Source organism: Panicum virgatum, chromosome 3K (assembly GCF_016808335.1).
Source record: "Panicum virgatum strain AP13 chromosome 3K, P.virgatum_v5, whole genome shotgun sequence".
Classification (NCBI taxonomy): Eukaryota; Viridiplantae; Streptophyta; class Magnoliopsida; order Poales; family Poaceae; genus Panicum; species Panicum virgatum.
This window is the reverse complement of record NC_053138.1, coordinates 4,372,578-4,441,826: the sequence shown is the minus strand read 5'-3', so window position 1 is coordinate 4,441,826 and position 69,249 is coordinate 4,372,578. Positions and strand designations below refer to the sequence as shown.

At 46.6% G+C, this 69,249-nt stretch overlaps 8 protein-coding genes and 1 long non-coding RNA gene across 16 annotated transcripts in view; 3 read left to right on the top strand and 6 right to left on the bottom strand.

The window, feature by feature from the left end:
• Positions 1 to 1,370, bottom strand: part of LOC120696941 — a 5,695-nt gene extending 4,325 nt beyond the window's left edge. The window contains exon 1 of one of the 3 annotated variants that reach the window (XR_005684327.1): positions 711 to 1,370. Coding sequence is in view for 1 of the 3 variants with exons in the window: in XM_039980011.1 (XP_039835945.1) it covers positions 728 to 1,153 (426 nt within the window). In the remaining 2 variants the exon portion in view is untranslated. The other 2 variants (XR_005684326.1, XM_039980011.1) reach the window with 2 other exon arrangements.
• Positions 1,371 to 27,084: 25,714 nt separating this feature from the next.
• LOC120696940 (glucuronoxylan 4-O-methyltransferase 1-like) lies at positions 27,085 to 28,602 on the top strand. Its single transcript, XM_039980010.1, has one exon. It carries the CDS (start codon positions 27,206 to 27,208, stop codon positions 28,109 to 28,111), a length of 906 nt encoding a protein of 301 aa, XP_039835944.1. The 5' UTR covers positions 27,085 to 27,205; the 3' UTR covers positions 28,112 to 28,602.
• Positions 28,603 to 39,602: 11,000 nt separating this feature from the next.
• Positions 39,603 to 42,039, bottom strand: LOC120696939. Its single transcript, XR_005684325.1, has 2 exons — positions 41,713 to 42,039; positions 39,603 to 39,944 (listed from the first exon to the last, which is right to left on the bottom strand). It is a non-coding gene; the product is annotated as an uncharacterized LOC120696939 (long non-coding RNA).
• Positions 42,040 to 42,086: 47 nt separating this feature from the next.
• On the top strand, positions 42,087 to 45,354 carry LOC120696938 (putative methyltransferase At1g22800, mitochondrial). Its single transcript, XM_039980009.1, has 10 exons — positions 42,087 to 42,504; positions 42,612 to 42,750; positions 43,217 to 43,286; positions 43,401 to 43,465; positions 43,563 to 43,641; positions 43,935 to 44,022; positions 44,326 to 44,390; positions 44,476 to 44,565; positions 44,742 to 44,881; positions 44,962 to 45,354. The coding sequence occupies exons 1-9, from the start codon at positions 42,183 to 42,185 to the stop codon at positions 44,856 to 44,858; spliced, it is 1,035 nt and encodes a 344-aa protein (XP_039835943.1). The 5' UTR covers positions 42,087 to 42,182; the 3' UTR covers positions 44,859 to 44,881; positions 44,962 to 45,354.
• Positions 45,355 to 45,762: 408 nt separating this feature from the next.
• LOC120696936 (probable serine/threonine-protein kinase At1g09600) lies at positions 45,763 to 53,635 on the bottom strand. 6 transcript variants are annotated; one of them, XM_039980007.1, is made up of 9 exons: positions 48,602 to 53,635; positions 48,455 to 48,529; positions 48,245 to 48,328; positions 47,854 to 48,171; positions 47,512 to 47,739; positions 47,299 to 47,399; positions 47,086 to 47,188; positions 46,484 to 46,810; positions 45,763 to 46,392 (listed from the first exon to the last, which is right to left on the bottom strand). In XM_039980007.1, the coding sequence occupies exons 1-9, from the start codon at positions 49,133 to 49,135 to the stop codon at positions 46,249 to 46,251; spliced, it is 1,914 nt and encodes a 637-aa protein (XP_039835941.1). In that variant the 5' UTR covers positions 49,136 to 53,635; the 3' UTR covers positions 45,763 to 46,248. The 6 variants fall into 6 exon arrangements, with proteins under 6 accessions (XP_039835941.1, XP_039835937.1, XP_039835938.1 ...); XM_039980003.1 differs by having other exon boundaries at positions 48,245 to 48,529; positions 48,602 to 49,030; positions 49,360 to 53,635; XM_039980004.1 differs by having other exon boundaries at positions 48,245 to 48,529; positions 48,602 to 51,034; positions 51,428 to 53,635.
• On the bottom strand, positions 51,184 to 53,635 carry LOC120696935 (pentatricopeptide repeat-containing protein At1g71460, chloroplastic-like). The gene has a single exon (XM_039980001.1). It carries the CDS (start codon positions 53,526 to 53,528, stop codon positions 51,438 to 51,440), a length of 2,091 nt encoding a protein of 696 aa, XP_039835935.1. The 5' UTR covers positions 53,529 to 53,635; the 3' UTR covers positions 51,184 to 51,437.
• A 676-nt stretch (positions 53,636 to 54,311) lies between these two features.
• On the top strand, positions 54,312 to 59,802 carry LOC120696933 (coatomer subunit delta-1). Its single transcript, XM_039979999.1, has 13 exons — positions 54,312 to 54,327; positions 54,358 to 54,492; positions 55,509 to 55,569; positions 55,744 to 55,783; positions 56,085 to 56,308; positions 56,716 to 56,958; positions 57,350 to 57,515; positions 57,730 to 58,034; positions 58,472 to 58,658; positions 58,734 to 58,887; positions 59,124 to 59,186; positions 59,278 to 59,374; positions 59,474 to 59,802. The coding sequence occupies exons 3-13, from the start codon at positions 55,567 to 55,569 to the stop codon at positions 59,561 to 59,563; spliced, it is 1,572 nt and encodes a 523-aa protein (XP_039835933.1). The 5' UTR covers positions 54,312 to 54,327; positions 54,358 to 54,492; positions 55,509 to 55,566; the 3' UTR covers positions 59,564 to 59,802.
• A 695-nt stretch (positions 59,803 to 60,497) lies between these two features.
• LOC120696934 lies at positions 60,498 to 63,205 on the bottom strand. The gene has a single exon (XM_039980000.1). The coding sequence runs from the start codon at positions 61,909 to 61,911 to the stop codon at positions 60,682 to 60,684; it is 1,230 nt and encodes a 409-aa protein (XP_039835934.1). The 5' UTR covers positions 61,912 to 63,205; the 3' UTR covers positions 60,498 to 60,681.
• An 865-nt stretch (positions 63,206 to 64,070) lies between these two features.
• Positions 64,071 to 68,058, bottom strand: LOC120696932. The gene is made up of 2 exons (XM_039979998.1): positions 67,925 to 68,058; positions 64,071 to 67,565 (listed from the first exon to the last, which is right to left on the bottom strand). The coding sequence occupies exon 2, from the start codon at positions 65,525 to 65,527 to the stop codon at positions 64,142 to 64,144; it is 1,386 nt and encodes a 461-aa protein (XP_039835932.1). The 5' UTR covers positions 65,528 to 67,565; positions 67,925 to 68,058; the 3' UTR covers positions 64,071 to 64,141.
• Positions 68,059 to 69,249: the final 1,191 nt, after the last annotated feature.

Genomic DNA, 69,249 nt, shown 5'->3' with positions numbered 1-69,249 from the left:
AGTACATATTTAGGAGAGGGAATGGGTTAAGAATTTTAAAATGCAATTCTAAAATCCTGAGCACTTGCATACATATTTAACATGAACTGCAAACTAAAATTTAAAATACATAATTAGGCGGAAGAGATAAATCATAAATTTGAATCCTAAAATTCAGGGTTTAATGCAAATCACCAACCTTTGAGAGGTAGCAAATTAGCAACTAGAAAAACAAACCCTACATGACTACATCTATAGAGAAGTTGCATTGCATCCTCCATTTGATTGCAAATGTAGGATTAATTTCATTACAAAGGTACAAAATAATAACGGCAAAGCTTGCTGACCTTTTAATTTCAAATTGCTAGGTGAATGAACAGAATCAATTTATGAGCAACTGCTCAGTCTTTTCTGGATCTTCATATTCAACACATTATGATGCAGATGAGAGTTGCTTATTCACAATATAATTGTTCTGAAACAATAGTTGTTGCCACTATTTGGCGTATTGTCTACAGGACATACATGATTATTCATGGTTTGATCATTCAGGTTTCAGACAGCACGTTGTAATGAATAACACATATGCATTGAAGGGTACTGTATTTTGTGGCTACCAAAATGCGATTTTGAAACGGTTCCAGTGGTTTAGGAGGCGCGAGCAAGCAGCTCTAGGCTGCTCTGAGTGTACAGCGGAGAAAAGCGGACGGCCGCGGAGGAAGGAGGGGCACCTGGGCGACGAAGGCGGTCAGAGGAGCGCGATGAGGATGAAAAGTAGGATCGCGGCGACGAAGGAGTACTTGATGGCGGCGGCAAAGATGGTGGCGAAGATGAGCAGGAGCTGCAGCAGCAGCGAGGCGCCGGCCCAGGCGAGCGCGCCGGTGAGCACGACGGTCGTGGCGTTGGCGGGCTCCGGGGACAGCAGGTCGCCCCACCGGATCTCCGAGAGCGCCGGGAGGGCCGGGCCCTTCCGCTCCTTGTCCCCCTCCGCCGGGGGCCCGCCGTCCCCGCCGGAGGCCGCGCAGGCGACCGCGAGGCGGCGGGCTCGCGGGAGGAGCGAGGAGGAGGAGGAGGCTGGGTTGAGGAGTCTGGGGCGGGGGTGCGGGCGAGGCGGGAGGCGGAGTGGGAGGGGGAGGGGGAGGGGTGGAGCTAGGGTCCCGGCGTGTGCCGCCATGGGGGAGGAGCGGAGCGGAGGAGCACCAGGACAGCGAGGGAAGAAGCGAGTGGCGCTGTGGCGGTGGTGGATGTGTGGGCGGGGGATGTCCAGCTGGCGACCGGAGTTTCGGCCCGATCCGTTCGATCTGGGATCGACGGTTCAAAGCTGTTGATCGCGTGCGCCGTGGCTGTGAAAGATGGTAGTCGGAGCACGGCGAACAAGCGGCACGGCGGCAGGCACGACGCAAAGCGCGACCTCCGTCTGGGCGGTCGACGCCGGCGGGGCCAGGAGGTCTCCGCTCGCCCCGTGCGGGACTGCGTGGGGCGGGCACTGGCACTGGGCCGGCGCAATCCCTGTATCTTGGCTTATAAAATGGGCCTGACCAGCGGTGCAGACGGCCTGCTTTGCGACCGGGTCGTCCTCCTCCAACAACAAAAGAGAGAAATGGGTGACATGTGTCAGATTTATATAAGACGCTATACCGATCAGAATGAGTTATATATATTGAAAGGGTCCTTGACACGGTCCCGACAAAAGTTACAGCAGCAATGAATGAGAGCCTGATGGCATCTTTTGATCAAGAGGAGGTAAAGACAGCTTTATTCCAAATGTTCCCGACAAAGGCACCAGGCCCAGATGGAATGCCAGCACATTTTTTTCAGCGGTATTGGGAGTTATGTGGTGAGGAGGTAACCACAGTTGTTTTGCGTGTTTTAAGAGGTGAAGATGATCCGTTAATCATTAACAAGACTTGTATTGTGCTAATTCCAAAAGTGGAGAATCCGGAGGAGTTGGGCCAGTTCAGACCTATAAGCCTATGCAATGTCATTTATAAAATTGCTTCCAAGGTGATGGCGAATAGATTAAAGATTGTTCTTCCCGAAATCATTTCGAAAGAACAATCAGCCTTTGTTCCAGGCCATCTAATCACGGATAATATCATTACAGTTTATGAATGTATGCATTTTATGAAGAAGAAGAGAGCGCGTGGCAACAGGTTTTGTGCTCTTAAGCTGGATATGAGGAAAGCTTACGACCGAGTCGAATAGGAGTATTTAAAGGCTATCATGATCCGACTTGGGTTTCATTGGCTATGGGTTGACATGATTATGAGATTGGTAACTACAATGTCATTCTCAGTTTTGTTTAATGGGGATCGACTCGAAAATTTTGTCCCATCAAGGGGGATCCGTCAGGGCGATCCAATCTCACCCTACTTGTTCTTGTTAGCAGCGGAGGTCCTTTCGTGCCTCCTTAATTCAAGAGTTCAGTCATCGAACCTCAGTGGAATTATAGTGGCAACATCGGCTCCGATGGTCAGTCACTTATTGTTCACAAATGACAGCCTGCTGTTTTTCAAGGCAAACAGGGAGAGTGCGGATGAAGTGAAGGATGTGTTACACATCTACTGCCGAGCTTCTAGGCAGCGAATAAACATGGATAACTGAAGCGCCCCGACCCCAAAGATCGAGGCTAAACCATGTATTAATAACCGAAGCAAGTCTCCGGTACAATACATGTTATATCAAGTGGAGTCCAAAGTCATACAGAGCTTTATTCAACCCGTACACGAGGAGTAAAGTGACAACACAAAGCTACCGCAAATAAACACAGGATAACGAGTAGCATAACGACATGCAAGACTAGCTCTTCGTCCATCACAGCTCCACTCGATCAGCTTGGGTGTGGACACGATCTACTCGTAATCTTCAGGCACAAAGTTAGGATCCTCTGAAAAAAATAATCAACAAGGGTTGAGTAACGAAAGTACTCAGCAAGTCCCACCTCAGCCTTACGGGGAGGGAGTTACAGATTAATACGCAAAGGTCCATTAATCAACCAGAATAAATAACAAATGTAGTATTAAAGGTAACCCAAACATTCATCCATCTCAGGGGCTAGGTGGCTCAACTAGTTGAGATGTCCACACCGTAACCTGTCCAAACCGAGGACACGGACCATTTGAATGGATTGTACACTCTGCAGAGGTTGTACGCTTTACCCACACGCACTTCACCGTCCAGAGACGGCTCCATCATAGCCGACACCCAGCCGTGGCTCAACCCCGACTAGTCGACCACAAACCCCCGGGTCTGGACCAATCCAGGTCTCACCCCAAAACATATCCACCTCGGACGACTACCAGGTTAGCCAGTGGGATTAGACTAAGGCTTACCCATATAAGCTCATGTGGTCGTACTGAAGGTAGGTTAGGTGAGATGGCACAACAACACTCGGTCCTTAAGGCTCATCAGGGCAGCCAACAACCATAACCAACCAAACCCGAGATGTCACCACGACAGAGCTCGGTCGCAAGTCTACCACCACGGTAGCGCATGCACCAACACATTCCACACTGCCCTGGTCTCAATCCCATTCCAGTTTCATCAATTAACAAGGTCTGATAATATGCCATCCTGACAGTAAATCGATATGCAACATGGCTTCAGTCAATGATTTCTCTCAATCCCTCAGTGTATCGTCTCATGCAATCCCTAAGTCTAGCAAATTTTATATTTAACCTTACTTGGGATCAATCATAGTCAACGTAAGGGATCGATGAGACTTGCCTTCACTTTAGTACGCGTCGGCGGCGGCGGTTTCCTGATCTCCCGGCTCCTCTGGTTTCTCCTCTGGAATCGGTTCTACTTCGTCATACACGGCGGAACAGCACAACCGACGAACAACATAAGCAAGCATAAACATAAAATAAAATGAGCTCGAATCGGGAACAATTTAAGATATGGGCATAGGAATAATATGTTTGGGAGATTTTCTAATGGCATGGCCAAAATTATAATAGAAATGGTGTGGCAAAGTTTCAGGTCGATCGGAGGATTTTTGACGCATGAAATGATATGTTAAAGGAGTGGTTAGGGTCTAAACCGGGTTTCAAGGGCCTATTTGCAAATACTTTTGGGAGAGGAAAGGTCCTTAATGGAATTTCTGAAAATATCCAGGCCATATTAGAAGGGCAGGGGCCTATGTGTAAATGTTTTGTAAAGTGGAGGGGTCATCTCTTTAAATAGGGAGGACAGGGAGGGTTTCTTTGAAAAAGGACTAGAGAGAGGTGGGAGGTTTCTTAACAGAAAAGGAGAAAAGGGAGGGGGCTTTGGGCAAAATAGCCCTTTCTTCTTCCTCCCGTTCTCTCCCTCGACAGAACAGAGGAGGGGGATGAAGAGGGGGGCGCCCCTGGGATCCGGCTCTCCGGAGCACGGCGGCGGCCGGGAAGAGGGGGAAAAGGGAGAGGAGGCCGAGGGGGTCCGATTCCCCTACTCACCTCGGGCTATGGTGGTCTGTGGAGGGCGGGCGACGGTGGCGGGCGGAGGTGGCCGGCTATGGCCGTGGCGGTGGCGCTGCAGACTTGGGGAGGGGGCAAGCAGTGGTGAGGGCGGTTGTGGTGGAGGAGAGCTGCACGCAGGGCATATTTATAGGCGGGGAGAGGCGGTGGAGGCCGGCCGGCGAGCTCGGCGGCCATTAATGGTGCTTGGACTCGTCGGGGCGTCGCGGAGCGGCGGCGCGATTCGCGGCGGCGGTGCAGACGACGGGACGGCTCGGGCAGAGGCCGAGCGGCACGCCGAGCATCCCGCGGCGCGTGAAACGCGTGGGCACAGGGGGTGCTGCAGCGCGTGTACAGGGGAGGGCTCCCGTGAGCAGAGAGCAGGAGGGAGAAAGAGAGAAAGGAGAAAAAGAAAAGGGAAAAGGAAAAAGGAAATGGAAAAAGAAAAAGAAAAATAGAAAGAAAAGGAGAGAGAGAAAGAGAGAGAGATGGCGGAGATTTCGGCGACGACTACGGTGGTGTCGGGCACGCGTGCTGCGACGTCTGGTCGGACGACCCACGCGGAGCGAGGAGAAAAAGGGAGACAGGACAGCGGTCGGATTCGGGTGTCGGGTCAGGAAAAGGTTTCGGGGAAATAGGGCTTGGACATGAAGGATTGAGCTCAACGACGAATAGAATTTTGAAAATGATTTCGAAATTTATTTTTAGCGAGTAATTTCCTTGGTTGAATTTTCGGGATGTTACAATAAGTCGTCTATACACTTTGCCAAGGGTGTAAGTGGAAGCACGAGAGACAAGATCATGAACACTCTTGAGGTGCATAACGAGGCTCTAAGTGAGAAATATTTGGGCATGCCTACGAATGTTGGTACCGCAACCAATGGAGCGTTCAAATATCTGAAAGATCGGGTGTGGAAGAGAGTTCAAGGATGGATGGAACAGACTTTATCGGCAGGTGGCAAAAAAAAGTACTAATCAAGGCGGTGGCGCAAGCTGTGCCGACGTACTCGATGTCTTGCTTCAGGCTACCGCGGGGCTTATGCCAATATTTAGACAGCCTACTCCGTAGTTTCTGGTGGGGCAGTAAGGAGGGGAAAAGGAGAACATGCTGGGTAGCATGGGAGGAGATGACAAAACCAAAATTTTTGGGAGGCTTGGGCTTCAGAGATTTTGAGCTCTTCAATCTTGCGCTTCTCGCCCGGCAGGCGTGGCACATTTTACAGGAGCCTTCCTCCCTTAGTGCAAGAATCCTCAAGGCTATTTACTTCCCTGATGCAGATTTCTTGGGTGCAGCATTAGGCCCATCACCGTCCAGGGTCTGGCGACCAATCGTTGATGGCAAGGAGGTGCTTGAGCAGGGGCTGATCCGCAGGATAGGAACGGGGGAGGACACTGATGTGTGGCGCATGAATTGGCTACCTAGAGATGGACTGATGCGGCCTGTGTGCTGCACCAGTGACACGCCGCCGACACAGGTTAGTGAGCTGATTGGCCCATTGTCCATTGTGTGGGATATACAGGCGCTGAAAATGCACTTCATACCTATAGATTGGGAACTGATGCTGAATATTCCCCTAACCACGCGAAGGCAGCCAGATTTCTGGGCATGTGAAGCGTCCCCTCATAAGAGAAGACTTAAATGTGATACAAAGCACCAGTCCCAGGAGGCTGATGCCACATTTATTACATCAGATGGTTCAAAACCTTACAAACCTTGGCGGACACTCGATACAGATGATAATAATAATTAACCAGGCTACGACATAACACCAGACCGCGAACCACATAGGGTCTACTACGGGCTCAGAGTACTGCGACAGCGGAGGCATCTCAACAGGGCCGGTTCCACAAGTAAGGTTGGGTGTAGAACGATAACCCTACTCGGCGTCGTCTGGTACGAAGTCCGGGTCTTCTTCTGTAAAAAGTAAGAGTGGGGTGAGTACAAACGTACTCAGCAAGTCCAACCACACCCACGGAGGGGGTTATAACAGAATAATATGCATAGGTAAATCAAGGATAAGGTTACGGTTTAATTTGCCGAAAAGCGATACTTTATGCAGGGGTTTATTTTATAGAAAACCATTTAGAAATCAGTTTTTGGCATTAACACAGAGTTCAGGTTTTAAAACTGCTACCGGACTCCCCGTCCGACGTAGCACACGGCACAACTGCCGGGACCAATTCCAAAACAACTCACACCAGCCCATCCCAGAGAAACACTAGTTATGTGACCACACCGTAACTCGCCCAATACCGTGGGCACGGACTATTCGAATAGATTCTTAACTCTGCAGAGGTGTGCAACTTTACCCACAAGTAGGATACCACAACTCGAACACCGTCGTGTCGGTGTAGATCCCAACATAGCCATTACCCACCATAGCTAAGCCTGACTAGCCATCACGGGACGCACCAAGGGGTCATTGACCGTTCACTTAGGTATAACCGGGCATAAGTCACTCGGGGCTTATCCCTTTTCCTTAGTCACCCGTTGCTCTCAGCTCTCCTGATGGCTATCACACCAACTAGTGGGATTTATGCTACGCCGTTGCCCATACAACGGTCGAGTGGTTTGCACGATAGTGGAGTCAGGTGAGATGACACACCAACTCGGTCCTTAGACACGACAAGATGGATATCTCCCTTCTTTGCCCAGCCACACAGGCATAAGCACACCAATCGGCAAATCACACAGAAATGCCGTCCATCTCGCCCATACTCATCTTTCGAAAATCCACATTTTATCCCTTCCCACACGCACACATTTTCTTTATAAATCAGATAGTATTATGAGTAAAGTCCTAAGCATTCTAATATCGATTAACGTCCAAACAAAATCAGACATTAATCTAGGTGGTCAAGGAATGGTCATCACAAATCAAGGGGTGGCTATCCAACCGTGTTTTCATGCAAGTAAGACATATGCAATTTATAAAACAGGCCATTGGGTTGTGTTCATAAAAACTAGGACAGAAACATGCATCAAAGGATGGGATTGAACTTGCCGTCTTCAAAGCCTTCGGGGAAGTCCTGTCCTTCGGGCTCGGGGTCGCGGATCGGGTCCTCGTTCACCTGCTCACAGCACTGCTCGTCAACGGGTTCTCCTTCGTTCACTCCGTGGTCTACAGCGCACAAACAAACATTCAATCAAAACAAAGATTTGTCGTCGAGCTCGAAACGGGAACACATGAAATATAGAGCATAGATTGTTATTTTCGAATGGTTTCTGAATGGTATGGCCAAAACTGAGTTAGGAGAGGCGGGGTAAAATTTTAGGTTAAACCGGGGTCGTTAGGCACATAAAATGATAGGTCAGGGGAGCGTTTAGGCCCTAAACAGGGGTCTAGGGACCTAGTTGTAATTAGGATTAAGTAGGCAGGGCTTGGTTTATATTTTAGAAACTTCTTGGGTCATTCTAAAAGAGTCAAGGGTTTATTTGTAACTATTTTCATACGATGGAGGGTTTGTTTGTGAATCCAATAAAGGGTGAGGCTTTATTTGTAAAACCCCAAAGAGTGGAAGGGTTCTTTAGTAAATAGAAGGGAAAGGAAGGGCCTAGGGCAAAAAGCCCTCTCTTCCCCCCCCCCCTCCTTCCTCTCGTTCAGAACAGAGGAAGGGGGTGGAGGGGCGCCGGCGGCGCCAATACCGGCGGCCAGAGGCTCGGGGGTGACTCCGGAGTGGGGGAAAAGGGAGAGAGAGAGAGCCGTGAGGTTGATTCCCGGCCACGGCTCAGGCGGAGACGGCCGGAGTTGGCCTGGCCGCGACGGGGTGCGGCGGCGAGCGGCGGCGGACATGAGGCGGCGCTGCAGCGCCCGCTCGCGGCCCGGATTCGAGGGGAAAAGGGGATGGGGAGCTCGGGAGGTTGGTTTACCCACCTTGACTCGGGCTAGGAAGGAGCGAGGGGGCGGCTCTGCGATACCAGCGGCGGCGGCGCTAGGTTGGTGCTGGCGGCGGCGCTAGGAGGGCAGAGAGGCGGTGGGCGGTGGCACTGCAGTTCGTGGGGGCACCGGGGTGCTCCTTGGCCCCCTTTATAGGCGGTCAAGGCGGTGGCGGTGGGAGCAGGGTGGTGGCCGGCGGGGCAGGCTTGTCGGCGGCGTTAATGGCGCGGGGCGGCAAGGCTCACCATGGTGATGCGACGGCACGGCGCGGGGCACTGGTGGGGCGTCAACGGCGTGCGAGCGGCGAGGCGACGTGACACCTCGGGCGACTGCCGCAGGCGGCGCTGTGCCGCGGTCGATGCCGCTGTGCCGCGTCAACGGCGGTCGGCCGTGGCGTGGGCGCGCGCTCGGCTCGGGCGGGCGCGCGTGGGTGCGCGCAGCGGCAGTGCGGGCAGAGGGGCAGCAGCGGCGCGCGCGAGAGTGGGGTTCCGGGGGCGTGCGTGAGCACGAGCGCTCGGGGACGAGAGGGAAGGCGCGGGCACGGGTGGCCGGGAGTGGGGGGGGTCGAGCGTGCGGGGTAGGAGAAAGGAGAGAGGAAGGGAGAGGGAAGGAGAGAGAAAAGAAAGGAAAAGAGAAAGAAAATGGGAAAAAGAAAAGAAAAGAAAAAGGAGGGGAGAGAAAAGGGAAAAAGGAGAGAGGGAGAGATTTGCGGTGATCCCGCCGGTGGCGACAGCGACGCCGGTCGGGCACGCGCGGCTGTCGCGGCCGCGGGCCGCTGCCAGGCGTGAAGCACGGTGGAGGGGAAAAACAGGGTTCTGGATACGGGTGTCGGGTCTTTGGGGAAATCGGAAGATCTGGCGGAACAGGGAAGATTCCGGAAAACTGGGGTTAGGGTTTTAAGGAGGGGTCTCGAGCTCAACGACGAAGCAAAATTTTAGCGCACGATTTATTTTAGGTAATTTTCGGGATGTTACAAACCTACCCCACTTAAAATGAATCTCGTCCTCGAGATTCGACTGGTTCCTAAATAGGTGGGGAAATTCCTTCTTCAGAGCATCTTCTCGTTCCCACGTAGCTTCTTTTATTCCATGTCTGCTCCACTGAACTCTGCAAATTCGTACTTCGGAGTTTCTGGTCCTTCTAGTGACGGTGTCTAGAATCTTGACCGGTACTTCTTGATACCGCAAGTCTGGCTGTAGATCTATTGTTTCAACCGGCACATGCTCTGCCTCGGGTACCCTCAAACACCTTCTTAATTGCGAGACATGAAAGACGGGGTGGATATCCGACATTTCCTCCGGTAGCTCTAGGCGATATGCTACTGTCCCAACTTTCTTTAGAACTTGGTATGGTCCAATGTATCGGGGAGCCAACTTTCCTTGTACCTGGAATCTTCGGGTCCCTCGAATGGGTGATACCTTGAGATACACAAAATCTCCTGAATTGAAACTTATTTCGCGTCTTTTCTTGTCGGCGTAGCTCTTCTGTCGGGACTGGGCCGCTTTTATCTTTTCTCGAATCTCGGCGACTCTTTCTTCGGCTTCTTTTATGAGTGCGGGGCCGACTAGGGCACGTTCTCCAACTTCTGACCACATCAAAGGGGTTCTGCACTTTCTTCCATAGAGAGCTTCAAACGGTGACATGCCCAAGCTTGCTTGGTACCCGATGTTGTATGAGAACTCGGCATAGGGTAGACTCTGCTCCCAATCCTTGCCATAAGTGAGGACACATGCTCTCAGCATATCCTCCATGATCTGATTCACCCTTTCCGTCTGACCATCCGTCTGCGGATGATAAGCGGAACTAAAGTCTAGCTTGGTGCCCATGGCTTTATGCAAACTCTTCCAAAATCTTGAGGTGAACTGGGTCCCTCTATCTGAAACGATTCGGCTGGGCACACCATGCAATTTCACTATGTTCTCTATATAGAGCTTAGCTAGCTTCTCTCCGTCATAGTTGGTCCGTACGGGTATGAAGTGAGCTGATTTAGTAAGGCGATCCACTATTACCCATATGGAATCATGTCCTTTCTGGGTTCTGGGCAAGCCCACCACAAAGTCCATTCCTACTTCATCCCATTTCCACACCGGAATGGGTAGGGGTTGCAGTAATCCTGCTGGCTTCTGGTGTTCAGTTTTGATTCTCTGGCAAGTATCACAACGGGCGACAAATCGTGCAATATCTGCCTTCATCCCATTCCACCAATACTTCTGTTTTATGTCCATATACATTTTGGTGGATCCTGGGTGAATTGAGTAGGCCGAGTTATGGGCTTCATCCATGATCAACTGCCTGAAATCTCCTTTCTGGGGCACACAAATTCTGTCTTTATACCACAACGTTCCCTTATTATCAACTCAAAAATCTGGGGCCTTATTTTCTCCGGTTTGCCTCCGGATTTCCATCAGTCCCTTGTCCGACTTTTGGGCTTTCCTGATTCTTTCTTCCAGAGTGGATTGAACGTTCAGCACTTGGCTGGAACCTCGAGGGACAATGTGCACATTTAATCGTGCCATTTCTTCTTGTAAATGGTCATTCTTAGGCCCATAAGACTTCCGACTTAGAGCATCGGCTACTACATTTGCTTTCCCTGGGTGATAATGAATTTCCAAATTATAATCTTTGACTAATTCTAGCCATCTTCTTTGCCTCAAGTTCAAGTCCGGCTGGGTGAAGATATACTTCAGACTTTTATGATCGGTAAAGATTTCGCACTTATTTCCAATCAAATAATGCCTCCAGATCTTAAGTGCGTGCACTACGGCTGCAAGTTCTAGGTCATGGGTTGGGTAATTTCGCTCATGAGTCCTGAGCTGACGGGAAGCATATGCAACGACTTTCCCATCTTGCATCAGTACACAACCCAATCCTTGTCGGGACGCATCACAATAGATGACGAAATCCCGATGAATATCCGGCAGGGTTAGCACTGGGGCTGTCGTCAATCTTCGCTTCAACTCCTGGAAGCTCCTTTCGCACGACTCCGTCCAGGTGAACTTCTTTTCTTTCTTGAGCAGCTCTGTCATGGGCCGGGCTATTTTAGAAAACCCTTCAATGAATCTCCGATAATACCCAGCTAATCCAAGAAAACTCCTGATCTCACTCACATTGGTCGGCGGCTGCCAGTTGGATACTGCTTCGACCTTCTCGGGGTCTACTGCCACTCCTTCTGCGGTCAAAATATGACCAAGGAAGGCTACTTTCTCCAGCCAAAATTCACACTTGCTGAATTTGGCGTATAGCCTATGCACTCTCAGTTTTTCCAAAACTACCCTCAGGTGCTGCTCGTGCTCCTGAATGCTCTTCGAGTAAATAAGTATGTCGTCAATGAAGACTACGACAAACTTATCTAGCTCGTCCATAAAAACTTTATTCATGAGGTTCATGAAATAGGCCGGTGCATTTGTCAGTCCGAAAGACATCACTGTGAACTCAAACTGTCCGTATCGGGTGACAAAGGCTGTCTTCGGGATGTCGCTTTCCCTAATCTTGAGCTGAAAATATCCGGACCTTAGGTCAATCTTGGAAAAGTACTTGGCTCCTTTTAACTGATCAAAGAGATCATCGATCCTGGGAAGGGGGTACTTATTTTTGATAGTGACTTCGTTTAGTGCCCGGTAGTCTACACACAACCTCATACTTCCGTCCTTCTTCTTGACGAATAGAACCGGGGCTCCCCAAGGTGACGAACTTGGCCTGATAAAGCCAATCCGTTGTAGATCCTCTAGTTGTTTCTTTAATTCTGCCAACTCGGAGGCTGCCATCCTATATGGTCTCTTGGCTATGGGGGCGGTTCCAGGAACAAGATCAATGATAAATTCTATGTCCCTATCTGGTGGCATACCGGGAAGTTCTTCGGGAAAGACATCGGGGTATTCATTCACTACTGGGACTTCCTCCAAGGACTTGGCTTCCATGCTAAACACCATCGGGTTTGCACCACTCTCCCGGGTGTGACAGGTCACTCGGACTCCCTCTGGGTTTGTTAGATGCACTACCTTGTCCGAACAACCTATGAGGCCATTATGTTTGCTCAGCCAATCCATTCCAAGGATCACATCTATCCCTTCCGACTTAAGTACTACTAGGTCTGCTAGAAACTCTACCCCACTTAAATTGATCCTTACCCGTAGACAACCCAGTTGACACCTGATGTCTCCTCCGGGCGTCCGGGTTATTAGGGGTGTTTTTAGTAGTACCGTAGGTATTTTATGTTTTTCCACAAAGCTCGAGGATATGAATGAGTGTGATGCTCCAGAATCAAACAGTACTGTTGCAAGAGTTGAGCTGACTAGGTACTCACCGAGTACTACGCCCTGGGCTCCTTGAGCTTCCTGTGCGTCGATGTGGTTGACACGGGCTCGTCCAAAAGACTGCTGAGGTTGCCTCTGCTGGTTGCTGTTGTTGTTGCTGTTGCCACGGAGGGGCACTCGGTTGGCACCGGTCAGAACTGGCTTGGGTCCGTTCACTGTATTGGAGAAAGCCGAAGTAGCAGGCTTGTTCTTGGCATAGGGGCAGTCGGCGATGAAGTGACCCGTCTCACGGCAGTTGAAGCAGGCTCTCACGTTGCTGTTGTTGTTGGTGACCTGGCTCGCATTATTCTGTGAGGCCCTCATGGTGTTCTGACTTCTGGGCTGTGTGTTAGGGGCCCGTGGTCCTGTCACTTGAGACTGAGTTTTGTACTGCATTGGGGCTTGGGACCTTGGTGCGTTGTAGCTGAGACTTCTGGTCTTCTGAAAACGATCCTGCTGGCGAGACTTACTCTCCAGAAACTTGCGCTTGTTCTCTTTCCTTTCATCAATCTTAGCCTTCTCGGTGAGGATTGCCTTGTTCATCAAGGTGTTGAAATCAGGATAGATCTGAGGAGTGAGCAGGGTCCTGAGTTCTGGGTTTAGTCCCTTCTTGAACATGTCCTGCTTCTTCTCGTCGTCGTTCACTTCATCTGGCGCATATCGAGACAGCTCCATAAACTGGTGAGTATATTCTTCCACCGACATACTCCCCTGCTGAAGTGCGCGGAACTCATCTGCCTTGCGCTTCATGGTGGCCGAGGGGATGTGATAACGGCGGAATTCCCTCACGAATTCATTCCAGGTGATGGTGGAGGCATCTCTGGCGGCAGCGCAGTAATTCTCCCACCAGGCTAAGGCAGTCCCGGTGAGTTGATGTGCAGCCAGAAGAACTTTATCTCGATTCTGGCACCCAAATGGCTCGAGCTTCCTCTGGATCACGCGGAGCCAGTCATCTGCATCCAAGGGGTTGCTGGATCCGGCAAAAGTGGGTGGCTTGGCCCTCAGAAAAGCTGTCAGCTTGTCATTAAAGGTCTGCTCTCGTGGCTGCCTGTTCACTAGAGCATTGGCCAGTGTCTCCAGTATGAGAGTCTGGTTATGGATTACTTGTGCCAGGTCCACGAAAGGTGGTGGTGGTGGTGGTGGCAGCTGTGCACCATGATTTTCTCCTCTGCCCTGACTCACTTCTTGTTCTTCCCGGGGATGGTTTTGCCCGTCAGGGTGTACTCCTGCATCAGCAGCTGCAGGGTCCCTGACTCGGGAGGCCCTTGTGATGCTCCGGGAAACCATCTGCAGAACGAGTGGATTGGGACCAAGATTAGGTGATGTTTAAGTTGGTTAAGTCGTATTTTTGAAAAGGCAGTATCTATTTACTGCCGGCAAGCACACAGTCAACAAGCAATCAACACAAACAACAAGCACAAGCAACTTTATTACAGCAAGGGTGGTACAACAAGGGGCAAGGTCAAACGCGTACTACACGACCGGGTACACAACTACAAAAGAAAAGGGGCACTGATCTTCTTCGGACCACACGGCTTCATCCCTTGACGATCGCTAACACTTTAGGCTGACTCATCGGCTTGAGTGGGTTCCTCCCTCGAAAAGGTACCCACGACCTCCGGGGAAAAGAGTGGTCCCGGTACGCCATCCTCTAGACCTCCGTTTTCCCGGGGTTGCGTTGCGGCTTCTCTTGCGGCGGCGGCCGTAGACCTTCCAGGATTTTCGGGTGGGGCTAGTGGGTTTCCAACGAGTGGTCCCCATCCAAAGACGGGCGTCCCGAGCAGAACATGGTCTTCTCCTATTGCCGGGACTGGGGTTCCACTACTAGCCCATTCTTGCATACGCCGATCCCGGGCTTGCCTGAGGCTTTCCTGAGCAACTGCTTCACTGTTGACCGCGGCTGCGGCTCTTGCCTCGGCTTGGACTGCTCGGATCTGCTGCAGTCTTAGCGCGAGCTCTGCTTGCTCGGCTCGATGGGTCTGTTCCCTCAGCAAGTTGGCTTGCTCGTCAAAGAGCTGATCCAAGGAGGCTAGGTAGGTAGCTACTTGGTACAGGAGGACTTCTTCATGGCGGCGCCGTTCCAGGCTTCTCATTCGAGCTTCCCAAACTGGTGTCCTGATGGCTGGTGGAAAGAACCTCATTGGTGTGGGGGTGAGGTGTCCTTCGAAAATCCGGCACAGATAACGAAGTGCTTTCCTGACGGCTAGGGGATAGGTGTCCTGGTGCCTAAACCCTGTAGCAGTCACTCGCCATGACAGGATGTCGGGGTAGCGGTCACTTCTGGCGACGACTAGGATCACCCTGCAGCGGAAAGTGCCATGATGCTCGTACTCTCTGCTATAGTACCTTGGGCGTTCCGTGACGCCAAGGCTCTCCAGGGCGTTGATCAAGAGGCTGGGGAAGCCAGGTGCAGCTTGGCAGTCGCCCTGGGTCCATCCTTCCTCAGCCATCTGAAAACAAAGATATGGTGAAAAACTTGCACAATTATTTGGGGTACACAAAGGGGTAGATGATTTTTATTTATGGCGTCATGGGGGGTACAACTTCATGGGTACATGATTATTATTAGAGCAAAGGCTCTAGCTTGGAGACAACTCCTATCATGGAGACTCTTCCTCGATCCTAAGAGGGCGTTTCTTCAGTGGGAGATACTGATCCATCATGTCATCCTCGGTCTGAGTTCCTTTATCCCAGTGGGTCTCTTCAGGTTCTTCTTCTTCTGTTTGAGTTCCAACATCCCAATGGGTTTCCATGGGTTCTTCTTCTTCGTCTTCCTCTATCCATCCTCCTATTCCCCAGCGAGCCTCGTAACTCCGCATCCGAGCTTGGAGAGCGGCTAGCGAGTCCTCGGCGCGTGTGGCTCTTGCTCGCTGTTCTTCCAGTTCTTCCTCTTTTTCATCCATTTGGACTTGGAGGGCGGCTAGGGAATACTCGGCATGGAAAGTCCTCGACCGTTGTTCCTCCATCTCCTGGGTTGCCTTTTCTGCTCTGTGGACCTGCTGTTTCAGTTGTGCTGCTTGCTCGCGATAGAGCTCATCCAGGCCGGTGAGATAGATGGATAGGTGAGAGACCGTGTCTTCTAGGTCTTCTTCTTCTCTTCCAAGTCCTCTCATCCTGGCAATCCATGTGCGTCCTCTTCCTTCAGTCGGCGGGAAAAATCCCATAGGAGTCCGCTGGAGGTGATGCCTGTAGATCACACGCAGACGTCGTAGGGCTTTGCGGGCGGCTTTCCGATAGGTATCCGGGAATCGGAATCCAGTGGTGGAGATGAACCAAGGGTCCACATCTGGGTAGCGGGTGCTCCTTGCTATGAAGATCATCAGGTCACACCGAAGAGTGCCCTTGGAGTCGTACTCCCGGTAAAGAAACTCTGGCGGATCCACAACTCCAATGCGTTCCAGGCTGAGTATCAACAACTTAGGAAGGCCGGGCTCTGCGAAACAGATTCCGCCGATCCATCCATCGTCAGCCATCTGGAACAGGGCAAGAACCAAAGGTAAGTGTTTGAGTGAGGAAAGGATTAAGGATAGAAAAGCCCTAAGGTGACAGGTCCTGAAAACGGGTTTCGCTCCTAGGGTCACGTCCTACGGCCAACCTACGGCTCTGATACCACCTGAAGCGTCCCCTCATAAGAGAAGACTTAAATGTGATACAAAGCACCAGTCCCAGGAGGCTGATGCCACATTTATTACATCAGATGGTTCAAAACCTTACAAACCTTGGCGGACACTCGATACAGATGATAATAATAATTAACCAGGCTACGACATAACACCAGACCGCGAACCACATAGGGTCTACTACGGGCTCAGAGTACTGCGACAGCGGAGGCATCTCAACAGGGCCGGTTCCACAGGTAAGGTTGGGTGTAGAACGATAACCCTACTCGGCGTCGTCTGGTACGAAGTCCGGGTCTTCTTCTGTAAAAAGTAAGAGTGGGGTGAGTACAAACGTACTCAGCAAGTCCAACCACACCCACGGAGGGGGTTATAACAGAATAATATGCATAGGTAAATCAAGGATAAGGTTACGGTTTAATTTGCCGAAAAGCGATACTTTATGCAGGGGTTTATTTTATAGAAAACCATTTAGAAATCAGTTTTTGGCATTAACACAGAGTTCAGGTTTTAAAACTGCTACCGGACTCCCCGTCCGACGTAGCACACGGCACAACTGCCGGGACCAATTCCAAAACAACTCACACCAGCCCATCCCAGAGAAACACTAGTTATGTGACCACACCGTAACTCGCCCAATACCGTGGGCACGGACTATTCGAATAGATTCTTAACTCTGCAGAGGTGTGCAACTTTACCCACAAGTAGGATACCACAACTCGAACACCGTCGTGTCGGTGTAGATCCCAACATAGCCATTACCCACCATAGCTAAGCCTGACTAGCCATCACGGGACGCACCAAGGGGTCATTGACCGTTCACTTAGGTATAACCGGGCATAAGTCACTCGGGGCTTATCCCTTTTCCTTAGTCACCCGTTGCTCTCAGCTCTCCTGATGGCTATCACACCAACTAGTGGGATTTATGCTACGCCGTTGCCCATACAACGGTCGAGTGGTTTGCACGATAGTGGAGTCAGGTGAGATGACACACCAACTCGGTCCTTAGACACGACAAGATGGATATCTCCCTTCTTTGCCCAGCCACACAGGCATAAGCACACCAATCGGCAAATCACACAGAAATGCCGTCCATCTCGCCCATACTCATCTTTCGAAAATCCACATTTTATCCCTTCCCACACGCACACATTTTCTTTATAAATCAGATAGTATTATGAGTAAAGTCCTAAGCATTCTAATATCGATTAACGTCCAAACAAAATCAGACATTAATCTAGGTGGTCAAGGAATGGTCATCACAAATCAAGGGGTGGCTATCCAACCGTGTTTTCATGCAAGTAAGACATATGCAATTTATAAAACAGGCCATTGGGTTGTGTTCATAAAAACTAGGACAGAAACATGCATCAAAGGATGGGATTGAACTTGCCGTCTTCAAAGCCTTCGGGGAAGTCCTGTCCTTCGGGCTCGGGGTCGCGGATCGGGTCCTCGTTCACCTGCTCACAGCACTGCTCGTCAACGGGTTCTCCTTCGTTCACTCCGTGGTCTACAGCGCACAAACAAACATTCAATCAAAACAAAGATTTGTCGTCGAGCTCGAAACGGGAACACATGAAATATAGAGCATAGATTGTTATTTTCGAATGGTTTCTGAATGGTATGGCCAAAACTGAGTTAGGAGAGGCGGGGTAAAATTTTAGGTTAAACCGGGGTCGTTAGGCACATAAAATGATAGGTCAGGGGAGCGTTTAGGCCCTAAACAGGGGTCTAGGGACCTAGTTGTAATTAGGATTAAGTAGGCAGGGCTTGGTTTATATTTTAGAAACTTCTTGGGTCATTCTAAAAGAGTCAAGGGTTTATTTGTAACTATTTTCATACGATGGAGGGTTTGTTTGTGAATCCAATAAAGGGTGAGGCTTTATTTGTAAAACCCCAAAGAGTGGAAGGGTTCTTTAGTAAATAGAAGGGAAAGGAAGGGCCTAGGGCAAAAAGCCCTCTCTTCCCCCCCCTCCTTCCTCTCGTTCAGAACAGAGGAAGGGGGTGGAGGGGCGCCGGCGGCGCCAATACCGGCGGCCAGAGGCTCGGGGGTGACTCCGGAGTGGGGGAAAAGGGAGAGAGAGAGAGCCGTGAGGTTGATTCCCGGCCACGGCTCAGGCGGAGACGGCCGGAGTTGGCCTGGCCGCGACGGGGTGCGGCGGCGAGCGGCGGCGGACATGAGGCGGCGCTGCAGCGCCCGCTCGCGGCCCGGATTCGAGGGGAAAAGGGGATGGGGAGCTCGGGAGGTTGGTTTACCCACCTTGACTCGGGCTAGGAAGGAGCGAGGGGGCGGCTCTGCGATACCAGCGGTGGCGGCGCTAGGTTGGTGCTGGCGGCGGCGCTAGGAGGGCAGAGAGGCGGTGGGCGGTGGCACTGCAGTTCGTGGGGGCACCGGGGTGCTCCTTGGCCCCCTTTATAGGCGGTCAAGGCGGTGGCGGTGGGAGCAGGGTGGTGGCCGGCGGGGCAGGCTTGTCGGCGGCGTTAATGGCGCGGGGCGGCAAGGCTCACCATGGTGATGCGACGGCACGGCGCGGGGCACTGGTGGGGCGTCAACGGCGTGCGAGCGGCGAGGCGACGTGACACCTCGGGCGACTGCCGCAGGCGGCGCTGTGCCGCGGTCGATGCCGCTGTGCCGCGTCAACGGCGGTCGGCCGTGGCGTGGGCGCGCGCTCGGCTCGGGCGGGCGCGCGTGGGTGCGCGCAGCGGCAGTGCGGGCGGAGGGGCAGCAGCGGCGCGCGCGAGAGCGGGGTTCCGGGGGCGTGCGTGAGCACGAGCGCTCGGGGACGAGAGGGAAGGCGCGGGCACGGGTGGCCGGGAGCGGGGGGGGGGGGGTCGAGCGTGCGGGGTAGGAGAAAGGAGAGAGGAAGGGAGAGGGAAGGAGAGAGAAAAGAAAGGAAAAGAGAAAGAAAATGGGAAAAAGAAAAGAAAAGAAAAAGGAGGGGAGAGAAAAGGGAAAAAGGAGAGAGGGAGAGATTTGCGGTGATCCCGCCGGTGGCGACAGCGACGCCGGTCGGGCACGCGCGGCTGTCGCGGCCGCGGGCCGCTGCCAGGCGTGAAGCACGGTGGAGGGGAAAAACAGGGTTCTGGATACGGGTGTCGGGTCTTTGGGGAAATCGGAAGATCTGGCGGAACAGGGAAGATTCCGGAAAACTGGGGTTAGGGTTTTAAGGAGGGGTCTCGAGCTCAACGACGAAGCAAAATTTTAGCGCACGATTTATTTTAGGTAATTTTCGGGATGTTACAGCATGGCACTATGAAAAAACAAGGGTGTTTTCGATCAGATTAGCGTACCAGATGCTGGTTAGTAACCGGGAAAAAAGGACAGATTGGATCGAGCACAATGCGGGCATGTCCGATGTAAGAGCAGATCAGAAAGATTGGAAAGACCTGTGGGGAGTAAAAGTTCCGTTGAAGGTCCGGGTGTTCCTGTGGAGACTTGCCAAGCAGTCTATCCCAACTGGTGATGTAAGACACCATAGGAACATGGCACCAAACAACAGCTGCTCGATTTGTGGCTGCCAAGATTCCTGGAGACATGCGTTGTTGGAGTGCAACATGGCCAAGTGTGTCTGGGCACTACAACGAGAGGAAATTCTGGAGGTTATAAGACGAGCCCAACATGATGATGCACATGGGTGGCTTAATGAAGCAATAGCAGTTCTTTCTCAAGAGGACCTTGTGCGACTGGTAGTGACGATGTGATCGATATGGCACGCAAGGCGGAAAGTAATTCATGAAGACATTTTCCAGAGTCCCCTGTCGACTCACAGCTTCATAGAGCGGTTCATTGCGGACTTGGAGCTAGCTACACCGCAGGTGGAACAGAAGGGACGGGCGCAAACTCAAGGAAGCGCGGCGCCGGCTCCACGCTGGATTCCCCCCCTCCCCCCAAGGAACCATGAAGGTAAATGTAGATGCTGCGCTATCGAAGAACTCAAGTACCGTGACAAATGGCTGCAATCGCGAGGGACGAAGCTGGCCGTTTTCAGGGAGCGTCGGTGGTTGTGATGCAGGGGATCTCTGACCCAGAAACTGCAGAAGTGATGGCATGAAGAGAAGGGCTCGCTGATGGCATGAAGAGAAGGGCTCGCTCTTGCATCTGACCTCATGCTAAGGAAAGTTAGAATTGCAACTGACTGTGAGAATGCAGTGAGGAACATGCGAGGACCTGGGATGGGCTGTCACGGCCATATCATCAGGGAGCTCAAGGAGAGAATGTCAAGCTTCGAGAAGGCAGAGATCGTCCATGAAAGTAGGGCTTCAAATTTTGATGCCCACAGGCTGGCCAGAAGCTCGATGTATAAGTCATTAGGAAGACATGTGTGGCTGTTATCTCCTCCGGATGGAGTTTGTACCAACTACCTTAATATATGAATAAAGCTGGTACCCTAAAAAAACAAAAGAGAGAGAACTGGATTTGGACTGCATTAGATAAAAAAACTCTTTTTGCCTCTCTCGACTCTGGACCGAATTTGTTTTTTTCTTCTTGGACAATGAAACCGTCAGTTTAGACTCTTCAGACTCATGAAACTATTTACATAATCTCCCTGAACGGTTTGAGGCTTTTGACTGAATCTTTGAAATAATATAATAAATTATAAAAAAATCATAAAATAGAAAATCTAATTTTATTGGACTCCACATGAATAGATCTACGAGCGAACATATTATATGGTATACTTTAGTACAATTTTTTACTGTAGCTTTAGATATATATTTTTCACTAATTAATTTATAGCTACAGTTTATGTCGTCCAATTATGGCGATTTTTAAGGTGGGCTAATAATTAAATGATTGGGTGGTACTAAAAAATTTATGATTATTGGATCATGTATGAGTGAGCTGTTCCACCTCAGTCTCAAATCGCTCAGGGAGGTTATGTCAACAGTTTCACACGATTTCATTGTGTCTTGGGTGAAAAAACAGATTTGATCTAAAATTGAGCGAGGCAAAAGAACTTTTCCATATTGCATTTACTCTGTTCGCTGCAACCAGCCAATAGTATTTTTCTCTCACACCAAACCAGCATTGTCACCGGCCACCAGCCAGCCAGCCAGCAGTATTTTTTTTCATAACAAATCAGCACCCGCCACTAGCCAGTAGTATTTTATCTATCTATGAGTATGTTGCGCTGGCAACTAACCAGCGGGCCGCGGCGGATCACTAGATGACGCTGTCATGTCATGTGCCAAAAGCGCGCGCAGCAGGTTAACCAACCAACACCAACAAGCGGTCCGAACACGCCGCCGATCGACCAACCCGGCCGGCGGCCAATCATGGCCGGTCGATCTGTACGCTGGCATAGCACCTCTGTTCCGATCCGCCGTGCGCGTGCGTCGCCGGAGTTGGTAAGTATTTGGTAATGGTACGGCGGCCGGAGTCGCTGCTAATCACAATTAATCAATCCAGCTAGCTCCGACCGAGCCGGCAGTTTGGAAGTGAAAAGCTGGGCGGCCGCGTTAGTTCACCTAATACTATAAACTACTGCCATACCATGTGATCGATGATCCTCGCTAGCTCTGATCAGCTCGCTCACCCGAGACGACGGTCCAATAATAATGGTCGGCGCACAAATAGCAGCAGCACTACACACTTCACTTGGGCTATTTGGGCTGTGTTTAGTTCCGCGAAAAGTTCCCAAAATTTTTCACTGACACACATCACATCGAATTTTACAATACATACATGGAGTATTAAATGTAGTTAAAAATATAACTAATTGCACAGTTTGTTTGTAAATGACGAGACAAATCTTTTGAGACTAATTACTCCATAGTTGAACAATAATTACCAAATAAAATCGAAACGTACTACAACAATTTTTTCGCGAACTTTTCGCGAACTAAACACACCCTTTGACTTAGTGGGCAGTAGTTTCCGGTGATGGCTCCACGTATCATGAACAGAAGCTAGGTATTTGCGTGTGTGCGCTCCACGTATCATGAACAGAAGCTAGGTATTTGCGTGTGTGCGCGTGTGGTGTGTCAGTGTGTGTGCAGGGTCTGCTTCTCCGTTGTCCGTTGTGCTGGCTGCTTCTCCTAATTAATAGTATTTTTTTTTCACCAAACCAACGTCAGCCACCAGTCAATAGTTAGTCAATAATAATTTTTTCTCACAACAAATCAGCATCAGCCACAAGCCGCAACCAACGGAACAGCGTAGCTACCAACAATGGTGGTTGGTTGGTTAATTGCGTGCACGGTACGCTCCATATATAGATTAGAGATTAATATAATAATAAGCTGCTTCTCGACAAGACCAGGCACCCAACGCCGCAGAGTATTAGCAGCGACCAGCGAGTCTCAGACTTACAGTGAGTGTTACAGATCTGCACAACTCCTATCCTCCAATTTTGGCTTTCCACCCCATAAATCTCGTAAACGCAAAAAAATCGTCACATTGAATGTTTCGACACATATATGGAGTACTAAATGAAGTCTATTTATAAAATTTTTTGCATAGATGGGCTGTAATTCGCGAGACGAATCTAATGAGCCTACTTAATCCATGTTTTACAACAGTGGTGCTACAGTACCATCCGCTAATTATTGATTAATCATGGATTAATTAGCATCATTAGATTCGTCTCGTGATTTACAACCCATCTGTGTAAAAAGTTTTGTAAATAGACTTCATTTAGTACTTCAAATTAGCAAGATTCCAACGCAAAAAGTTTTTGCGTTTCATCTAAGCAGACCTTTGTTTCTCAACCACTCTAACCGAGAATCATTGCCCTTTCTTCTGTCCCTAGCTCCTTCACTCCAAAGAAATTAAAAGACCACGTATTCTACTAGTAACCTCAAAATCGTCAGTCTAATCAGAGTGACTCGTAGCACCTCATCAGCTCCCAACAACCTTCTGGGGTAGGGGAAAAAGGTGCCTACTTTGATTACATATACTAGATTCCAACGTCGCCAAGCTCATCAGGCCGCCTTCCGCCGGTGATCTTTTGGCCCGCTTATGAGCATGCCTTCCTGCGAATTAAACTTTATTTGCTTTCAACCAAACCTAAACTGAAGGTAAATAAAAAAAATGGCAGAGACGTTAAACAAACGTATTACACATTGATCTTCTATACTCAGTGGCTAGTCTTTCAATTTAACTCTATTTTTTTAAGAAATAAATTCTCTTTTTTTTCTCGCCGGCGCAGAGTCCTACATCCGCTGCTACAAGGGAGCGGCGATCGGCACGTCCAAGTCCTGAACCAGTGAGCTCCCATCAGCTCGGAAAGCTAGCTCCTACCAGTCTGCTGCACACAGACAGGACACGTCGCTAGTGTGTGTGTGTGCAGTACAGATTCGCTTGGCCTCAATAACTTTCTAGCAGAGAGGTGGCCTGCAGATGGTTAGCTGATCGCATTCAGTCAGAGGACAGGATGGCTTTTCCTCGTCCGTAGGTGACTAGGGGTGTGTTTAGTTACCACAAAATTTCTAAATTTTCCATCACATCTCTTATCACATCGAAATATTAAATATAACAAATAACTCATACATGGAGTACTAAATGTAGTTAAATAAAAAAACCAATTGCATAGTTTTGATGTACATTGCGAGACGAATTTTTTGAACCTAATTAGATCATGGTAGGACAATATTTACCGCAACTTTTTCTCCCAACTTTTCACCCCATCTAAACACAGCCTAGCAGTTCTCGCAAACTGTTGGTACGCCGAGGACAGAGCGATCGACCTTTCCACATCCGGGCCCCGGCGGTCAGGTGGTACCAAGATTCAAATTCATCAATTCATATGCTTCGTGCGCCCCCAACTGATGGCGCAATCACGCAGCATTTACACAAAGCTGCGTGATTTGTACTCCTCTCATCACCTGCATTATATTGTTTGTTCATCATTTGCAGTGCTATCTCATTCATTACTGCAGTTTTCAGTTCAGCTGGGGTTTCATATAAAAAGGTACTACTAGCTTGTTTCTACCAGGAAAAAAAGGGGGTTATTCTTGAGTTTTAAACCGGCCTTATTAGCGAATTGTCATAGAATATATACCACTCTGACACTCTGTTTCCAAAGCAGAGGACACTATTTGACATAGGTCGGCATTGGTTGCACGTTTCAAAGCAGAGTACTCTCTGACACTCTTTAACATATTCTAACCCAAAGAGTTACTACTAATTGCCAATGCCACGTGCTCCTTCCCTTCCAAAAATGATAATACAACTCTCGCTTTTCAAGAATTTAAATTATTTTAAATTTAGTTAAATTTATACAAAATATAACTAACATTTAAGTATCCAAATTAATTTAGTATAAAAATATATTTCATGATTGATCCAATGATACTTATTTTATAATAAAAAGTTTAATACTATTTTATATAATTTAGTTGAAACTAATTGAATCATCAAGAAGCGAGAGCTGCATTATTTTCAGGACGGAGGGAGTATCATCCATCCCTAGATAGAGCGGAGCGGAGCATACGATCGATCAGATCGGATGCCATAGATCTGCCCCCCCCCCCCCCCCCCCCCCCCCAAGGCAATTCAGGTATCTGCGCCATTCAGAATCCCCAGCTGAAGACCCCAATCCCAACTGACCCCCCTTCAAAAAAAGAAAAAAAGAATCCCAACCCGCCCAAAGGAGTCCTGGTGTCTAGGAGTCCTAGTATTATACAACCTGAAAATCCTCGGCCTAATCAAAGCGAGTAACACCCCGTCAACTCCCAACAGCTCGCGCAGATCAGATGAGGCTTTGGTTTGGGAGCTCATCTCTTCCAGTTAAAGGCAGCTTCACTGGCAGGTGGCTCATCACCCCTCAGAGCGAGAGCACAGCGACTTTGTTCATCCGTCCGTGGCAATTTTTCCTCTAGTTGCCGGCCACAGAATTCCGTCCCAATCCTGAACTGATGGTGCCTGAACTGATGGTGCAATCAGCAATCATGCATTTTGTGATTGTACCCACATCACATGCATCGATCGATCGATCGAGTTTTATTGCAACATGCATTGGTTTGGCTTGATTGATGGGCGATCATGGCCACTCGCGCATTTGGAAGAAAGCCTACCTGGACATTTCTGTTCCATAAAAAGTGGGATTACAAGATTAGGTACCTGCCCTGCCCTCAACTTTGGAGGAAAGTGATTAGGAATACGATAATAAGCCATGATATGAATTAAAGGATACAGTCATGCGACCCCTTTTATCGGTTTGGCACCATCACCATGAAAGTGAAACCCTACATAAAGAGGACATCCACAGGACGAATGAAACATTACCTATGGTTGGCCTTGATCACCTAACATGGACCCAAACTCTCTGCCTATGACCAATTAATCTATGTAGATGCATAACCCATACTAGTCACCAATGTGGGTATCCCGTGGAGTTTTAGGGTACCATGCATCTAGGCAAGGTGTGGGGGTTTAGTTTTCTGCCCATCCGATTAAATACCAATCCATCAGCATCAGGCAATGTCTCTACAACCTAGCACAAGTTTATAGCATTGTATCTATCTCTGGTCATTTTAACACATATATACATTTAATGTTGGGAGGACTCCAGTCTCCAACAACATATGGATTTCTTTATGAAACCGAGAGTACTACTACTGTTTGTCAACCACCAGATCAAGGTAAGCTGGCACTCCCTCTGTTTCAAACTATAGGGTGTATAAGAATTCGTAAAGGTTAAACATGACAAAATTTTGACTAGATTCGTGTTTTAAATATCTTTGAATATTATATCATAGGAATAATTGACAATACATATTGTGTCGTAAGAGATTAATCGCCAAAGTGTATTTCAGAAGAGTTTGTCATGTCCTAATACACTTTAGAAAAGAAGAAATTAAAGGAGTATTGATTAGTTAAGCGTTTCGATTTCAAAAGTGGAGTAGATTGCAACTCCAACCCATGCGTATCCCACAGGCCATGTTATATACTATACCTTTACCATACCTATCCAAATATGTACCACTCAATAATCTCCAGAGCATCAAAATTTAAGCACAAGTGAATCCGTCAAAAAAAAAATCTCACAGCATCTGTCCAAATGCATCCACAACCTCCATGGATCCTCCAAGCAGAACTGAAAGCAACCCGGGGGGGGGGGGGGGGGGGGGGGGGGCAGAGCAGCATGTCACCAAACTTATAGCCTCCTCATGCTCAGTGCTTGAGGCCCTGTTTAGTTCCCAAAAATTTTCAAGATTTCCTGTCACATCGAATTTTTAGACACATACATGGAGCATTAAATGTAGTTTAAAAAAATAACCAATTACATAGTTTAGCTGTAAATGATGAGATGAATCTTTTGAGCCTAATTAGTCCAAAATTGGATACTAATTATCAAATAAAAACAAAAATACTACGGTAGCCAAACTCAAATATTTTCACCACTAAACACACCCAGAGGGCTACACACCGCGCAGTAGCTCATTCTTCCTACCAATTCGCCATCCAATCCTCTGCTCATCTTTGCTTCGCCCCTCCTCCACTTCGGCACCATCAGATCTGTCGCCATCATCATCGCCTCACTCACCCAACGCCATCGCAAAAACCAAGGGTGTGTTTAGATCCCACCCCGTAAACGCAAAAAAGCCGTAAACACATTAAAGTGAAAAGGAATCTTACTAATTTAAAGTACTAAATGAAGTTTATTTACAAAACTTTTTGCATGATTGGGCTGTAAATCGCGAGACGCATCTAATGAGCCTACTTAATCCATGATTTTGCAACAGTGATGCTACAGTAACCATCCGCTAATTATTAATTAATCATGGATTAATTAGCATCATTAGATTCGTCTCGCGATTTACAACTCATCTGTGTAAAAAGTTTTGTAAATAGACTTCATTTAGTACTTCAAATTAGAAAGATTCCCACGAAAAAAATTTTGCGTTTACACCTCCCCTGATCTAAACACGGCCCAAATCTTGCAGCTGCCTGCTGCTTATAGCCCTAGCAAGGTGCAGGTGCAGGTAGCTGGATTATTGGTCTCGGTTGGGAGGTGTGGAGCCAGAGAGAGAGGAAGAGGAGGAGGCGGCGTCCGTCCATGTCGAGCTCGAGCCCCATGCACGTCCGCAAGGCGATGCACCTGGCGTCCCTGCGCGCCAGGCTCGCGCAGGGGAAGGGCGGCCTCGCGCTGCGCCTCCTCCTCGCCGCGGCGCTCGCCGGCTTCCTCCTCGTCTTCGCCGCGCGCTCGCTCTCCTCCCCGCCGCCGTCGCCGGCAGCGTCCCGGCGGGAGGAGTGCGGCGGCGACAAGGCGGGGAAGGGGCTGCCGCTGGCGGTGGCGGAGGCGCTGGTGCACTACACGACCTCCAACACGACGCCGCAGCAGACCGCCGACGAGATCGGGGTGTCGCTCCGGGTGCTGCAGCGCCGGGCGCCCTGCAACTTCCTCGTCTTCGGGCTCGGGTTCGACAGCCCCATGTGGGCGGCGCTCAACCACGGCGGCCGGACGGTGTTCCTGGAGGAGGACGCGTCGTGGATCGCCGACGTCCGCTCCAAGCACCCGTCCCTCGAGTCCTACCACGTCGCCTACGACACCGTCCTCACCGACGCCGACGCGCTCCTCGAGCTCCGCCAGCACCCGGCCTGCGTCGCGCAGCCGGACCTCGCCTCCGCCGCCGGGGCCTCCTGCCGCCTCGCCCTGCGCGGCCTGCCGCCCGTGTTCCACGAGCTCGAGTGGGACCTCATCATGGTGGACGCGCCGACGGGGTGGACGCCGCAGTCCCCCGGCCGGATGGGCGCCATCTACACCGCCGGCATGGCGGCGCGCGCGCGGCGGCCCGGCGACGGCCCCACCGACGTGTTCGTGCACGACGTCGACCGCCCCGTCGAGGACGCCTTCTCTAGGGCCTTCCTCTGCGAGGGCTACCTCGCCGAGCAGGTCGGCCGGATCAGGCACTTCGTCATCCCGTCGCACCGGGAGAAGGACGGCACGCCATTCTGCCCTTGAGGCCTGAGCGCTCTATCCACCACTCGCCCTCGATCTACCAGGATCTCGTGCCCTCTCATCAAGGCACTCTGCTTTTCGGCGTTGCCTTTTGCTTTGATGGTTAATCGCTTTGCAACACAGCATGATGAGGATAACACAACACCACCGTACCCATCCGGAATTCCTTCTTCATTCTTTCTGTACTACTGCTGCTGCTACTAGTGTACCTATTACTGCTACAAAAATGTTTCATGATAGTAGAATTTTGGGGGTCACACACTACTCACACCCTTTTGGAACCAGGAGGCAACGGCGCTGGATCTTGTGCATTTTTCCTTAATTTTGTTCTTCTTTTCTTCTCTCTCTGTTTGGATCCGACTGGGTCGGATCAAACGGTGCGGTGCACCTTAGTCACACGCACTATGCAAGATGGTGGCGGATAAGAGCTGAAACTTATGAGATGTAGGCATGGGCAAACTATTGTTGTTGGATGATGATGGATTTTGCCTCAAGATTTAGGCCGTGTTTAGTTCGAGCGCAATTTTTTTTTGCGTTGGAATCTTACTAATTTGAAGTATTAAATGAAGTTTATTTTTAAAATCTTTTGCACAGATGAGTTGTAAATCGCGAGACGAATCTAATGATGCTAATTAATTCATGATTAATCAATAATTAGCGGATAGTATTGTAGCATCACTGTTGCAAATCATGGATTAGTAGTCTCATTAGATTCGTCTCGCGCTTTACAGTCTATCTAAGCAAAAAATTTTGTAAATAGATTTCATTTAGTATTCCGTACATATATCGAAACATTCGATGTGACGGTTTTTTTGTGTTTACGGGATTTACGAGTAAAAATCTAAACAGGGCCTTATTTGAGTATGTGGCATTGCTAGCGGCTAACATGTCATCGGCATGTTTGGTTAGATTGCATGGAATTTTTTTTTCATCTTTGACCACTAAATTAGAGTATCAAATGAAGTCTAATTACAAAACCGCCTCCACAACCCCTCTGTAAATCGCGAGACGAATCTAATGAAGCATTTGACCGCGTGATTAGAGGATGATTACTGTAGCATCACTGTGGCAAATCATCAATTAATTACCGCCATTAGATTCATCTCAAAAAATTACATCCGTCCCTGAAAAAGTTTTGCAAATAGACTTCATTTAGTACTCCATGCGGGCATTTGTCTTTTTTATAATCTTGATTTGACTGATTACCAAACGCGGCCATCCACAGAGAGTGGCTGAGAGTAGGTCAGGGAAAAGACATTCCTGATGGAAGAAGTGTCACACCTAAGATGTGGATGTTTAGAGAGTACTATTATCTTTCTTGGACATAACAATACTACGCGCAAATGGTTACTGTCAACCTGCAAATTGGGACGAACAGTTCAGGGTTTAAAGCTGAACATGGATTGGAGTCAATCATTGGCTGTGTTTGGTTTTTTTCATGGAATTACTGTAGCGTGCTTTGACCGCTAATTTAGAGTATCAAATGAAGTCTAATTACAAAACACCTCCACAACCCCTCTTTAAATCGCGAGACGAATCCAATGAGGTATTTGACCGCGTGATTAGAGGATGGTTACTGTAGTATCACTGTAGCAAATCATCAATTAATTACTGTCATTAGATTCGTCTCGAAAAGTTACACTCATCCCTGAAAAAGTTTTGCAAATAGACTTCATTTAATACTTCATGCGGATATTCGTTTTTTTGTGTAAACTTGATTTGATGGTTTACCAAACACGGCCAGCAGCTGCTACCTGCACGCAGTGCCAATGTGCAATTACTGCTGGGTACCCTGCCTGTGTGACACTGTGTTGTCTCCCACTTCACCGGCGTCTGCCAACTGGGACCAGCACCTTGGAATGTTCCTGCAGTGCATAGCCTTTCGCTGAACTAAATGACATGGCCCGTTGGGCATCTGTGAGCTGGGCTTTGATTTCCATGTTCGGCACCCAAAGCCAGACCCCAGAGGCAAACTAGAAAGTGCTTTAGTACTGCTTTACCAACCACCCCTACAGTAAAGCGAAGCCAAAAATTTGTTCCAGAAAGAAAAAATGTAACGCCAACGGAAAAGCAGTACAGGAGTTTCTCTTTTATTTATAGCAACTCAAGTGAAAATTTGTTTCTTACAGCAAGCATTATATTTTAGTTTTAAGGGAAAAATGGTTGTCTAATGACGATTTCGTTGTTTTTTCACTCGACCATCAGTCTATACCATCTTGCTAGTGTTAGAGGTAAAGTTTTTAAACGTTTACTGTATAAATCTCCGCTGTTTATAACCAGTGAGAAGAAAAGACCTGATTTTATTCTCCCTAATAAACATTTATTGGGCAGACTTTTTTTGAGTGCCTTGGGCAGGGGTAGGACACTCCTTGTCAAAGTGTCACACTTTGGTGTCCATAAAAAAGATAGCACTTTATTAAATAGCAATAATGTGCTGGGATGAATAATGTTAACTTGCATACCTGGATGGAAAATTCAGGGCAGGGAGCCCTTGCTGGCTGGACTGAAGTCATGACACGGTAGGATTCCTGCTGGTACTCCACTGTGAGTGTGACCTGACTCACCTGAGTTTGATGCTTTTGGAGTGTTTCTGCAGTAGTTTCATCGACCTCTCTCTTTTCCCGTTGAAAGACAGTACACATGTCCGGCTGCAGTAGTTTCATCAGCCATGGCGTGCAGTACGACATGGGGCTCCCCTTGTGGCCTTGAGCGATCGATCAGGATTTGCCTTTTGTGCCTGTTGCTTTCCTTTAATTACTAGAGGATAATACTCCACCAGCCATCTGGAACTGGTTCTTGATTCTTCCAGTACGGCTGCCATTACTCTACCAGCAGCTTGGTATGATCCAATTTGAAGGTCACAACCCCATTGGAACAGGGAGCTAGGCGATGTATGGTGAGTTTGCAGGCGCCATCCGGTCCGAGAATGGACGTCGTGGATCAGAAGCAATAGTTCATTTGTTGCTAATTTTGTTTCCAATTTTATTTTATTTGGAGTAAGTATTTGTGGTTTCTGAGAATCTATTATCTTATTATTTGGCCAACAAATGGAGCATCCACGTTCGCTCTCAAGGTCTAGAAATTCCCATGTTAATAGGAGAAAAATAAAAAAATAAAAATTACCCACACTGCTATTACGATAAAAATTAGCCTAAAATACACCTGTGCCTAATTAAAATCACCTACCAATGCCATTATAAAAAATTAAATATAAAATATCATTTAGCTATGTATAAGTTACAAATATATACTATTAATAAAAACTAAAGTTAATAACAATCAATCAAAATAAAATAAGAATAAGAATAATTATCTGCATAATATTATTAAAGCTCAACAAATTAAATTGTTATTATAGGTAGGTCATAGTTGAATTATTTTAATCAATAATAAGACATAATTTACGATAATGAACAGGATGATGTATGGTAAAAAAATTAGTATAACCTTTAAATAAGGATACAACAACATGTAAAATTTTGAATTTTCAATACTAGCCGCGCAAATGCGCAGGCTATACGCCTAGTTGGGTATGAATATGACAGGCATGAGCCATGATGAAAGTGTCACACTCCTACGATTCCCATCTAGGATGTTTCTTTTCTTGCTGCGATAATGTGCTAAGACGAATAATGGAAAATTGCATAGTGGGATGAGATGTTCACCAGGTCAGAAAAAAAAAAGTTGAACATTAGATGGAATGAAGGCAACATTCCAGGTACTACCAACTAATGGAAGCTCAATTACTTGCGCAGCTGCTGTGTTGTCCTCGACTCTTTGGCCAACTGGCCGGTGAGCGTGCCCTGAATTTGATGTCTTTGGAATGTTTCTGCAGTGCATCCATCACTCTATGCTGAACAAAACAACGCAGAATATGCGACAGAGGAAATCACCTTGGGGAGTCGTAGCTAGTTCATTCATGAAAGCAATCCTATGTAGTACGATGTCAGTGGAGAAGAGAACCATGTTTGGCCCCTTTGCAGAGGCAGGTACGGGTAGGAAACGCTTTACTCCTGTACCTACCAATCCGTCAGCAATAACATGTAGGCGTTTTTTTTAATAAAAAAAGTTCAGGGAAAAGTGACAAACAATGTTCAAAAACATGGGCCAAGATAAGTGCAAAATTTCGAACTTATCTCTCTGCAGTTTACTTTTAGAGAGTATGAAAGAGCAGATTTTGCGTGATTGCTGTGAAGTGTATGAATGGCTGCGAGCTGTGTTGGAGTGGGGCACTCCATATCAAAAGCGTCAGCAGACTTAAAATGTCAATTCAAAGACACTTTTTATTGGAGAACGGTAATAGTACGATGAGTACTGTTACCTTTGCATTTGGCAAGAAATTTCATGTCGGATTCAATAGTGGCCGATCTAGTTCCAGCCAGCCAATAGTATTTTTCTCTCACACAGCTCCAGCACCAGCCTCCAGCCACCAGCCAGCCAATAGTATTTTTCTCTCACATCACTCCAGCACCAGCCACCAGCACCAGCACAGCGAACAGAGTGTCTGTAGAGCCCGGGCTGATATCGCAACAACTCCGACCAACAGAAGTCTAACACCATCCGCAAGCCCACCCTACGATAATGTAAGGAATAGTCTGCACTCCACAACATGCTTTGTACCTTTGTCCTTAACTTTGCTCATGCTATTTTTTGCCCAAGTGCATGTGGACTTCCGCTGGCGGAGCCTGGCCTGGTGCCTAGGTTTGCGGGGCCCTAGATCCGCCCATGGATCCAACAATATATGCTGGACTGGACTGAGGCTGTCCGCAGCGGGGCACTACATCCCGCTCTGTACCGGGATGCAGTACCCTTTAGCGAAAAAAAGTCCCGTAGCGGTGTTCTCTAACTCACTTTGTATGGTTGCGGACAAGGCGAGGCTCTCCAAATGAAGAGAAGGTAGCGGTCTTCCGCAACGAATTGACGTGGCGCGGGGCCCGCTCACCTCGCGCCAACCCAACCGCGCCGAGCTCGGCGTCGGAGGAGCCGCCGGCGGGGCGGAGCTGCACGCACCTGCACCCTGGCCCCACGACCGACCGGCGGGGCGGAGCTGCACGCACCTGCACCCTGGCCCAACGACCAACCGGCGAGCGGGGATGGAGCAGAGGGGGCGTCGCGGCCCCACGGCTCGCCGGCGCCGAATCTAGCTCCGGCTCGAGGGAGTGAACGGGAAAGGAGCGGATCCGCGCCGCCATGGGAGAGGGAGGAAGGAGGGAAGAGGAGGGGGATGGCGCCGCCGTCGAGCAGAGGAACTGGAGGGGGGATGGCGGCGGCGATGGTGCACCATCTCGAGCTCCTCGCCCGCACCGCACGCGGAGCCGCGTCGCCGACGGGAGTGAGGCTGAGGCGGCGGCGAAGCGGGCCTGCGCCCACGCGGGATTCGCAGCCGCGGCCTCCTCTGCCGCGTGGCCGAGGCGGGCCTGCGCCCCTACGAGGCGGCAGCCGCGGCCTCCTCCGTTGCGTGGCCGAGGCGGCCCTGCGCCCCCGCGGGGCTCGCAGCCGCGGCCTCGCCGCGCCGGGAGGAGAGGGGAGGGGCTCGGCGCCCGCCTCGCCGCGCGAAGAGGGGAGGAGGATGACCGCCGGGGAGGGATGGCTGCCGGGGAGGCCCTGCACTCCGGGGAGAGGATGGCCGCCGGGGAGGCCCTGCGCGCCGCGGCCCCTGCGCGCGAGCCGACCGCGCGGATCCGGCGGGGGCCGCCGCCGCCTCCGCCTCCGAACCCCGCCGCGCGCGAGCCACCCACCGCCGGACGCCGATGTTGGAGGGCCGCCGTCCGCAACCATGGAGCCCCGCGCGCGCCTTGGTCCCGCTCGGCGAGGGATGAGGGAGGAGGGCCGCCGAGCGCTTGATCCGCCACTGCCAAGGACCCCCGCGCCGGCGAGGGGGCTGGCCGGAGGGAGGGAGGAGGGCGCGGCCAGCGGGCTTGGGGAGGCAGCCGCGGCGGGGCTTGGGAGGAAGCCGCCGGTGGGAGAAGAGAGGGGGAGGGGAGCGGCATGGCAGGGGAGAGAGAGATGGGAGGAGAAAGACAGAGCGGAGGCGACGGGTGGGTGGGGATAAAAAACATGATAGTGTATGACATATGGACCCCACGTGCTGGTAGTTGGGATAGAGAGTGAGATAGAGTATGGATGGGTGCGGAAGAACTAGATATAGAGAAAAGAGTATCGCTGATCAGGATGGAATATTTCATTTAGAGAGTGAATTTGGAGTATGACAAGTGCGGATAGCCTGAAGCCAGGGTTTACAGTTTTTGTACTACATTGCTGTGTACGGTATCAGACTAGGTCCTTCCTCGGCTTGATTCCAATCCGCTATCGCCGCCACATCCCCCTTCCCCGGCGCGCCGCTAAATCCACCGCAAATGTCCGACGTCGGCGACAGCACGCCGGCCACTCAAGCCTCCATGGAAGCCATGTTCGACAAGCTGGTGAAGATGGTGGGCGATCTTGGCAAACGCATGGACGGTGAAATCTCTTCCGTTCGCCAAGAAGCCAGCCTCATCTCCGCTTCCGTCAAGAACGTCCAGACACAGATCCTGGACAAGCAAGGCCGCTTCGACACTCACGACGCCTCGTCGTCCGGCCCCCCGTCGGTGCCCGGCCACAAACTGCGTTTCCCCAAGTACGACGGCAGCGACGATCCCATCACGTGGTTGCACAAGGGGGAGCAGTTCTTCCGCGCCTACGGCACACCGGAGCATCTCAAAGTTCCGACGGCGTCTTTCTACCTTGACGGCGCCGCGGCCCAGTGGTACTACCGCCTCGAGAAGAATCAGGGCGTCCCATCTTGGACGAATTTCGTAGATGGCATCAACCGGCGCTTCGGACTACCGCTCCGCAGCAACCCGCTGGGCGAACTCACCCAACTCCGCCGCACGTCCACCGTCGACGACTACCAGGAGCAGTTCCTCGTGCTCCTGGCGCACTGCGCGGACGTCACGGAGCCGCAGCAGATCGCAATCTTTACGGCGGGTCTACAACAGCCCCTCAGCACCGACGTCGAGTTGCAGAAGCCCGCGACGTTGGAGGACGCCATGGCGCTCGCCCGCGCGTTTGAACGTCGCCAACAGGTGTCTACGGAGCTGGCCGCCACGGGATCGCGCGCACCGTCTCGTGCGTCTCAGCGCCCCCTAGCCGCTTCGTCTCGCTCGACGTCGACCCCAAGCGCCACGATGGCCAGCTCGGCGACCGCTCCACCCAAGGCGCCTTCGCCGACGGACGGCCGTTTTAAGCGCCTGTCACCAGACGAGATGGCCCAGAGACGTCTCGAAGGGCTGTGCTTCAACTGCCCTGAGAAATTCTCCAGGGACCATGCCAAAGTTTGCTCCGGCAAAGGCATCTACTACCTGGAGCTCGGTGACGATGACGCTTCCGACGACGGCACAACGGAGGACGACATCACCATCTCGGTGAATGCGGTCACCGGCATCCGCACGTCCTCCACACTCCAGCTCCGCGCGACGATCGGGGGCAACGTCATGATCGCGCTGATCGACTCCGGTTCTACTCACTCCTTTATCTCCGACACATCGGCGCACCGTGTTGGCCTCAAACCGGTACCACGACCGGGTCTTTCGGTGGCAGTCGCAAATGGCGACAGAGTTTCCACAACCGGGGTCTGTCAAGGAGCGCACATGGACATCGCCGGCGAACCCTTCTCCATCGACCTCTACACAATTCCGTTGGTGGGCTACGATCTGATACTCGGGTGTGACTGGCTGCGCACCCTGGGACCGGTGGTCTGGGACCTTGACAAGCTATCCATGACCTTCTGGCGCCATGATCACAAGGTGCAGTGGACTGGGGTCACTGCCGTGCCATCCCCGCGGCTGACGGCGACTCAGGGCACCAATCCTCTACAGGCCCTGCTCGCCGAGTTCGACGACCTGTTCACGACTCCGGTGGGACTGCCACCCCCACGGCCCCTGGACCATCGGATACATCTACTGCCAAACACGCCGCCGATCGCAGTGCGTCCGTACCGGTATGCTCAACTCCTCAAGGACGAAATTGAGGCCCAGTGCCAGGCGATGTTGGAACAAGGCATCATAAGGGCAAGTACATCGGCATTCTCGTCGCCGGTTCTGCTGGTCCGCAAGCGCGACGGCTCTTGGCGCTTCTGCGTAGACTACAGGGCTCTCAACAGCAAGACCGTCAGGGACAAGTTTCCCATACCTGTCGTGGAGGAGCTCTTGGACGAACTCAAGGACGCCGTCTTCTTCACCAAGCTCGACCTCCGCAGCGGATATCATCAAGTCCGTATGCATCCTGATGATGTGGCCAAGACGGCGTTCCGCACACACCACGGCCATTTTGAGTTTTTGGTGATGCCATTCGGCCTCACAAACGCTCCTTCCACGTTCCAAGCTCTCATGAACGAGGTCCTTCGTCCGTTCCTGCGTCGGTGCGTACTTGTCTTCTTCGATGACATTCTTATTTTCAGCCGCACCAAGACGGAACACCTGCAGCACGTGCGCGCGGTCCTCAGCACCTTGCGCCACCATGGGCTGGTGTTGAAACGCTCCAAGTGCTCCTTTGGGGAACGCCGGATTCACTACCTGGGCCACGTCATCGAGAACGGTGTGGTGTCCATGGACGTCGACAAGATCAAGGCGGTGCAGGACTGGCCCCTACCGCGTTCCCTCAAGGCACTTCGTGGCTTCTTGGGCCTCACGGGATACTATCGGCGCTTCATCCACAACTACGGCGTCATCGCCGCCCCACTGACGGCTCTCCTCAAGCGGGACGCGTTCTGGTGGGGCGACGCGGCAACGGCGGCGTTCCACGACCTCAAGCGTGCATTGACGTCGGCCCCAGTGCTCAAGCTGCCTGACTCCGCCGAGATGTTCGTCGTCGACTGCGACGCGTCCGGATCGGGCTTTGGCGCCGTGCTGCACCAGGGTCAAGGCCCGATCGCCTTCTTCAGTCGGACGGTCGCACCACAGCACGCCAAGCTCGCAGCCTACGAACGCGAGCTTATTGGCCTCGTGCAGGCCGTGCGACACTGGCGGCCATATCTGTGGACGACGGAGTTCCTTGTGCGCACGGATCATTGCAGTCTCAAACATCTCCTGGACCAGCGTCTCTCCACCATCCCCCAACATACCTGGGTAAGCAAACTATTTGGCTATAGTTTTCAGGTGGAGTACAAGCCCGGCAAGCAGAACGCGGCCGCTGACGCGCTCTCGCGGCGTGATGAACATGAACCAAGCGCGAGGGTTCTGGCCCAGTCTCTCTCCCGGCCGGAATTTCCTCTCTTCGATGCGTTTCGACGGGAGGCAGCGTCACTTCCCGAGCTCGTCACGAAACGCCAAGAAATCCTTGACGGCACCGCGGGCGCAGGATGGACCGAGGCTGACGGCTTCATTCTGCATCACGGGCGCATCTACGTTCCGGCGTCGTCAGCGCTCTGGCCCCAGCTGCTCGACCACGCCCACGGAACAGGACACGAGGGCCTCCAGAAGACGCTCGCCCGGCTGCGCGCGTCGTTCTTCTGTCCGCAGGCGACCAAGCTCACACGCGACTACATCCGCGGCTGCCTGGTGTGCCAACGGAACAAAACGGAGCATCTCCACCCGGCCGGCCTTCTTCAACCCCTCGACGTTCCGTCATCGGTGTGGAGCGACATCGCCATGGACTTCGTTGAGGGCTTCCCCAAGATCGGCGGCAAGTCGGTCGTACTCACGGTGGTGGACCGCTTCTCCAAGATGGCTCACTTCGTGCCATTGGGTCACCCGTACACGGCGCTATCGGTCGCTCAAGCCTTCTTCGACAACATTGTGCGCCTCCACGGTTTTCCTTGCTCCATTGTCAGTGACAGGGATCCGGTCTTCACCAGCACTTTGTGGACGGAGCTCTTCTCTCTCGCCGGGGTGAAGCTTCGCCTCAGCTCGGCGTTCCGGCCACAGACGGATGGGCAGTCGGAGGTGGCTAACCGGGTGCTGGGCGTGTACCTGCGATGTCTAGCGGGCGACCGCCCGCGCAGCTGGCTCCGCTGGTTACCATGGGCGGAATACTGCTTCAACACGTCGTACCAGATGGCGCTTCGGGCAACGCCGTTCGAGGTCGTCTATGGACGGCCACCGCCTACCTTGGTGCAGTACGACCCTGGGATGGCGCGTGTTGTCGCGGTGGACAAGCAACTTCAGCACCGCGACACGTTCCTGGCGGAGATCAGGGACCGTCTCCTTCAAGCACAGGATTACATGAAGACGTCCCACGACAAGCTCCACAGGGACCTAGCGTTCCAAGTGAACGACTGGGTGTGGCTTTGTCTTCACCAGCGCACGGCGACGGGCATCACTGACGGTACCAAGTCGAAGCTCTCGCCACGTTTCTATGGGCCGTTTCAGGTGATCGAGAAGATCGGTTCTGTTGCCTATCGGTTGCGGCTACCGGCTAAGGCTCGTATTCACGATGTTTTCCATGTCGTCTACCTCAAGAAGCATCAGGGAGAGCCTCCGACGATCATGGGATCTTTGCCGCCTATTGCTAATGGGCGCGCGGTGCCTGTTCCAGCTAAGGTCCTGCGTGCCATGCCAAGCAGGAACTCGTGGGATCTTCTCGTTCAGTGGGAGGGGCGCAGCTCAGCAGAAGCGACTTGGGAGCCCCTCCAGGAGTTCAAAGATCGGTACTCTGATTTCAAGCTCGAGGACGAGCTTTTTGGTCAGGGGGGGGAAGTGTTGTGGACACAATCTTTGGAAAGAAGTACCAGCGCAGGGGCAAGCAGCCGGCGTCCACAACAAACTAGGCGTCTTTATTTGGTAATTTCGGATTGTTAGGCTTATTCATAGGAAGGGTTTGTTAGGATACAGGCTATTTAGCCTAGTCATTGGCGTGCGTTGTGGGCAAGCAGAAGGATAACCTTGAGATGCTCAGAGCCTCCTGCGTGAGGGCGAGCCAGGGGAGATCCGATCTGCTAAACTTGTTATCTCATTCGATTAATAATAGAGCAGTCCACATCAGGCTAGCTGATGGTCAATCTGTCTCACCTGACTTGACCTGTGCAAATCTGATCCTCATCATAGTGCCACCGACTATGTTGACTATAGATGAATTGTGTTCACCTTGCATAATTTGGTAAAATAATATTTTTTTGATAAACAATTTGATAAAATATAAATCAGGTCTGCTAAACATGGGTCGGACGGAAGAAGGCTACCATTAAAAACACAAAGTAGCCCGGCTAAAGTTTTTTCTCCAGTAAAGCCCAATCACGTGGCCCAACACTCCAAAAGGCTCCCTTGTAGCTCAGCCTGCAAAGGGGCCGGAGCGGAGCGCTCCTCATGCTGACCCGCTGCCCCGTTTACTCAACTACAGGGTCGAGAGTCGACCCGCCCCTCCTTTCACTTAGCCATACATTATCCCAGGAGCACCACGGGTTGAACCTCCCAGATGTCCAGTCCGTTTGGCGCATTTGCCTTTTCTCAATTTCAAACTCAGCTTGGTGCATCACCATGTCTACTTTCAAGCAAATACGTACTCATTGTTCAAATAGGTATAACATGAAAAACAAATAAACTTATTAAGGTACCCACATATCTGACTTTGTATTCTAATTTATGTGTGAACTGAAAACACTACTTGAGTAGCATGAATATATAACATTAACATTTACAGAACAATGTTTGACTCCAAACTAACACATCGACATAATAAATAATTCTACAAAATATTTTTGGACTCGTAGGTAGAAAACGCCAAAAGCATTGAGATCCCAATTTGAGTTTGCTTCTTTAGTATTACTTGCTTCTTGCTCCACTTTGCCGATTGCTCCAGGTTTCCTAGTTGCTGATAGTTCACTCTGGAATCTTATTGATCTTAATGGAACTGTACCTCTATTCTACAGAACATAGTTCAAGTCAGCTTTGCGCAATTCATAAACTCACAAATGTCATCAGATAAATACATTGGCTGATTAATTACAAAAAATATATTGGCTGGCCATGGCAACATGATTCAAAGAAGTCATGCACAGATCAATCTTCATGGAAAGCAGTACCTACTCTGCACCATACCTTGTTCAATAATACCGTCAAAGTTTTGTGTACAGCATGATGTCACACGAATATCATCCAAGCAATTTAGCAATAAAGCATGGTTAGTTGCATGGCTTTTTTCTTAATCAAGCATAACTTCTATTATATAGGACAGTTGGGGACCTATTGGGTACAATTTGCAATAAGGAAAACCAAAGTTACCAGGAACTCCAGTTATGTGTCCCGAGCTCAAGTGCTAAGCGGTCGGACCCCTTCTTCTAATCCACAACTCTAGTTATGTTATATTAGCCGGTTTCAGCAACAAAAAGAAATTCTGAAACTCTGCCATCAACAGCCATCCCCAACAGAAGCATAACCAAAATACAATTACAGGTTGCCTTTATTTTGATCTACAGAACATATCCTAACTGTAATTTTCCAGTGCCTTTATTGAAAGTAATTTTCCTTGGGCCCATATCAAGTCCTACATCTACCTTTACTAGACATCCCAGATAAACAAAAACATCAGCTTAATTTTCTTTTACCAGAAGCCCAAACCAGTAGCTATAGATTTTGCTATGAAACAGATATGCGGAACTGCTGGTTTCTTACAGGTAATCTTAATGCACAGGAGACAGAAAATAATAGAAGTATCAATTAGACAACTGATTCCAGGTAAAACAAGCATGATCAGCACAAAGCACAAACCAGTAGCTGATTCTGCGTATTCAGAAGTTTGAACATATTAGGAGGTTGCTGATGACTTTTTCTTTACACCAAACTGTTTGTAATGTCAAATGGGCACACTTTGGATAATCAACTTTTTGAAAATTAATTTATCCAAAGCTACATCTTGAACCAACTATTTAATAAGCTATATGCCCGTAACTAATCCTTCTTTTGTAGCATCAAGTTATCATGTGTTTTCTTTTTTGTGAAACATAAACACCCATCCACCTACTTCAAGATACAACTAAAAGCATTCCAGCACCCAAAATCCAGGCATTTAGTTGTTCATTAGTGCATCAAAACCTACTCTGTAACACCCAGATGAAGCATGACTCTTTTCAAAGAGGCAACAAAATTAACTTATAAAGTTCTGATTCAGACTACCAATTTTCAACGCGTAATCAGCATTCCATAAAACACAAGGCGCTAGGTAGCAGCAGCGTGCCATCCTGGGTACCGCCTAGGCAACCGACTGTGAGACCTTATGCTAGTACATTTGTGTGACTTATATATGGCTCCATCTGTAATCCCGTCCATTAATCAGGTATTACAGCTTGAAGTTCTTCTACGCCCAATCTTATAGCAAACAAAAACTAAGCAGAAAATCTGCATATGTACGAAGCTTGGAGGAAGAAGGACGCAGTTGGCTACCTGGCCAAGTTAATCCATACAAAGAGAAAAAGAAAAGTGTGGGACACTTTGGGGGGGGGGGGGGGGGTTGTTCCGGTAATGCTTGGGGGAAGGCTGACGTTGGGGTGTGCTCGTGAGGTGGAGATTAGGAAGACAAAATCCCCCAAAATGTTGCTCCCCGCGGATGGATTGAAACCTTAACAGAAGTAGCCACAAACCAAATCGAAACAACTGGCAAAAAAAGAAATTGCAAAGAGGAACATAATTTCTCACCAAAGATCAGCATAAGGAGGGAGAGGGGTGTGATCCAGGCCTCGATGGTCCTCGTCGTGGTGGCGAAGTGAGATATTTGGGGGTGAATGGGATGAAGGCAGGACCAACTCGTCCGAGGTCGACCTCCTTCGCTGCTCCACCTGCGCCACCAGCGGGAGCTCCGCGGACTCCTCCCTGACCGCCATCTTTCCGACCACTAGAAGGGGCGCCGCTGCCAGGCCCTCCTCACCGACTCCGCCGCCGCTGCCGCTGCGCGGTGATAGCGCCGCGGCCGAGGAGATCCGACCCTAGGGGCACCACGGATCGATAGGTTCGTGATCCTTTTGACCCTTTTCCTTTTAGGATCGACCCGGTTTGATCCATGTGCCAAATTGAGGAGCGGGTCGACTTCACTAAAGGGTCGACCCGAACCCCTTGCAGGGCGACTTGTAGCAATCGTGGCCCCATCTTCTCCACCGCCGGTGTTCGCCATGGCTTCCTCGGCCGTAGCTGCTCGCCGCCTCCTACTCCTCCGCCACCACCGCCACCTTCTACCCAGACGCTACATCTCTTCCTCGTCCGCAGCCGATAGCCTCGGCGACGGCGGCGGCGGCCGCCTCAAGATCTTCGACCGCGACCTGAAGCGCCGGCACCGAGACCGCGCGGCGTGGGCGATGCGGGAGACCGACGGGTTCGTGGATGCCGTCGCCGAGAACCTCCTAGATCGCCTTGAGGACTGCAGGAAGGCGTTCCCCTCCGCGCTCTGCCTCGGGGGTTCTGCCGGTGCCGTCCGCCGCTTGCTCCGCGGCCGCGGTGAGCCACCCATCACCCCTCTGCTCTTACTGTGTACTAATGGGGGTACTACTCCGCCGAGATCCTATCAATTTAACCCGGAAATGAACTGAATTTTTGAGTGTCAGGTGGAATTGAGGAGCTGATCATGATGGACATGTCGCCCGACATGGTGAAGAAGTGGCGAGAATCAGAGAATGCTACCGACGACGGACCAGAGACGCACTTTGTTGTCGGTGATGAGGAGTTCCTTCCAATCAAAGAGAGGTGAGGGTCAATGTCAGATATGGTTACCTTCTATTTCTTGGTTGCTTTCATGTAGGTGTTGTATCGGGAGTAAACTGTACATAACCCACAGTAACTTTGCTGAGATTTCAATGTACATCCTGTACTCGTGGGGTCTGGCAATTGGCTGCCAATTCTACACTGGTCATTTTCCGCTGTAGTTTTTGTTGATCCAGCAACTTTTCTCTATCGTAGAATTGAATATGAAAAATCATATGTGTGTTTCCAATTCTCTTGCATGAAAAAATTACTATTTCATTCGTTAGTTCAGTTTCCAACTCCTCTCCTCCTACCTTGCTTACAGATTAAAGCAATATGATTTCATCATTCTTGTGTGATTTCTTATACTCATGCTTGAGTGAGTCTGTTGCAGTGTCAAAAATATAAGCAACAGTACACAGGTTGATCTTGCTGCATTTACTCATTATGTGGTTCATGGTTTCTGAAGCTCACAGGATTTGATAATGACCTGTCTTGGGCTTCACTGGACAAATGATCTTCCTGGAGCAATGATACAGGTAAATTTCTTAATCTGAACCCGTTTGTATTGCTGTGCTTGGCTTTGAACAGTCAGTTGATTACTAGAAATACCTTAACTATTGTTAACTTGCATTGTTACCTTTTGGCTGCAGTGTAGGCTGGCATTGAAACCTGATGGCCTTTTTCTCGCTGCAATTCTTGGTGGAGAAACACTGAAGTGATGACCTGTCAAATTGTAGAGAAAATTTAAAATTCTATTTTCTCTCACTTTTTAGTTTCTGTCTGACTTGTCTTTCACCGGTTTCCGATACTAGGGAGCTTCGAATTGCATGCACCATTGCACAAATGGAACGAGAGGGGGGCATCAGTCCTCGAATGTCACCTTTAGCACAAGTATGGCTTATTTATGCAATTATGTTCCAAAATTTCACTTAGGGATATTTCTTTATGAAATTTTGCTTAATGGACATTTTTGGTGATTCCTTTGCATATTTGTTATAAAACTAAATAGTAAAATTCTACTGATGCTTTTTCTTATGATTTAGACCATACAACCATGTATACTAGTTATTGTTTTATTAAAGTATACTAGTAGTTAGATTGAATGTTACATGCACACATCTACTCTATCTTGGCCTTTATGTGTCTATTTTCCTTGACTGCGGCTTTATGTTGCACCTTTCAAGGTCCGTGATGCAGGAAACCTTTTGACAAGGGCAGGCTTCACCCTTCCAGGAGTTGATGTCGATCAGTATACTGTTAAATACAACAATGGTTTGTACAAAAAGGAAACTTAAATTTACGATGATTACTGTTTCATCTCTCTTTTCATTACAATATTACGTGATGGTAGACAAAACGTGTATTTGAACTTTTGTTCTTGATTTCTATGTGGTTACTGTTACACCCATCAAATAGCAGCATTCCTTCTATATCAGTCCTGGATCTGCATAGTCTGCAGAATAATATACTATAAAAGTTCATTCTATTTCTATATCAAAGAAATATGCTGATTTTGACTATGGAGACTTACAGGTTACTTACATGTGATTTGGTTTTGCTGTTTTTGTCAACTAGCTTTGGAACTTGTTGAACATCTTAGAGCAATGGGGGAAACAAATGCTCTGTTTCAAAGAAATCCTGTGAGTATCTAACATACCATACTTGCTTCTTGAAAAATGGCTACATACCCTAGTAACTGAACTTGAATTGGTTTTGCGTTATCAGGTGTTAAAAAGGGATACAGCCTTGGCGACTGCAGCAATTTACCAGTCAATGTTTGGGTTAGAGGACGGATCTATTCCAGCAACCTTTCAAGTTCTGTGTTTTTCTTGTTGGAATAAAGCAAAGCAAAGTTTACCTTTATTTGAACCTTATGTTTCAGCAACATCCTTTTTTCTCAGCAAAGCTGAACTAGTCTGGGCTAGAAATAATTAATTCCCATATTGAAAATGATACGCAAACTGGGCCTCTGATTACCCTTGTTTGTACAGGTAATTTACATGACTGGCTGGAGGGAGCATCCATCACAGCAAAAGGCTAAGAGAAGGGGTTCCGCGACCATATCATTTAGTGACATACAAAAAGAATTTGCTCCTAGTGAGAACTGAGCCTTGCTGCTTCAAAATGGCAGGTGAATGCTGGCATCAAGTTCATTTGTGTTATTTTCGCTTTCTTTTGCAACTATGCTAACTCTTAGTTTTCTGTCACCAGTGTTCCTACCCCCCTTGATCTAAAAAAGAAAAACAATACATGGGGAAAGAAAAGAACTCTTCCAACAGCTGTACCCCGAAGCTTCATATTTCGGAGGGATCACATTTGCAGAAAGCAAGTGCGCTTCTGTTGCTTGTATCAATTTTCTGTGGGAAATCATTTAATCTGTATCAACCATGATCCTGCAGCGAATAGTAGTGCATGGGAACCAATGTTGCCTGTTGTATGTAGTTTCATACTGAGGTTGAGGAAACCCAGAACATGTGAAATGTTACGAGACACTACCACTGTTATTGTCGTGACTTAAACAGTTTGCCTGCGGCGTCCAACAATTACGAGACACTGCCACTTATTGTGGTATCTGTGAGTACAAAGAACAAACTCGGAACTTTATTTACTCCCTTAACAAACGTGTTCAGTTTTTTGCTGGTGATATGGCTTAGCAATCCTTTTACATAAACTACCGCAAAGCCTCAGAATTCAGACATTCAGTTTTTTTTTTGGGTGGTATGGGCAATCCTTTTACATAAACTACCACAAAAGCCTCAGAAATCAGACGCCAAAAATACTCTATCGTGCATATGTAGCGGTGGTATTTTTTTCCCCTACAATGATTGTCTACACCGAACTTGCTGGTTGAAAAAGAGTCGGCCTTTTCTTTTAGAAAAAAAGGGTCATTCTAGTTTATCCCCCAATATTTTGCGATACTTAGCATTGACTCCTCATTTGTTAAGAACTCAAACTAACCTGAAAATACATCATGCTATTCTAGACGCATCATCCTCAGCTAGCAGTCAGGTCTTAAAGAAACATGAAACTGTTCGTTTGGAGCTTCAAATTCAACTCATATGTTTCATACTCCAGAGTTTTGTCAGAAAAAGGGATGAAGAACTTTACGATGACAACATTACAACTAAAACAAAACTTTACAAAAAAAAAGCCTACATTTGGGTGCTCATTCTCTAAACAGAACGAAGATGAAAAACCTCTGTATTCACCCAGGCTCTGCAAACCCCCTTGCTCATTTCTTTACCTGAGAACTAAATGATATTTGCGATGTAATCCACTCATTCTCTTTGTAGTATGATGCTCCCAACTTACTGATCTTTGCGATGGTATCGAGCAATATCGCCTTCCGATGCAAGGACTCTTGCAGCAGCTTAACATGGCAGCTCGCTGAAAAGTGCTGTGCATGAATTCTAATTTCTAAGTGTTGAAAGCGCCAGCAGCACCATTGAACCCTTGTTCATTTCTCCTAGGACCTCCAGCTGCTCTATGTTCTCCTAGCTATCTGCTCCCCTTGCTAAGGCGTGCCTTGCGCACCGCTTCTTGAATGTGCCTCTCGTGCTCCTTCAGCATGTCGTCAATGTTTCCTCCTGGTGGCATCAATGGCCCGGAGTAGTGTATCCTTTTGTACTTCCTTCCATGGTTCTGATTACAGCGAGTCGTAGACATAAGGTACAATCCATGTGAAATGAAAGAAACCTAGTGTAATTTTCTGTTCTAAGAGTAGAGTACTAACCTCCTGTAGGTCCTTCTTTTGAGAAGAAGCAGGCCTATCAGCTGGCTGGTTATGATCGGTAACCTCAATACCATTCTTCAAATCTGTTGCATCATACTGTGGTAGATTTGAATGCGATTGTCCTTTCTTCCTGGCGACACGAACAGAGCTGCAAACACGACCAGGAACTGCATGGTGATCGGCGTAACCCCTCATGTTCCATGTTGATCCACATTCAGGAACCTGCACTGAGGTTGGCAATGCCCGTGGCTCCACCCGGAACCCTGGCACACTGTCCTCTGTGTTAAACTTCTCACACGTGCTCTTTGAAGTATTATGTGTGGGTTGCTGCAAGGTGACAAAGGCATTCAGAGTTGGTGAATTCCCTCTTGATCGTGCGAGTCCTCGAGAAATTATGCGGTGCTATAGTTTAAGATGTCATTCTTTGAGTAACTGTTCTTGAAACTTGTAATTTTTTCGACATTGGAATTTCTATCATTAAAAATAGGTTTAAAAATATATAGAGCTTATAAACCATCCTACTGATATTTATAACAAAGGTAACAAAGGTACTACTAAATCTAGTACTGAAGCGATTCGGAATGTCCATCTATCATACTCACCTTCACTTGAGCGGCAATATCAATGGCGCGACTGGTTACATGATTCTCATTTCCGGGTTTAACAGATTCAGCTCCTCGTCCACCAAGCTCTGCGTTTCTTTGCCTGGAGGAACAGAAATGATGAAGACTGAATGTCAGCATCACAATAAACCCCAACAAAGTAGTTGTGAAATCCAAAGATGTAAGGGGTAACATAAGGTCTGCAACTTGTACCTCCTCGCCTCTTCTTGCCTGAGTCTAACATCATACTCTTTGCTTGGTGGAAGTTTCGGTAGGCTTGAAGGATCGCAAGCAAGTGGTTTGGTTCTGAAAAACTGAAAGTGGTTTGATACATAGCATAAGTGCTACAAATCCAAGCATGAGTTCTGCGAGCTAGGCTGTCTCACGCTACACAAAAGATCATCATAAAAGAAGTGCAAAACTTACATCACTTTGAAGAGCTGAGGCAGCTGTTCCACGAACTTCTGGCTCTAGTGAAAGCAAGGAATCTATGAGAACTACAGCTGGAGGGGGAAAATCTTTGAAGGTCTCAGCAACACACCGCCCATATTGCTGCTGAGGCTTGAACATTGCTGTTTCTGGCACCTTTGATTTCTTGCAATAATACTCGGGTGGTGACCCACATAGCTTAAAGATCTTGTGAATTTGCTCCACCTAGCATAATATCGTCGTGACAGGACGCATGAGAACTCAATTTCAAAATCTAAAGCAAGGATGAAAAGAAACTTATATGGTTTATTCTTTGTGTCCAAAAGCAAGATAACAAACCTCGGTTCTTCCCGGCATGATAGGTTTGCCAGCAAACAGTTCTGCCAAAATGCACCCTGTACTCCACATATCCACAGCAGCACCATACTCCGCGGCACCAAGCAAAAGCTCTGGTGGTCTGTACCATAATGTCACAACACGGCTTGTCAGCGGTTGTGGATTGTTGGGATCGTAGGATATGGCCAGGCCAAAATCTCCAATCTTCAGCATTCCATTGCCATCAATTAACAGGTTTGAGCCTTTGATGTCTCGATGCAGAACCCCATTTTTGTGGCAATGATCAAGGCCATGTAGCAGCTGCTGAACGAAGCACTTTATCTGATATTCATGCTATAATTTTAGTTTATGTATGTTTTCTAAGTGATTGATGGAAGAGTAGTGTGATAACCACCTGTGGCTCAGTGAGCTTGAGGCCTGGAGTTGCAACAAGACCAGCAAGGTCGTGTTCCATATACTCGAAAACAAGATAGAGGCTCTGTGAAACACGAGATGTTATAATCCCTTCAAGCTTTATGACATTTGGATGATCCAGTTTCCGAAGAATATGAATTTCTCTAGCCATGAAGCGCACACTTTCGGGGTCCATATTGAAAAACCGCACCTTTTTAAGTGCGACAATTTTCCCTGATTCGACATCCCGAGCTTTATACACGATACTATAAGTTCCTTGACCAATCTGCAACATAATGGAATCTATGCAATTATTCAAGTATTTTGCATTGAGGAAATCATTCACTCAGTAATTTACCTTGGCCAATTTCTCAAATGAATCTGCTCGCCGAGGCAACCATCCTTCTACTGCTTTAGGTGCCACATTGATGAGCCAAGCTGGCCAACCAGCAACTACATGCTCACCTGAGAGCCCTTTAAGGTCAGCATTGTTACCACTGCTGATCCTAGCATCTAAAGCTACCACCTTCGTTGAATCGAATGTGCTGGAGTTGAATGTATTTTCTTTGAACTTTCCATTCAGCACCGCAGTACTTGTTGCAACTGTAGAGTCATCTCTCCTTGATGGTGTTCTGTGTCCAGAAGTGGCATTATCATCTTTGGCGCCTTTAGAGCAAAGGCAGCCCATAAGATGCAATGCCTTCTTCTTGAACGAGTTAATCGCACTGAAACCAATTTTTGCAGTTTTTCTTGCTAATCTCTGCACTTGACAATAAATGACCATTGCCTGATTTTCCAAACGATGATTCAAACAACATAGTGTGAGTTTTCTATGCTTTTCAGATAATATTAAGAAACAAACTAAATGTTTCTTTCTGGGCAGAAAAAACATGGAAGCCTTTTCTTTTTTACGGGGAAAGATGAATTGACCTGGATTGGAGAGAAACTGAAATGCGAAACACAAATTGAACCTTAAGGTAATAGTTTCAAGGATGGCAGCTAATCAATTTACATAAATTTGTACGAATCCGACCAGTATACCAAAAATTAACTGCACATGAATTCTTTAAAACTTACTTGAGTAAATACGAAGCACCAAACGTTATAGAAACTCACCTCTGGGAAAAAGCAGAGCTCTGACCCTATGGACAGTTTGTTGGACGTGTCATCATAAGCAAAAGACAAAAGCCATGTACGATAAAAAATTCAGCTTGGTGTGAGGGAACATGCCAGCAACAAGAACCAAAAAACTGGTATCGATACGTTCTTCCTCTTCAAGAAAACATTATGGCATTCACTCCTCATTTCAGAACTTGGACAGAGAGGGGTGATTGCAAAAAATAACAACAGATAATAAAATTGAATTCAAGATAGAAGACAGATTCCAAGTAAGATAGATTTTGTAAAAATCCTTTCATTTCTCTTCTTTCTTTGTTCTAGAGAAATACATGTGATAAAATGTGGAAAAAAAAATCAAAGAGAAAAGAAGCGAACCATTAGAAGTTACTAACGACCATCTGGAAAGGAATGGATGAGAGGGTTTCTGATGGCTAAAATTAGTTAATGGTTATATTTATTATCTAAAAATAGTTATCAGTTATGCAGTTTCTTTTCTTCCATGCCACTATCATGGACAAAAAAAAGCATGCATAGTTATTTAATTTATTATCATATTACAGAAAGATCTACATAATATTGGAATTATCCATAGATATAAGGAGGTGTTTTTTTTTTCTTTTGGAGGTCAAGTGCTTGGCCAGAAGGGATCTGAATTAATTGACCCGAATAGGATGAGCGATTTGGGAAGGATATCTTTCGTGAAAGATGCTGAAATGGTTCTGACTATACCAACACGAGATGAAATGCCTTGTGTTTAAGAAATCTGGAAGAGATGTTTCTTCCTAGAGCGGCAGGGCGGCAGTACATAAGTACTGCAAGTTTCCCATGGTTTCGGGATTTGGAAAGTGCAAATTTCAAACAAAGTAAAGGCATTTTTTGGAGGTTTGCACACAACACATAACATTTACCACTAAGATGGAAGATAGCTTGCTGGGGTGTGAAGCCGGATAAATGCTGTCCTATGTGCTTCAGAATAAAGATCCATGTGGATGTGGAAACGGTGTCATACTGCCATGCAATAAATAAATCAAATGGAGGGAAAACAAACAGATCACAGAGCAAATATGCATCTTGGAGCTTGGTTGTATATCATTATGAAGCGTTAAACTTAAATACTAATATCTCACGCTTGGGAAGTCCAGTTTGTAAAAGATGGCTGATATTAAATGCTCCTTTATTGAAGAATAATTGTAATGGAGCTTTAAGCCCCTCATCACATAGTGGTGTCTTGGGCTTTGTTACCAGAGTCATGGAAGGACAGGCGATAGCAGGGGTACTGGGAGATGCGCCCAATCATATAATGCTCACCATGCTGATATTGCATCTTCAAGCTTCAAGGTAGGTAGCAGTCCTCAGCATGAAGCATGTTATTCTGGAGGGTGACACCTTATATATCCGTATGTCGTGAATGGACATCAGATATCAGAAATTGATCTATCTAAGATAGATATGCATATGAAGGAGTGCAAAAGCTTGTCATATTGTTTTTCTCACATGTCAAGGTCCTGTGATTGAGTAGCTGGTAATCAACCTTTGGCACCAGTGTTTCATCACTTGATCCCATGCTTTGGTAGGGTCAGCAGCCAAACTTTGTCTATATCCAAGCCTCCAACAATTTGGTTGAGGGTAGTGGACTAGTTGGTAATGGAATATCTTTTCAATCTTCACAAAACTAAAGGTGATAAAAAATAATTTATAAATTGTCATGGCTCACTGAGTGCTGCAGAGGGGAAGTTAATTGCTTGTAGCATATTAAATAAGACTCTAAACACAGTGTAATATATAAGCAAATAATTCATAATGATAATAATAACAACAAACTAAATGAAATTCATATTTCATTGTTATGCAAATCATGTTGTTGCTGAGAGAATAATGCCAACAATATTATTTCTTGCTAGTACAGTATGATGAATGTTAAATTACACACTCAAGAAGTGATGTAATTGCCAGTCGGTCAGAAAGAATGTTGCTTTGCAGTAGGTTTACAACTATGAAAAGGAGTATCCGTATCACTTTGAAAAATCATAAAAAACATATTGGTAGGAGGTAAAAGGTAAAGAACCTGCACAAAATCACTGCTGTTCAGAGTCCAAAACTGGAGTTGGTAAATTAAACAGAGTAGATTTCAGGTCAGAAAACCGCTGTGCTTCCGAAATCCTACCGGCACCAACAAGAAGGTGGATGATGCAGTCAAAATTCTCTTGAGATGCTTCCAGGTTGTATTCCTGCACCATGGAGTTAAAAATTTGAAGGGCTTCATCATGTAACCCTGCAGCATTGCAGATTCTCATAACCACGTCGAAAGTAGCCTTGGTAGGAACAAATTTATTTGACAGCATCCAAGCAAAAAGATCCAGTGCCTCCTTGTGCTTCTGATTGATTGCATAAGCTTCTATTATTGAAGTGCAAGTCAGGGATCCCTTGGACTCAGTTCGATTAAAAACCCTCTGTGCTGCCTTGAGGTCTCCGCACGTTCCGTACATGTTTACTAGTTCTGCTGCCACTAAAGGGAGAGGTTCCATCCGCAACTTTAGCACCTGACCATGCACTTCCTTGCCAAGTTTTAATGCCCCAATATCACAGCAGGCACTCAACATCCTCGTAATGGCAACAGTATCTGGCCTACGGTTTGTCAGCAGCATCGATCTGAACAAATCAACAGCAGTCAATGGGTTTCCATTCTTGAGATAGGCATCAACCAATGCAGTCCAAGCTTGTACAGTCTTCTTGTCCATATCACGGAACACCCGGTGACAGTATTCCAAGCGATCACAGGAACCATACATGGTGATCAGTGATGTGCACAAGGAGACATTGGGCAGGAACCACTTCCTTAAAGCATATGCATGGAGCTGCTTCCCCTCCCTCAATACTTTCAACTTTGTGCAAACTGGGAGGACAGTCCCCACAGCAATGAGGTCTGGCCTGATTCCTTCTTGCTGCATCCAAGCTATGCACCACAGTGCCTGGTCTGGCCTGCCATTGGATGCATACCCAGACATCAAAGCTGTCCACGACACAGCATTTCTGTTCTTGCTGGTATAGAACACTCGCCTACCTGAGATCATATCGCCACACTTGCAGTACATGTCAACCAACCCTGCATAGACCTTTGCAACATCTTTACGATCTCCAAACTTCTTCACCACAAATCCATGAATTTCTCTACCCAAGTTCTGCGCCCGCAGCTCTCCGATGACCGGCACAATTGACGTGAGCACCACGCAGTTGACCTTGACCCCGTCCTCTACCATCCACCGGAAATGCTCCAGCGCCTCTCTCTTCATCCCCTTGTGCGCGAATCCAGCAATGGCCGCCCCCCATGCGACGACATCCCTCTCAGTCATTTCCTCGAACACCCTAACAGCAAGCTTCACTTTCCCGCACTTGAAGTAGACATCCATTAGCCCAGTCATCAGCATCCCCGGCGCGCCAGCGAACGCGTTCTTGATGAGCGTCGCGTGCGTGGCGGTTGCCATGGCCATCGACGGCCTGGCGCTCCCGGAGATGGACTTGAGCACACAGCCGTAGGTGTACTCGTTGGCATCGGCCCCTGCAGCGCGCATCTCCGCGAACGCGTCAGCGACAGGGCCCGCTGCCTCGCCGCGGCCACGGCGAACGTGGCCATGCAGGAGCGCGTTCCACGAGTAGGCGGTCGCTCCACGCTGCGGCATCGCGTCGAGCACCCCGCGCGCATCGTCGGCGGCGCCGAGCGAGAGGTAGAGCTCGACGAGCCGGGCGAGTAGGAACTCGTTAGTGTCCAGACCATGGACGCGGAGGTGCGCATGGACCTGGCGCGCGTGCGGGAGGGAGCGGCAGGCCGAGAGGAGCGCGGCAAAGGCGGAGGCGGTGGCTGGCACGCCACGGTGGGAGAGGTGGTCGAGGAGGGCGAGCGCGGACGGGAGCCGCCCCGCGCGCGCGAGGCGGCGGAGCTCGGCGGACAGCGCGGAGGCGTTCTTGGAGTCCGGACGGAGCTCGGCCTGCGACGTGCGGGGGGTGGACGCGGCGCCGACGAGCTGCGCGCGGGGTGGACGCCGCGCGGGGAATGGATGAGTGAGTGGTTTGGGAGGGGAGGCGGTCTTGGCAGGGAGAAATTGGGGGTGGCGAATGGCGGCGACGGAAGAGAAAGAGGAGGAAGAGGCGGAGGACGCCATGGATGGCATCGCCGGGGCGCGGAGAGGTTTATGGAGGGAAAGAGGTTGATTCGGATAGAGCGGAGGGGATCAGATATTAACGGCCAATAAGCAAACAAATTCAACTTTTACTTGCTTCACATGAACAAATGTGCTCCATCCCATTTTAAGAAAAATCAGAGAAATGTATGCTCAGATTAAAGAAAGTATATGGCATGTATTTTTTTCGGACGTATACGGACACAAGTATGGTAGAAAGTCCTATATTATCACATCTCACAGTATGTCATGGTTCGATTTTTGCTGTTTTGTTCTAGTAAGACTTGTTCAGTGCTTTATCGCTTGATGTGTACTTTTTTTCGTTCCAAATTATAATTTATTTGATTTCTTTTACTCTAAATTTGACCATTCATCTTATTTAAAAAATTTATACAAATATAATCAAATTTTAATTATTATTGAAGAATTTATATTGATAAAACAAGGCACAACAAAAGAAGTGATAATTTGTACAAATTTTTGAATAAGGTAAGTGGTTAAACTTGATGTTAAAAAAATTAAACAACTTATAATTTGGAGAGAAAACAATAACAACAATTATTATTATTATTATTGAAAAAGCTAAATAAGACATTAGACATTTAGAGAGTGCTTGTGCTAGAGCCAGGTTGATAACCATGACATGTATTGTACCGGAAGCTACTGCCGATGCTAATCACCACGTGATTAGGGACTAACCCCAATGTTAATCACCACGCGATTAGGGACAGGGAGGGACTAAACGCCCAGGCAGGGAGATCTGTCTATTTCCCGGTGGAGTCAGTCGGCCAACTCCAGTGGATCTCTTTCTCAAAAAAAAAACTCCAGTGGATCTCGACCCGCGTTGAGCCCTCCCCCTCCGTTTTCCCTCCCGATCACCTCCTCCCCCCTCCCCTCGCGGCGACGACTGGGCGAGCGGCGCCACCCTTCCTCCGTCGGGACCTTCGCCGGCGAGGTACGCACTCCCCTCCCCTCCCCTTCCGCTCCGTTCCCGTCCTGCCCTTGCGAAACCGAGCCAGATCCAGGCATCCTCTTCCCGCCGATCTGCTCCGCGCAATTCTCTGTAATTTACCCTCCTTTCCTGGCCACCAACGCGCATCATAGGGAGGTCGGTGCGCTCTTCTAGATCCGGGCTGCCTCTGCCAATTTTCTCATTGCACTCCTCCAGATCCGGCTCGATGCGGTGCGCCCACGCCTTGTTCCGGCCGATCTACAATGCGGCACCGTGAGATGGTATCTCGGTAGGGTTGTTTGGATGAATTTCTATAGCCCATTTTTGCGCTTTCTTCATTCCACGGCCTTGAACGGGGTGGTATACCGGTAATCACACCAGCTTTGCACCAGCGGTAGGCCGGTAGCTGCATGTCCGTGATAGTGCGTTAAGGACGCAGTTGCGCGAAGTAGCGTGCAAATAATGTTTTTTGGAGCAATATCGTTTGTTTGTTTGAATCTGTCGTTAGGAATCTGGATTATAAAATCCTTATGATTGCTCCCTGAGCGATAGCTCACTTGGTGAGCGCTCCCGCCGAGGACGCTGCCCACCCGGGCTCGAACCCGGCGTGCCGCACAATAAAATCCCCCTCGCTGGCAAAGTCCAGGGTTCGGGGGGTTTTCCGCGGCCGGTTGCCGCAAGGCTTCCTCTTAATGAAAAACGGTGGGGCCGTCATACCCCCCCCCCCCCCCCGGCCGCGTTTTTTTTTCTTATGATTGCTCCCTGCATCATGTGATGCAATTGATCCACTCCCTGTTTGCTGTCAGTGTTATGTGCATGAACTTGTTGTTAGTACAAGTGGCATTTTCAACTGAGATCACATCGCAGCGGCATGCCTGTTGCCCTTTCCTTGCTTTGAAAGCTACTGCAAATTTGTTGGAAATAAATACCTTTAATTGGCTACAATTGCCCCTTCTTATTTTTCAGTTCTGAAAATCTTCGTGGCTACTCTGCTCATTGAGTATTGTTTTCCATGGCAGGTGCATAATTTGTGGGCTTGGTGATTGATAGATCGAGTGATCAACAAAGCGATTGAAAATGGTACGGCTAATTGGTTTCATTTCCCTTTTCACTTTTACTCCTCTAGTTAGTTAGTGCTAATAAACTGATTTAATCTTCTGATTTCAAGTTTATCCCTTTGCTACTATTGAGTTCTTGCATCTTGTTTATGGAAGGGGTTGATTGATTTTTCTTTTGTTGTTTGTGTACCCTCAGGTGGTCCTTGCTGCTTCCATCGTTTCAAAGTCGGGAAAAGGTATGATGCTTCAGTTAATCAGATCCTTTGTTATTGTCAAATCCCATAGAATTTTATTTTGTACCCTTATTTATCTGTTATTTACCTCTGTTCTAGTCATCATTTGCTAAATGGGCATGGTATAGCATCCTTTTACCATATTGGTATCGTATTGCTAGCTAGTTGGCTCCTTACTTATGGGTGACATAATATGAAACCACTACATGTTTCAGTTTATCTAGCTTTCCCTCTTGTTAGTTTTTTTTCTTTAAATGAAGTGAAGGGATTCAACTGGCTGTTCTTTTTCTGTTTTCAATTGCAGCACTTGTGTCAAGACAGTTTGTTGACATGTCTCGCATAAGAATCGAAGGATTACTCGCTGCATTCCCGAAACTGGTTGGAACTGGGAAGCAGCACACTTATGTTGAAACAGAAAATGTGCGTTATGTTTATCAACCTATTGAAGGTTTATATCTTCTACTTATCACAAACAAGCAGAGCAACATTCTTGAAGATCTGGACACTTTGAGGCTGCTTTCCAAGCTTGTATCCTACTTTCACATAGATTATCTTTTTCTTTGGAGTTTTTCTTATTTATATGATCCTATTTAATCCATATGAATTAAAATAGAACCTGGGGGGTGGGGTTGGTGGAGAGTGTGTAACTTCATGAACTTTACTTTCATAATGATATGTTCAAGATAACCGTACTGGCTATTTATGTGGAGAAAATGGAAGTTATAAGTTTACCTTACATCCATGCTTATCTGGATTTTACATATTAGTGAGGGGAGAAACATCAAAAACAACAAGCACAGTGGGTACTTGAAAGTATATATGCAAAATCTTTACCAATATGAATCTCATTTTTTTTTCAAATTTATGTTACTATTCAGTGGTATGTTCTTTTACAGCAATGTTTGAATACGATGGTCTCCTTAACTTTTGGTAAGGTACCTGAATACTCCCCTTCCTTGGATGAGGAGGGTGTCTGTAAAACAGCATTTGAGCTTATATTTGCTTTCGACGAAGCCATATCTCTTGGAAATAAGGAAAATGTTACGGTGCAACAAGTAAAACAATATTGTGAGATGGAGAGCCATGAAGAGAAGGCACACAAGCTGATGATGCAAGCCAAAATCAATGAAACCAAGGATGTCATGAAGAAGAAGGCTAATGAGCTTGACAAAATGAGGGTCTGCACTACTCTTTTCGCCAGATTTAGGATACATTGTGATTCATTTAAGTTGTTAGTCCATTCAGAACATATTTTGGTAACTCCAGTTTCTCATAAAAATAACTTGCTGGGATGGCATCTGTGAGATATAAGCATACATAAAAGATGTGTCTGAATCCTTTCTGGAAAAAAATTGGATAGGTTTTATGGATTGAAGGTTTCATCAGAGTAGAGTGGACCCTGACTATTTAGAGGAAATTTTAGCTGGGTTCCATTGCCAAGATTTTTGCATTGTAATCTCATGTCAGGCTATTTTGGGTATGCATTTCAGTAGTTAGTATTGTACTGCAATGATATTTTCGGATATTCCAATATCTAAGAGGTTATATATTGTGTGGTGTTCATTGCAGATGGAAAGAGGTAAACTTGACAAAGGAGGATACTCTTCAATATCTGGTCCACGTGTGATTGAAAAAACTTTCAATGATATGAGCATCAGTGGTTCTCGATTTGGTAGTGGTTCTGGATTAGGTGGACTGAGCACTGACATGGACTCATTTGCTAGCAAGCCCAAAGGTAGTAAGGCCTCTCTTGTATTTCTAGATATATATTTTACTTTAGAAAGGCCTGTTATTGCATCAATTTATGTCAATGAATTAAAGTTTTTTTCCTTTTTTTTGCATGCGCATCTAGTTCTGTTTTATCCTGATTTGCTGTTAAAATGCTAGAGACAATACAGGGCTAGCATATGACCTGTATTTGATTCTAATTGCAAGCGACTTTTCTACAGGCCGTCCGTCTCAACCTGCTACTGCACCTGGTAAAGGTTTTGGCATGAAATTGGGCAAGACACAGAAGACAAATCAATTCCTCGAATCATTGAAAGCTGAAGGTGAAGTCATTTTGGAGGATGTACAACCAAGTACAGTTCCTTCAAGATCGTCTGCTCTCCCGCCAAGTGATCCTGTCACAGTGACTATAGAAGAGAAGCTCAATGTTGTTGTTAAAAGAGATGGAGGTATTAATAACTTCGATGTTCAAGGAACCCTTGCTCTTCAGGTTCTTAATGATGCTGATGGTTTCATCCAATTGCAGGTAATGCTTTTCTTAAATTCTAGTAGTGTTGTACTTGTTTTCATCCCCCCTTTTATGCTTGTGTATGGATTATGGAAAGCTATAACCGTGAAATAGTACAAAATAGTACTACCTCCGGTCCATTATATTTGACATTGCAGAAAGAAATTTTGGCCTACAGCCAGTTCAGATTGCTTGTCGGAAATGATGGATATAATGAACCAGGGGTAGTATAGAATTTTGTATTTGCATTGTCATGTGAATCTGTACTGAGATTGTATTCTATTCAGAGTCTTTCCTATACTGCTGCCTAGACAGCACAATACTGTAACTTTCACCTTCATTTATGCGTCTTGTGTTGTTTATTTTTATTATTGGGTATTGGCTCAAGGTACTTTATTGCAGTATATAATCATACAGTTTATGAGCTGTTTTTTCTGATATATGGTGTGTTGTAGATTGAAAACCAAGATATTCCTGGACTTAGCTTCAAAACACACCCAAATATCAACAAGGATTTGTTTAACAGTCAGCAAATTTTGGGAGCAAAAGATCCAAACAGGCCCTTCCCAAGTGGTCAGAATGAAACTCCTCTGGTGAAATGGAGAATCCAGGGGATGGACGAGTCATCTTTGCCTCTATCAGGTGTGAAGTCACTTTGTTTCTTGTGTCTAACAATGCTAATTTGAACTTTCAATAACATGCTTTTGCTCGGTGTAGTCAATTGCTGGCCGTCGGTATCTGGAAATGAAACCTATGTCAACATTGAATATGAAGCTTCTGAGATATTTGATCTGAACAATGTTATCATATCTATACCTCTGCCAGCACTTCGGGAGGCTCCAAGTGTTAGACAGATAGATGGAGAGTGGAAGTAATGTTTCCTTTTCCTCTTTTATTTAGTTATTGCTATTTATTTTTATTTTACTGAACATATGTATCCTAGATGATAGTACACTATAGAAACCTGGAAAAGGGCTGTTATGTTTATTGCATTATTCCATTTCCTCGTGGCATTACATGATGCACCTTTCTTTGTTTATTCAATTGAGCTTGTGTTTGTTGTCTCAGCTTTTTTTTTTACCATTTCACCTTTCCTTGTGCAAACAGGTTTGACTCAAGAAACTCTGTGTTGGAATGGTCTATTCTCCTTATTGATCAGTCGAATCGCAGGTCGGAAATATTTAAATGTTAAGCCCATGATTATCATTCTGTTTTGTAGATTGACTTCTTGGGTCGTAAATTTTGCTTTGTGCCCTTGCAGTGGTTCCATGGAATTTGTCGTCCCCCCAGCTGATCCATCATCATTTTTCCCCATCTCTGTTGGGTTTTCTGCATCCAGTACGTTCAGTGATTTGAAGGTTAGTTCCCAGTTCCCACACACTGGTCGAATGAACCTCCTATGTGTTGTGCCACCTTATTCATCCCTTTGCCAATTGTGTTTATCTGAAACTTTTCAGGTTACTGGAATCCATCCTCTGAAGGAAGGCAACCCTCCCAAGTTTTCACAGCGGGCTCGTCTGCTCACTGCTAACTACCAAGTGGTTTAATGCTCTTATCAAGGTCGAGTGTTGTATCACTTAAAATACTTCCAACATCTCATGATAGTGACATAATGTATTTTGCCATGAACTTCTGTGAGCCATGGCAGGGAGGATCACTTTGCATTTGGAGAATATTCTTTTTGGTTCCTTTCGTTTTTAGCATGTTGCACAAATTGATGTTCTGATGTATTGCTACTTAAGAAATAAGTGTGAGTTCTTGCGTTTTGATTGCCCGCAGATTTGTACCATCCTTTACCCCTCTTAAGAATGCTGTTTCCAGGATCAGGTTTGTTGCTTGCCTGGGCTAGGCTTACAACCAGAGCCAGTTATTACCCCTCACGTTGTTTTAATATCATATTATTCCATTATTTCTTAATGATTAAGAGGGACAATCAACAACGAATGAACTTGCCTGAGATGAGCAGTAATAGTAAGAAAATAGCTTTAATAATGCGATCTTTGCAGCACATCATGATTCAACTAATATGGACATTTTCTTAGGAGTTCCTGAATGCACATTTGCACATGTCAATGTCTTCTTCTCTCTAACCCTACACGATCTTTTTTTGCCACCTTAACGGAACAAAGAATGACTGTGCTGCATGGATTGGGAGGCTCTAGGGGCTTGGGAGGGGACATGGCGGTTTGGCATGGAGGAAATAGGTGCGGCGAATGGTGGGGAGGGCGAAAGCCGTGGAGGACACCATGGATGGCATGGCTGTTGGGGCCTTGGGGGGTTTGGGTGTGGAAGTTTAGGGTGGGAAGGTGCCTCATTTTGATAGAACAAAGTGGATCAGATATTAATGGCCAAGCCAAAATAAATTTCTTGCTAGCTTCACTTAAAGAAGTGTGTTTTGTTTTCCAAAAATGAGGTAGAAGATCACTTGGACTCCTGAGGAACACTTACAGTGAACTGATTGCCTATTAAAGAAAGTGCATGTGTCAAACAAGAACAAGCATATATATTAGGGTTTAGGGTTAGGATAATATGTAATATAAATTTTTACATATATGGAAAGAAAGCATGATACAAACCATACCACACACGTATATATATGGAGGCAAAACATGCTGGTCATCACTACATACTAATATCCTTCTCCTTTCTCCCACCTTTGATCGATCTAGCTACGCCTTCTGGATGCACTAGATATGATGTCATCAATAAGATATGGTCCATGATCAGATCCCTCAATTTCTGGCACATGAGAAGGAACCTCTTGAGGTGTAATGTCTTCCTTCATCATGACATCCTCCCAAAACTCGATCAGCAAGGAATCATCGGCCATGTCAACTTCATCCCAGTTGATATTCTTGTTGTCATCACTTAATTTAGTAGCAGAAACAACTTCTAAGCTTCCATGTTGATGTTGAACATCATTGGTATTGATTGTAGCTTCAATATTGATGCCACTAATGGCATTGGTTTTGATATGAGCATCTATGTTACTTCTGATTTGTGCAACCTTCGGTTTGATATGATTTGATTCGATGATACCAATAGCATTGGGGCCACTATTATTAGCTCTCTGTGAAGGAGGTGAGATTTGCAAAGAGGATGGAGGAATATGAGAGTATGTTGCATCTCCATCTTGATCACCAACATTACTAGTGCTATCATAATCAACACAATAGGAAGAAGTAGAAGGAATTGTGCTAATGTCACAAGTAGTTGGGATATTTGGTTGTGCTCTTGGAGGTACTAAAGTAGTAGTATTGTTGCTAATACCATTCTTAACGAACCCGATACCCCCAGCCATGTAAGTCATATGTGCATTCATTTCACTCATAGTTGGTGGTTCACTCATAGTCGGTGGGGGAGTTATTGTAGTTGGCATCAAGGGGCAAGCTTCTTGCAGCAGATATGGCAAGGGTAAAGTCATGGGACAATCATCTGTTAGTGGCAAAGGAATAATCAAGCTATGATGGCACATCTTAGCAGACTTCAAAGGAGGAGTAGAGCTGTGCTCCTCCTGATCAATGTGTAGAACATCGTTTAGAAAATCATATGACTTAAGGGAGGCAATGACCTCAGCAATATCTGAGTCCAATATGATTTTACGTTGATGGGAATTTGCACACATCCAAGCACGAAATGAAAGTTCTTGCACAAAAATCTCACATGCCTTTGTTAGGAAGGATGGTGTATCAAAGCTCATCATCATTTTACCCTTCTTAGCACAAACGACCTTCTTGAGACGGCTCATGGGAAATTCATACTCATGGAAGTCCTTGATTTCCTCAGCTTCTTCTTGTTTCTTCTTCCAAAAATCCTCTTTCAACCGTTGCTCAGACTCAGGCAATGACCCCTTTGATGATGGATGAATGTCAATAGGATGGTCCGTTTCTTTCATCCTTAGTCTTGATATGTGTACCTAGATATGTGACACACATATTTAGCTATTGCTCACTCCTGATACTGTAATGCAAAAATGAACTATTGATTGAACTAACACCTTATAACTAATATGCCACTATCATAGAGAAAGAGACAACTTTGCAAGAAACACACTTGGTTGAATAGAAGATGTAAGATACTATGGAAACAAGCTCCTACACAAACTAGTTTTGAGAGTAGCAAGATAGATGTTGTACCTTATTAGTTGATTAGAGCTATGAAAGAACTTGAAATACTAGAACAAACTCTGGAAACACAATTGATGATGGTCAGGATGGGCATCATGTACAACAGTTTTTATAGGAACCAAGAGGTCAGTTTGTTGAAAAGAACAAGGGAAACTAAAGAAAATAGAAAGGTTGTTGCTTGTTGATTAACTTGTTATGGCTTCTTGCTATTCTTTTTAGCTATATGTAGGCACCTTTTCCACCGTCTTATAAAAAAGGGTTTATGCCTCACATTGTTGAGCCGTTCAGTCCATGTATTTTTTATTATAAAACAATTAAATAATTCAGTGCAACAGCAAATTCACGCTTGTGTTCACGCTTGATGCAATATTTGCTTTTCATCCCGTAGCTATAGTCGGTTCGTCGTTCACCGTCTTTATGCTTTTCTATAATTGGTTGCTTTGGTAAAGATAGACTACCTAACAATTTCTGGTTCTATTAGATATTACTTGTGTATGACAATTGCAATGATTAAGTGGGTGAGAGTATGTTACTAGTTGGATTATTCATGCTTTGTGTTTGTACAATTGCGTTTCGTATATGCTATATACACTTTCAAAAGGTTACCTTTTCTTTGTCACTACTTCAATGGAGTCTGTTTATGGTGTAAAGTTGTATTTTCCAACCATTTACTTTATCTCTTGTGGTCGTTGAGGTGTAAAGGTGTCCTTAAAAGTTTACATTCTTTATTTGGTATAAGTGCAATGGATATCTATTTGTGGTGAAAATGCATATCTTCCTATCATTCTATTAATCTCTTTCTAGTTCATGTGTGTATTGCTTGTGCATCTTATACTTAGTGTCCTTCAGTCATGGTTGTTTGTAATGATTATGTGATATCTTTTTCACTTCTTATTTTGGCGATGTATATATGTTGTCCGGACTACAGTGCAAAATCTGCAAAAAAAAAACATAAAAAACATTCATGATAAGCACCTACAATTTGTGATTTGAAAAAAATGGCATGATATATAGTATTCCTAAAAAGTGAAGTATAAATTACATGCATTTGCTTATGAGCTGTAATAATTGATACCTGACACAAAAGATCAGTCTCGTAGGTGCTTATTAGGTACGGCATGCACTGAAGCGTGATTCATTTACAGGATTCTAACTTTCCACATAAGATGAAAAGAATAATGATATTTTGAACAATTCTATGTTGTTTGAAAGAACTTTAGGTGTTATTAGATAAATCAATTGAAACAGAAGTGTGGTACTAGGAAGGAAAAATTGTCTTTAATACAAGGATAACATGGATACATACACACCACCAACATACGAGCTAGCTTTTTATTGAAGTAGCTATATAATAGCTAGGTGGAACTAATAAAGAACATATTTTCTTCATGTAAATAAGCTTTCAAAATTTGTAAGGAATTATTAATAGCTAGGCAAGCCAAGCCAAACCTATTATTTCTAACAATTATACCTTGTGGGAAGTCACACATTCTAACTCTAGTCTTACTTGGAATTGTCTACTTGACTGAGCTATGGACATAAATAATCTAAGATAAATATTCGAGATGCAATCTAGTCGATATTGTATATTTCGTGGTATAAGAAATCTAGTAATGTGCGCAATGGCTATTTGTTATTCTATTAGCGGCCTGGCATTGTTGGAGATGGGCTTCGCGCAGCCATAGATGGCAGGTGTACTCATTGGGTTCGTCCGTGATGAGTATCTTTATGAGCTCATCTACAGTGGGGCTATCTCCTTGCATGGCCATGTGGACATGTTCGTGCTTGAACGTGTTCCGCGAATAGGTTGTTTTGTAGTTGGCTGAACTGCAACATCCCACAACCAATAAGCAAAAGAAAATTAGTATTTATTTGAAACAATAATAGATATACATATCATCTTCAAAGTCTTCCATATATTCTTTTCACAAATCTATAGAGAGAAAGTAGTTGTCACTATGCCAATATTGTTGTTTCCTTCTCCAGCTCTCCACCCATCTAGCTATGCCTTCCGCTGGTACTAGCAAAGGTGATGATGTCATTAAGAAGATATGGTTCTTGACCAAATTCATGAAGTCTATCAAAAGGAAGTGGAACATGATCACTGGTGGAGGTAGCAGTAGGTAAATGTGCTAGGTCTTCGTCCATCATGACTTCCTCCCAAAATCTTGCTAACAAGGAATCATCAGCCATGTCAATTTCATCCCAATTTATATTTTTTCTATCATCCTTGCTCACATTAGTGGTACTAATTAGTTTTGCATCTAGGGTTTCGTGCATAATATTTTGATGATTGCTGACATCACTTTCTTCTCCCCTGTCTTGTTGTTGACCATCATCTGAACCGATATTTGATTTTTGATCAATGGCATTACTAGTACTGTTTACTTGATAAACATGTGAGGCATTTTTTATATGTGTGAAATCATGTCTTCTATGCTTCAGCTCAGAAATATCAATAGAAATATGGGCACCACTATTACTCAATGGTGAAGGGGATGATAATTGAAAAGAAATTTGAGGAGCATAAGGATAGTGTAATGTTACGCCTCCATCTTGAGCATTAACATTACGAGTGTTAGAATTACCGACACAACATGTATCAGTAGAGGTAACTGTGCTCATATTGTTATTTTGGATATTGGGTAGTGCTTCTGGAGGTAGTTGTAAAGAAGTCATTGCACTAGAAGTTGCAACAATGTTGTTGCCAAAGAAGTCTAGGCCCCTAGTGGTGCAGGTCATAGGAGGTATTGTTTCACTCATAATGGATGTTGGTGTGATCGTGGTTGTTGGCATCAAGAGGTATTCTTGTGGTGCAAACGCTAGAGGTAAAGGCATCTGATAAACATTTATTGGTGGTAAATGAGGAGAATTGTTGGTTGGATGTTGATGGTACTGTTTTGTTGGGTATTGATCAAAATGAGGTTGGCTGGATGTTGATAGTTGGTTTGTAAACCTGATGTCAAAGGACTTTTTAGTAGACTTTGGATGAGAAGCAGAGTAGTGCTCCTCATGATATGTGTGTAGAATATCATTTAGAAAATCATAGAAATTGATGGAACAAATGGCCTCAGCAATATCAGAGTCCAGTATGATGCTACGATGGTGGGATTTCGCACGCATCCAAGCATGGAAGGAAAGTTCTTGAACAAAGATCTCACATGCCTTTGTCAAGAAGGATGGTGTGTCGAATGTCATCATCATTTTACCCTTCTCGGCACAGATAACCTTTCTAAGACGGGTCATGGGGATTGTGTGCTCGCCGAAATCCTCAATAGCTTCAATTTCATGTTGTTTCTTCCTCCAAAATTCATCTACCATTTGTTGCTCAGATAATGACATTGGAGTCCTTGTTGATGTACAGATTTTAAGAAGGCAATTCATTTCTTTCTTCTTTGATCTAATTGTTGCACCTAGATAATGAAATAGTCGTATAGTTATTACTTACTCTTGATACTGTAATACAAAAATGAACTAGCAATCGAATCAACAACTTACTCCTACTCCATTTTCAAGGAAAAATAGATAAATTTTAAAGAGGCATGATAATATCTCAAGATTCAACCCATAAGATACCTAGAAACAAACCCGCATATAAACTAACTTTGATAGTAAAAATAAGGTCGATGATGTACCTTAGCTGATTAGAAGTTTGGAAGCACAAAATACTAATACTCCGAAGCCACTATTGGTGACTGATGAGGATGGGCATCAACTACAATGGTTTTATAGGAAACCAGGGGGTCACCTTATGTTGGAAAAAATATTAAAAATGAAAAGGTTGTTGCGTGTTGATTGATTTATTATTATTTTTTCTATTCTCTTCAGATACACAAGCATCTTTTCCACTATTTTATCAATACTTTCATGATATCCATAAGCTTTTACTTTATATCCTCTAGCTATAATCTATTTGTCATTTACCATCTTCTTCTTTTATTTATATGTTGATGGTTGCTCTGATACAGGAGAATCCAATAAAGTTTTGATTATTCTTGATACTTATGTATTTATGCATGACAACTAAGATTATCAAGTGGGCGAGAAATATGTTACTAGCAGTATGAATGCATGGTTTGAGGTGGAAATTGAGTTTCGTGTTTTTTATTTGGCACTACTACCTATGGATGTCAGTTTGTGGTGCGAATGTGTACTTTTTTGTCTTTTTCTTTGTCTTTCTGGTCATTTGAGGTGTAAAGGATATTACCTTTTTCTTAACCAGCACTACTATAAAGGATGTCTGTTTGTGGTGTATTTTTATATCATTTGCTTTAACTTTTCTAGTCAATGGAGATGTAAAGGTACTTTATAAAAAAGGCTACATTTTTAATGATTGGCACTAGTACTCATGGGTTTCAGTTTTTGGTGCAAAGCTATGGTATACTTTTGTGTCATTTTTGCTTTATCTTTTTCAATAATTCGATGTGTAAAGGTACATTTTAAAATGTTACCTTTTTCTTGATTGGCACTACTATGATGGATCTTTCTTTGTGGTATAAAGGTATACTTCCATGTCATTAGCTTTATCTTTCCCTATTATTTGAGGTCTAAAGGCATATTTGGCACTACTACAGTAGATGCCAACTTGTTATGTAAAGATGTGTTCTCCAATCATTTTTTTACTCCTATCCTACTAGGTCGTGCATTTCACATGCATTTTCTACTTTGTGTTGTTGATTCATGGTTATTATAATGATGATGTAATTCTTTTTTCTTCTTATTTTAGATATGTATGCCATGGAGATTGTATCGTGCAGCGTATGCACAAAAAGCATCCATAATAACTTTCATGATGACAATCTTTACTTTGTGAATTGGAGACAAACTATCATCTTCTTTACTTGCTAAATTTGAAGTTGAAAGTATATACAACTTTGATTCGAACCTACAATTAAAGAAATGTTACTAAAAGTTATTAAAGTAAAAGGTATAGTGCATGCTTCCTTACAAAATATAAATATTAAAGATAATCTTCATGACTGATGACACACAAGTATACCTGTGATGCATAAGTATAGCTGTGATGCACAGCATGATGAATCCATATGTAATAGATACATAGTTCTGACTTGAGACATACATGGCTTGTATAGAAGCCGGTTAATGAGAGTAGTCAGTAGGTAGGTGCTGCTTTTTGGTTGAATTGTACCATGATTCTTCATAAGATAAGAAGAACTTCGCCATCGGTAGAATTTTGGCTTCTTATGAAAGACGAATTGAAATATAAGTTGTAGGAGAAAGGACCAATTTTTCTTGATTACAAGGATAACACACATAGCACTTCTCCACAAAATTGCAAGCGCATCCAAAATGAATCCATAGCACTTTCAATTTTGAAAACCTTGCCTACCAGATTCAATATCTTGGTGGATGGAACCAAACCTCATTCCTGCACCTTCCCCACAAAGATTTGCCTCACCCGCTATATATATATATATATAGATATATATATATAGATATATATAGAGATATATAGAGATATATATAGATAGAGAGAGATAGAGAGATAGACAGAGAGAGAGATATACATATATATACATATATATATATACAATACATATATATATACAGATATATATACATATATATATATATACATATACATATATACATATATATATACATATATATATACATATATATATATACATATATATATATATACATATATATATATACATATATATATATATATATATATTGACGAAAAAAATAAATTATAGTCAAACAAGCTAGAAAATAGACATAATCAAATAGTGCAAAAGGGACAAACAAACATACCTCTTCTTATGCTCGACAAAAGCTACCATCAACTTGAAATTGTTGATTCAGTGTTTGATTGTAACTAATCACACCTATGTCTATCCATAATGAAAGGATGTTGAGTAAAGAAAGGCAAAGAGGATGGACCGATAAGTCCTAACACCAGTTGCTAGGTCACCTTATATAGAGTTCTTGCACGAGATCATCCACTCCTTTTTAGGGTAGTCCATCACAATACGTCAATACTGTGGTCCTTTAGTTTCCACAAGTTAATGGGCCATTGTCTTTTCTTTAACTTTGAACATTTATTCATGCTATACTATATTTAACAAATGAACGTGAGCCAGATTGAGCCCATCCCACTTTTGCCCATGCCTAGTAGACCACATAGGTGCCCCATCAGTAGGTTTTAGGGAGTATTCATTGATCATGAACATATTGGATGTTGATAAAAAATATTACTTTTTATTTTCACAATTTAATATCATCTTGGGCAGCACCAACCTTTTGGCATGATGGATTAATCTCTGGACTAATCAAATATACTCCATCCGTTCTAAAATATAAGTCATTTTAGGTTTGTTGTGCTCAAACTTCCTTAGATTTGACCAAATTTATCGTGAAAAGTATCAATATTTTTATTTATGACATTACATAGGTATATTTTAAAAATATGCTTCATGGTGAATCTAAAGATACATATTTGATATATGATAAATATTTATAAATTTTTTATATAGATTTGACCCCCAGGTGGCGGGGGCCTAGCGTCGTGACGGCGGGTGTCCGGCGGCCGGCCACCTAGCGTGGCCTCCAGTGGGGGCTCGACGACCGACGGGCAACTGCCAGCAGCCTGGCTCGTCCTCTCGTGGCGTGAGCCCGGCGGCCGGAGGCCTTCGGTGCGGCGCCTCTGGGCCATAGAGGTCCCGCGGCGGTGGGCGTGGAGCCCGGCGGCCGGAGGCCTTCAGTGTGGCGTCCTGCGGCGGCGGGCGTGCTCCCCGGCACCGTGGAGGGCTTGCCTCCGATTGCCGTCCTGTCGTCTGGGATCTGCTGGACGCGTATGGGCATGTGGATGGAGCTGTCTGAGATCGCCAGTTGCCATGTATTGCTTCTTGTTGTGCAGGTTCTCGGACGAAAGTCGCGCTTGGTTGCTGGTGATGATGGTGCTATGGGTATTGTTTTTATTGTTGAAGGTATTACTGTGAGCCTCAATACAAGGGTACAAGGGCAGATCCAGGTGAAAATCAGAACCGACACATTGGTTCGGGCGGCGGTAACATTTTGATGTTACTCTCCTTTTGAGGCGTCGTCTTGGAGTTCTTGTTGCCCCATGGTCAGCTTGG

Bases quoted from the DNA above. Each gene is read 5' to 3' on its own strand.
- LOC120696940 (XM_039980010.1), top strand. From the start codon at position 27,206: ATGTCGAGCTCGAGCCCCATGCACGTCCGCAAGGCGATGCACCTGGCG.
- LOC120696938 (XM_039980009.1), top strand. From the start codon at position 42,183: ATGGCTTCCTCGGCCGTAGCTGCTCGCCGCCTCCTACTCCTCCGCCAC. The intron at 43,287-43,400 runs GTAAATTTCTTA...TTTTGGCTGCAG, and splicing joins TTCCTGGAGCAATGATACAG to TGTAGGCTGGCATTGAAACC. The intron at 43,466-43,562 runs GTGATGACCTGT...TTCCGATACTAG, and splicing joins CTTGGTGGAGAAACACTGAA to GGAGCTTCGAATTGCATGCA.
- LOC120696936 (XM_039980002.1), bottom strand. From the start codon at position 49,135: ATGTTTTTTCTGCCCAGAAAGAAACATTTAGTTTGTTTCTTAATATTA. The intron at 48,172-48,244 runs GTGGTTATCACA...CATGAATATCAG, and splicing joins TCAAGCTCACTGAGCCACAG to ATAAAGTGCTTCGTTCAGCA. The intron at 47,189-47,298 runs GTACAAGTTGCA...CTGTTCCTCCAG, and splicing joins AGGCAAGAAGAGGCGAGGAG to GCAAAGAAACGCAGAGCTTG.
- LOC120696935 (XM_039980001.1), bottom strand. From the start codon at position 53,528: ATGCCATCCATGGCGTCCTCCGCCTCTTCCTCCTCTTTCTCTTCCGTC.
- LOC120696933 (XM_039979999.1), top strand. The intron at 58,888-59,123 runs GTAATGTTTCCT...TTGTGCAAACAG, and splicing joins CAGATAGATGGAGAGTGGAA to GTTTGACTCAAGAAACTCTG. The intron at 59,187-59,277 runs GTCGGAAATATT...GTGCCCTTGCAG, and splicing joins ATTGATCAGTCGAATCGCAG to TGGTTCCATGGAATTTGTCG.
- LOC120696934 (XM_039980000.1), bottom strand. From the start codon at position 61,911: ATGAAAGAAACGGACCATCCTATTGACATTCATCCATCATCAAAGGGG.
- LOC120696932 (XM_039979998.1), bottom strand. From the start codon at position 65,527: ATGAATTGCCTTCTTAAAATCTGTACATCAACAAGGACTCCAATGTCA.